This window comes from Odontesthes bonariensis, chromosome 12 (assembly GCF_027942865.1).
Source record: "Odontesthes bonariensis isolate fOdoBon6 chromosome 12, fOdoBon6.hap1, whole genome shotgun sequence".
Taxonomy (NCBI): Eukaryota; Metazoa; Chordata; class Actinopteri; order Atheriniformes; family Atherinopsidae; genus Odontesthes; species Odontesthes bonariensis.
In genome coordinates this window covers 8,360,493-8,432,581 of record NC_134517.1, presented here as the reverse complement: position 1 = coordinate 8,432,581, position 72,089 = coordinate 8,360,493, and the positions used below count along the sequence as shown (strand labels likewise).

Sequence of the window (72,089 nt, the reverse complement as noted above, 5' to 3'; positions counted from 1 at the left end):
ATAAATTCCCCAATGGACTGCTAACCGACGGTGTACTCGGCCCTATTTTCTCCACAACATTTCTTAAACATCTTCGTGTTTGTCTATCTCGACAATATACTCATATACTCCAAAACCATCACCGAACATCAGAAACAGGACCGCCTCGTTCTTCAGCGCCTTTTGGAAAACCGGCTATACGTCAAAGCCGAGAAGTGTGAATTTCACAAGTCCTTTGTTACCTTCTTAGGTTATATTCTCGAGAGCGGACAGGTTCGATCTGACCCAGAGAAGATCAAGGTGGTTTTGGATTGGCCCATTCCAGACTCACGAAAACAACTTCAAAGATTTCTGGGCTTTGCTAATTGTTATCGCCGTTTCATTAAAAATTACAGCCAAACCATCACTCCCCTTACTGCGCTAACTTCCACCAAGGTTCCCTTCTCTTGGACCCCTGAAGCAAATTCAGCTTTCTCTAGCTTGAAAGAAAGGTTCTCCAATAAACCCATTTTGGTCCAGGCAGACCCATTAAAACATTTTATTTTGGAGGTTGATTCCTCTAACACAGGAGTTGGAGCAGTCTTGTCCCAACGATCAGGTTCCGATGAGAAATTACATCCTTGCGCCTTCTTTTCTCGCAGACTATCCGCCGCTGAGAGGAATTATGATGTTGGAGACTGCAAACTTTTGGCGATAAAACTCGCCCTTGAGGAATGGCATCACTGGCTGGAGGGCGCTGAACATCCAGTGCTGGTCTGGACTGATCATAAAAACCTGTCCTATCTACAATCAGCAAAACGTTCCAACCCCCATCAGTACCGTTGGTCTCTGTTCTATTCCCGTTTTAATCTTTCCATCTCCTATCACCCTGGTTCCAAAAATACCAAAGCGGATGCCCTTTCCCGCCAGTACTCATGTGACGATTCAGACAAGGTTCCAGCGCCCATTTTTCCTCCCTCTCCTGGGAGATTGAAGACCTGCAGGTCCAACAAACTGAACCCGGTCCCTGAAATGGTCCACCTTACAAAATGTATGTACCATCTTCTGTTCGATCCCGTCTAATCCATTGGTTTCACTCCTCTAAGTTCTCAGCACATCCAGGTTCCAGTCGCACCATCACACTCATTTCTCGCAGGTTTTGGTGGCCATCCCTACATTGAGACGTTAAAGAGTACGTAACCGCCTGTCCAGTGTGTGCCCGAAATAAACCATCTCACTGACCCCCAGCTGGCCTACTACAACCCCTATCCATTCCTAAGCGACCCTGGTCCCATATCGCCGTGGATTTCGTTACCGGACTTCCCGCCTCCCAAGGTATGACCACCATTCTCACCATCATCGATTGTTTTTCTAAAGCTTGTCACCTCATTGCCCTCAGAAAACTTCCTTCAGCCTTCCAGACCGCCCAGCTCCTGGTAAAGTATGTGTTCCGACTCCATGGAAGTCCTCGGGAGATCTTCCTCAGTTTATTTCCCAGGTATGGAAACACTTCTGCCATGCTCTCCACGCTCAAGTCACTCTAACTTCTGGTTACCACCCCCAGTCTAACGGCCAAACCGAACATATGAATCAAGAGCTGGAATCGACTGTCCGCTGCCTCACCTAACAATCTGTCTGCCTGGAACAAATTTCTCCATTGGGTCGAATACGCCCACAACTTTCATGTCTCAGCTGCCACTGGTTTGTCACCTTTTTAAATTTCCTTAGGAAATCAACCACCACCCTTCCCCTCTGATGAGAAAGACATTGCCGTCACCTCATCATCATCACATCCGCCGCTGCAGAAACATCTTGAAGAACACCATCAACGCCTTGCAACGCACCATAGAACGGAACTGACGTTTTGCAGACCAGAAACGGAAACCTGCCCCACAATACTCTCCTGGTCAGAAGGTTTGGCTCTCATCTCGTGATATTCCATTTAAATCAGTATCTAAGAAACTAGCTCCTCATTTTATTGGTCCCTATGAAATTGAGTCTGTCATTAGCCCATCTGCAGTCCGCTTCCGGTTGCCCAGAAATCTTGGTTAAACCATGACAATATCAGGAGGGGGCAGAATAAACACAAAAACATTGTACACATTTGACAAAAACCATCCTTTAAGGAACACAAGAAACTAAAGAATATCAAGGTGACTAAGCTGAACACCAACCAAATTAAACACAAAACAGGTGTGAAGCAAGCAGGAGGCATAACTAAGAGAAATAAATAAATGAAAAAAGCTAACGTAGTCACTAATTAACTTTAGTTTTCACCATATAGAATACTTAGTAGGGTATTGGGACACAGTTGTTGATGTGATTCGGACACTACTTGAAAGCAGCAGTTCTTCATAATTATGCTCCAGATATAAATGACATAGTTATGTCTCACATGAACAAATACCTGCAGGATTAGTACATGGCAATACTGAGGTAATGGACTGCAAGTTTTCTGTATTTGGTCGAGAACATGGTGTAGTTAACATGTCCCCACTCCAGACACAAAACTATATGACACAAATGTTTGCATTTTATTTCATTGAACTGGATCCAGCAACACAGACTGCAGCTGTAACTATTTAATAATCTTTAATACACTCATAATTAATAATTAAAAATTAAATAAATTAAAAACATTTATCTTATCTTACTTTCTTTCATAACAACCCAGTCTCACAGAAAAACGTGTAATAGCTACGTTGGTCCACAAGGGAAAACGTGGTACTGTCACAATACCACGTTTTATTTGGCCTATTCATTTACATTTCCCTCAGCTGAAAAAGGAAAATGGCCGACTGTCAACCTTTTTTCTGAGAAAAACATAACATTTTAAGATAGCATATGCATTTCGATGGCATTTCTAGCGAGAACTATGCATAATATTTTCAGAATCTTCGTTCAGAGAATGTAGACGATCTTTCGTTTAGTAGTTTCGTCCGAAGATTTTGGTATCTCCTTGAAAAAACGTAAGGATATCACGTTTTCTACCATTGTTAAAACCCCACCAAGAAAAAAACTGTGAAAAAATTGTTTTTTTGCATTTCTTTTACCCTTGGGGGAGTCATAAGAAAAATCAATGAGTTTTTTTTTTTAACAGACCCTGTGGTTTTTAAAATATTGATCTCTACCAAACGGTTGAGATTTCACTTAATGGTTTAAGTGCATAACTTCATGAAAATACCAGGAACAGTAGATAAATTCAAATAAAATGCTAATTTATGAAGAAATAAACAACAAAAAATGTCTGGGGCACTGGATTCACTTTATTTCTGTTAGTATGCCACAAAACACTGCTGGTTTTATTTCAACCAAGGAAAATATTGCTTCGAACAAGGAAATATTGCATTTCTAATTGTCCCATCTTGACTGTATCTGTGTTAAAGTGCAACAGCACAAAATTCTCACATTCAATCCACTTCTGATTATATGTAACAGTGCAAAACATTCATTTTTGCATTCAAAAAGGAAAAGAAAATACTGCAAAACAATATAAACATTTGCATTTCTCGCTTTAATATCTCAACACACCTCATCTGTGTTGGTGCAACAGCAGTCATGTTTTATGGGACACAAGAGTCACATTTCTCATGGAACTAGTATTGCTCATTACCATTTAAACTCTGAAAAAACATTGCAAACACAGGAAAACATTTCCAAACATATTAAAACATCACATTTTCGACCTAAAAAAAACCTCATCTGTGTGGTTGTGCAACAGCACAAATGCTTTTTGTGCATTAGATCCACTTTACCTCTGGTGATATGCTGCAAAGCATTCCTATTCTGTCCTCAGTGTGTGTGTCTGTACACAAATTGACAGATAGCGAACAAGATCCAAGAGAACTCAGAGGCTGGAGTAAAGTTGAATGGCCTTTACTGTTGTCTTCATTCTCATGAACAATATTTTATCTTGTAAAACTGAAATTATACAAAGATAATTACCAATTACTGGATTGTTACTAAAATAACAATATATTCACAGAAGATGACAATACAAACTGTTAATAACTGTTAATTTAGCAGTAGCAGAATTTACATATAAATAAACCAAACATTTATGTAACAATACACTCCAGGAATCTGTGTAACAACAAGATTAACTGAAAATGTAAACTCAACTCACAAGCGATAATTTTCCAAGGCACAAAAGTAGGAGGAAAGGCGACAATAGCAGGAGCTGCAAGCAGGTCGCATGGCATGTAGACACTAAGCTCTTCCTGATCAGACTCTGCACAGTGTCATGTGACTAAATCCACCTTTTCCAAATAAAAGCGTAAATAAACAAAGTAATGAACTACTCTTAAACGCCAGTAGGGGGAGAAAAGGCAACACAAATACAGGCAAAGTTCACATAGAACATGACAATTCCTGTTTTGCATTCAAACACAAGAAAACACTGCATCATAAAGCGACAAATCAACCATTTGGTCGAGCATGTTTTTAAAAAATTATTAGACATTTAATTTAGGTTTTTAGGTGGTATCAAGTAACATAATTCTGTTTAGTAAGGTCTCTAACACTATCATGTCAAAAAATTATTTCTACCTTTCAAAGTTTTACTAAAAAAAGTCAACATGTCGGGAAGGATTTTCGTGTTTCTGACTTCCTAGTTGGAGGGGGGATGACAAAGAATACGATTTAAAGACACAGTGCCCTCTAGTGGATTTCTTTAGCGCAACGTACCTCAGCCAATTGGTAGAGATGGCTCAACCAGGTTAAGCTAAGTTAGACACTCATCTCATTGAGATATAGTGACCCAAAATGTGCTCAACCATATGGTTGAGCGGGCAGTTAAAGGGTGGTTGCTATGGACGCTGCTATCTCAACGTCACCAACCAGTGCCGACATTCCCCGTAATTTCTGTTAAAAAAAAGAAGAAAGAAATTTTATATAATAGGTTTTTGGTTTCTTTGTTTTTTTTGTTTTTTTTTATATAGCCACACTATATCTGCGTGGCGCATGCGCCAGTGGCTGAGGCACGGCAACCCGACCAGGACAATGCAAAGGAATTTAGGGTGATGTGAAGGAACAACGATTCTATTGTGTGTAGTTACATATGACACAACAGACCTTCTGTTGTGTATGCATTCTAATATGCTTTACTCTGTTCATTTGACATTTTTTGGAATATGTATTCAGAAAAAGCAGAAGATCATTTTTTGATCATAGATAATAATATAAGTATATCTATGCACCCTATTTGACTGTTATCAGCACACATCTATTTGGTTATGTGTATCTGATTTGATGGAAGAAGTTGGGCTGATTAATATAGGGATGAAAGAGTAGTAGTATTATACTAGTGAATATAGCGGACAAATAACATACACACACACACACATATGTCTGTCTTTACAGAAGATGTATGGCAGGGCAGGGTAGGATAATCGAGGTGCTGAGAGGGCTACCTGTTGAAGAATGATCTTTATTGTTATTATTTATCATTTTTGTGAAGTGAGTGCCCTGCCGTGGGGGTATGGGATGTTGACAAACCCATGCCCAGGGGCCCATTGTCACCCACCTATGAGTAAAATAAAGTCTTCAGTAGCCCAAATCCAAAATTATGAACATGATTAGGAAAATCATCAATACCTTGAAGGTTCTTTCTGACCAAAAATGAAAAAAAAAAAATCCAGACTTGATCCAGGCTGGACAATGAAATGTAGCCTGGCGACGCCATCCTACGTACTTCCGCCCAAAGATTTTGGCTCCGCACATAGTCTGGCCAAAATCCCCCTACCTCGGTTCGCTCAGTGTTTTGCCAATCAGCAAACAGTTGAGAGTGGTGACGCAGAACTCACTGTGGCAAGGATGTCGTAGCTCTCCTTCCAACTGGCTTTGGGAAAAGTTTGATAATGAAAGCGGATGTGGGAAGCGTGATTCGCGAGCTAGAGCCTTGCGAGAGTAAGCATGAACCTCGGCGCATAACCAACGTCATTTCTAAACATTACTGATTGGTTAAGGGAACTCCAATGAATTTAAGTTGCTGAGTAAGGTCCCACTGTCCATGGAAATGGATTCCTCTTGGGTTTTCCCAGACTGTTTGACGGAGTCAACAGTCGGCTTTCGCCCAGGCTAAATTAAATGGTCTTAGAAACCATACCTGAAAGGGGCTAACACCAAACAGAGGTGAAAATTAAACTTTATTGTAGGACAAAATGAAAGACATTTTTGAAAAGACCTTGACCTGGTGAGTGACATATGTCAGTGTGAAGATTATAAATTAGTTCTGCCTTGAACGTTGACCTCAGTGCAATTTAGAAGGCTTGTTAATCATTAACAGAAGAGGCTACAGATATGGAACCAACTGTTATAGAGAGCGCTTGACTTCACCTATGTGACTATACCCATATGGATATGGCCACCAAGTGGGGGCGCTATCAAACATGGTAAAAAAAATAATTTTCACCAATTTCACAATTGCATATTTAAAATCTGATGACATAAATGTGTTTTCCACCCCTTTAAATCTCTCCTTGTACTCTCAATTTAGTATTTACTACTCCAAATTATAAGAAATATCTGATCCAAATTAGCGCCATATTTGTAGTTCTTCCCAGTTTGCAAAGTAGAGTTTTAAAAACATATATATTGAATATATCAAATATCTAGTGCAGCCGAATTAGTAATTATACTTCATCTATATGATTGAGGTTTGAAAAAAGTCAAGATGTTGGTATATGTTAGATATTTTAACAATTATTGTCGAAATGTGGTTTTGGGTTAGCAGCTTCTTCCGTTTTGCAAAGTAGGGTTGGAAAAACATACATCTACTAAATGTATCAAATATCAAGTACAGCCGAATTAGTAATTACACTTGATATCGATGATCAATACAAAGAAAAATTAAATAAATTTACTTCAGATACTTTTAGAGCTGCACCATGTAATATCATACAAAATCAACACGGTACTCGTAGTACTTCCGGTTTTCAAGGGTTATTTATAGTCGCATAAAGACAGATTATATGTGCGTATAAAATATTTATGATTAATATATTATGAGAGATACACGTTTGGTAAATAAAGTTGAAAAACAAAAAAAAGCCCATGCCTGATAACAGGCCTTCTGAAATAATAGCCCACTGATAGAAATGGAAGATAATGTTTTATCAACCATTTCTATGATAAGGTCACTATTGTTATGTGGCTATATCTTTATATATATACACATTTTTTATTTATTTTTTTAACAGAAATTACGGGGAATGTCGGCGAGGTCGGTGACGTTGAGATAGCAGCGTCCATAGTAACCACCTTAACAACGGTAGAAAATGTGATATTCTTACGTTTTTTCAAGGAGATACCAAAATCTTCGGCGAAACTACTAAACGAAAGATCGTCTACATTCTCTGAACGAAGATTCTGAAAATATGATGCATAGTTCTCGCTAGAAATGCCATCGAAATGCATACAAATGCAGATGCTTTCTTAAAATATTATGTTTTTCTCAGAAAAAAGGTTGACTGTCGGCCATTTTCCTTTTTTAGCTGAGGGAAACTTGATAGTCACGTGACCTGGTTGCGAAGCAATGTAAATGAATAGGCCAAATAAAACGTGGTATTGTCACAATTTTGGGGGCCAAATTGTGACAATACCACATTTTCCCTTGTGGACCAACGTAGCTATTACACGTTTTTCTGTGAGACTGGGTTGTTCATAAGTATGCAAAGCGTCATGCAACAGCTGTCAGTATGCAGTACATCTTCCAAATTCCTTCTGCTCAGTTTGGATGTCCTCCAAAAGCTTTAGCAGCAAGATTTTTAAAAATCTTACTTCAATAGCATAGAAAACAAGTATCGATCCAGTAGCAGATATGATATTTTAAGAACAGCAAAAACTCAAATGAAGACTGCAGATGTTATGAAAGCTTGCAAGTTGTGCTTCACTGCCAGATTAACGGAGCCCTGATGTAATGTTCCACAATACCTCCGTAGTATGGAGAAATACAATCAGAGGCTTTCTCCATGGCTTTCTGACCTGCTTCTGAAGTCTTTATTATCTTCCAGTCATGCCAGCATACCACAAAAGACATACTGATGTGGTCACTATTAATGGCAAGTCATGCACCTGTCTCTCTGGGCAAGGACTTACTCATTGTGTGACATTGTCTATCACTTTGTCATGTTTCCTGTCTTCCACCTTCATGTCACTCTGTTGCCTCTGGTCCAACTCGGATATTTTGAAAAGGAGCTCAACTGCAAAGCCTTACATTCAATTCGTTCCACCTGCTGGAGTCATCACCTGGCAGGCTGTTGTACCTTCCAAAATAGCTCAGACCAATTAAGAGGAAATTAGTTGTGATAGATACTTAAGTATTTTATGATTAATAATCTAATGATTAACATTTTACTAAACCCTGAGAAATTATTTTACATGATAAATGTTACAACAAGACAGTAGTGTAGCGTTTCCCTTTCATGGTTTGAGAGGATTTTATATATTCGGTTTCCGTTTTACATTGATGATAGTCTTCATCTGATTTGCAATATGATAATTAACTCAACTCAATGATCAACTCCACATCCCCCATTGTGTACAAAAACAAGAGAAAGTCTCTGCTCTGATAAGATTAATAAAAGAAAAGGCAGCCAGGACTGGAGAATAGAGTTCGGCCCAGATTTTCAGCGTAAAAGCAAGCAGTTTTCTAAAATAGTCCCCGTAGACGCAGCTATTTATGTGGAGAAATGAACCATCACTGTATCTAATTTGTGGCAAATTGATCCTGGAGACTCAGCCTGTCATCCATCCTCCTGCTTGTGTGTTTAGACTCCGATTTATACTTCACCAGAGGGGAATAGAGCTCGGAGGACAAATGTGTCAGCTCGCTGCCTCTCTGAGGTCCCTGTCACAGAAGAGCTATGATGGTAAAGGAGCCAGCTGAGGAAGGATTCACTCGTGTTTTAGCATCAGAAAGCTCCGCAGGCGGACATCACTGAGGAAGCCAACCTTCAAGACCAGTTTGGATACGATATAAAGAAACATGGCGTGACTATGTTATTGGTTGTCAAAAAAAGAGAGAGGGATTATGAACTTAAATGAAATGAGAAAAAAAAATGATCCCAAAGGGAAATGATATACATGATAACAAATATACATATATATTTAAACTTTTTACATGTCTAATCTGATACAAATGAATTATTTATGACTCTATCTCTAAAATTATGGTTTCACTTTTTTAACAGTAGGGGCTCTAACCACAAGCAAGTATTCACCATTACTCAAACCAAACAGGTCTATTAAACTTGCAGCCTCTGACTAGAGATAATGATCAATGATTTCAACTGTGCAACCGTGCTGCACCTCTATCATAAACTCTAAAAGATGGACAATTCTTATAGGGATGACATTCACCCCTCCAGCAATTAGTATGAGTGTGTGGAAGAAGATGCCGTTTATTTTTGCTATTTTACAAATGTTAAGGGTCACACTAAATGAAACAAAAAGGGGAAAATAAATTAAAAGGAGAATGAAAAGAACAAAGAGGGGGGACAATCCAGAGCTGAGGAGATTCTACATCATAATTCCATCGTTCTCCATGCAGAAATGTTTTTATGTTTGTTTGTTTTTACAGTATGATGCAAACGCCTGAGCCAACCCTCATTTCATCATATTTTGCCAGGAAAATGCAGTTCCTTCCAAAGTTCTGTTGTGTGTACACTAAACAGTGGTTAATCTATTAAGTTTGGGGTCTTTTTTATGCTTAAATGTTTCATAGGTAAGTGAAAAGGGACAGAAATAATTTTTTTTAAAAACACCACAAGTCCTCTTTAAACCTTTACAAAAAGTCTTATTCCTTGGAAGTAGTATAAAGAAAAGATGGATGACTCAATACTTTTGCACAGTACTCTAAATCGTTTTCAACACTGATTTATTTTATCTAAATACAGGTTCAGTAAGAGCTCTGTAGCTGCACGCAGGTGTTTAGAGCGCAGTAAAGCTAGATTTTAAATTCCTGATTAAATTGTAAGTATAAAGAGAATTTTATAAAAGTTCTGAGGCAGAAAGTTAATGTTTAATGAAGGCATTTATCAGCCCTGCAAAGTCAAATCTATTAATAGCTTCTCAGTTTAAATGTTAGTCTTAAGCACAACTCAACAAATTTCCACCTACACTTGCAACAGGTACAGTTTTATGTACAAGGTCCATTACTCCAGGTAAGATTCAGAGGTTAAGCAGCAATTGCTATCCATCCATTAATGGCAGATTTTTGAAAGAAAGAAGATATTTGTGTCTTAATGTCGCATTATTCCCATCTAGTGGTAGAAAGCTGGTGATGCACATATCCTTTACATCAAGTACACAGCATTCAGTGTACAAAATATAACAAGTACTTTAAGTTAAGATTTTGAGGAATTCACCATGTAATAGCAAATAATGTATATTTCTGATCCGCCAAGCAGATTTCTTTTTTTTTAAACAATAACTATCTAATCTTTCATGTCATTTTAGGCTGTAATTGTCTTTTTTTTTGGGGGGGGGGGGGGGGCATTTTTGGCACTGTGTATCATTTTCATATAATAGATCTTTTAAATGTTTGCCCCTGTCTTCTATATTTTTGATTTTAGTGATTTGTCTTACCACAAAGTAAAACATTCATTCATCCTAATTTCTCACGGTATTCCAAACTGAATAGAATGCCTTTATTGTCAATGCACAACTTTATTAATACACTGACTGTAACTTTAGTCAAGTCAAATTTATAGCACATTTCATGTACAAAACAATTCAAAGTGCTTTACATAAAATAAAAGCATTGCAACGGGGATTGTAAGAAGGATTAAAAATACATAAAAGAATATAAAGAGAAACAAATAGAATAACTAAAATGAATAAAAACAAGCAACAGTCTAGATAAATCAAAAAATATTGTGCAAATTTCATTTTAACCTGGATTTAAAAATGTCTCCATTTGGTGAAAGTTTAATCTCCACTGGCAGTTTGTTCCACTTGTTTGCAGCATAACAGCTAAATGCTGCTTCTCCGTGTTTAGTCTGGACTCTGGACTGGACCAGCTGACCTGAGTCCTTGGATCTAAGAGCTCTGCTGGGTTTATATTCTCTGAACATAACACAAATGTATTTTGGGCCTAAACCGTTCTGGGATTTGTAAACCATCAGCAGGCTTTTAAAATCTATTCTGTGACTGACTGGAAGCCAGTGTAAAGATTTTAACACTGGTGTGATGTGTTCAGATCTCTTAGTCCGGGTTAAAACTCCAGCAGCAGCGTTCTGGATGAGCTGCAGATGTTTAATGCTCTTTTTAGGAAGTCCAGTTAAAAGAGCGTTACAGTAATCGAGTCTACTGGAGATGAATGCATGAATGAGTTTCTCCTGGGGCCTTATGTACAAAGACTTGCGTGGATTTCCTACTGAAACATGGCGTACGCTCAAACCCAAATGACCTCCAACGTCGGATGTATGAATCTGTGCGCACGCATCAGTCCAAGCACATTTCGTTTGTACATCCCAATAAACGTGGAATTGAGCGCACATATCGGAGCACCCGACTCCTCCCTGTCCACGCCCCTACTTAAATACACAAATCGTATTTAAATGAGCCCTGCACCTGCGATTCCCCTCTGCGTACGGTCAGAAAATAAAGAAAAAAGAATGAATAAGACGGGAAAAATAAGAACTTCACCGAAAGCGAGATGTCGGTGCTACTTTCTGAAGTGGAGGCCCGAAAAAATGTGTTCTTTGGCACGCTGTGCTCCGGCATAAGCAGCAAACGTAAGAGGAGTGGGTGGGAGAGCCTGAGGCTGTTAATGCTGTGGGGTCTGAGAAGCCTCACAAGCAGAGGTGAAGAAGTGGTCCAACATTAAGATGGATGTGAAGAGGAGACTGGCTGCCCACCGCTGCAGTGTGGCCAAAACAGGCGGGTGGGGGGGGGGGGGGGGGGGTGACCGACTCTGTTTGAACAGAGAGTCGATGCAACAATGGATGACACTGCTCTCTTTGGGGTGGTGGGAGCTCATGTGGGTGACTCTGATTACCCCCAAGCTAAATACCCATGTTTTTGTGTAACTCACAACAACGTGTTCATACAGTAACGTGCAGAAGTGCGCCGGGGAAAAGTCGAGGCTGATTAAGACATTTCACACTTTATGCCCGGGGTTATTAATATATGCCACAGAGACGATCAGGGGCTTGTTAGAATATCTTAAGCTGAAGTTTAACCAGCAAAAACACAGCAAGAAACTAACTTTAACCACCGACTAATATATATAATACAATAATGATGCTGTGAAGACGGGATAGAAATTGGGGGCGCACATACTCATTGCGCGTCACGGGGAATAATATTAGGACAATTACAAGAATGAAGTTACTCACCAAGAAGCCAGCCATCACGCACAGTGCCACCTTGTAAGTCTGTTCCCAACGATGCTGTTACTCAGAATGAATGAATCTTGCGTTGAACCAGGCCACCTCGCCACAATGTTGGTTAATTGCATTTACGCATCACATATGATCTGTACATCGATCGAATGAAAATGTTCCCTATTAACGTACAAATTCATCATGTGATGGCGCTTTTACAGCAATGTGTGCGCAGTCGATAGCTCCGATTACAAAACCGCCTCTCGCTTCAATTTGAGCTTTAATGTTGGCCTGTTCAACTGCATTGTGGGAATTTGATATATATACCTGGCTGAGATGCGGATAATTCTGTTCAACACGGCTGACATGGCTCGGCTCAGGGTAGACTGGCACAGTCCCAATCGGTTGGCCAGCTGCCTCTGGAATGCCCCGGTTGGAACCCCAGTGTGCACATCACCTGTGAGCACAGGCAGCGCATGGCTCCTCGCTGTGTTGCGCTCCAACGCCGGCTGCAGCTCTGCACAAAGTTCCAGGAGGATTTCCCTCAAAACAGCTAATGAGTCAGTCGCCATCATGTGCCAGCAAATCCTTTCTGTCTTGTGAACACACGCTCTCTTCGAATTGCACCATTTTCAAAGTCTTCTAATACTGCTAAAGCAGCCATTGTTTTTAATGGTATGCATTGCACCACTTTGCGCTGCTTTTATATCCACTCGTGTAATTGCAGACACATGGGTGCGTTCATTGTTTATCAGTATTAATTGTTCATGTATCTCAAATGTGCACATCACTGTCTGAGGACTAATTGTTTTCACATTTATTTATTGTAACAGTTTCCCAACATCACCTTAGGTGTCGCCAAAGAATCAACAGCTGCAGAAAAGTGCGTACGCCAGCCCTGAAGCTGCCGTGAGGCACCGCACATTTCCACGGTCATTTCACTCGATACAGCTGATCGTTGAAGTGAAAAGGTGCGTACTCCACTATTTTGTGCGTACGCACCCTTTGTACATGAGGCCCCAGGTCTCTAAGTTTGCAGTTTAACTTAGAGGGTATGACAGTGTTGAATGCTGAGCTGAAATCAACAAACAGCATCCGTGAATATGTGTTATTATTGTCCAGGTGTGTGAGCACAGAGTGTAGCGCAACGGAAACTGCATCCTCTGTGCCCCTATTGCTGCGGTAGGCAAACTGGTATGGGTCCAGGGTGGGTGGGAAACAGTTCTTCAGGTGAGCCAGGACCAGTCGCTCGAAGCACTTCATAATGATGGGTGTGAATGCTACAGGGCGGTAGTCGTTCAAGCATGTCGGCCTGGAGTGTTTTGGCACTGGAACAATGGAGGTGGCTTTGAAACATGCTGGCACAGCTGCTTGGGAGAGTTGGGTAGTTGTGCTTAAGGGTCCCATGGCATGCATTTCCATATTTTCTGGATTTTCTGCAGACTTAAAATGTTGTATCACCACCTTAAACGTTACCCAAAGCTAAAAAAAAGAAGCATACACATACTTGAGTACTGTTACACAGAAATAACTTGTGTCATCCAGTAGTCTCAAACTCTCACTTCCAAGACTTTTCTACAACCTTTTTACTCGCACATCACAGTGAGTTAACTCAGGATGTCCTTTTAGACAATGTGCTCTCATGAGAGCTAAAGCGTGCATATTGCGCCGCTCAATATGTTTTTTTGGTTGTGAGAACAAGCTGACCCTTTTCAGCTTCCCCAGAGACCCAGCTATCCTGGATCAGTGGTTGCAGTTTGTTTTTCCTTGCCAGCAACATTTGGACTGATTCACTTTACTTTACAAATGGCAATTTCAGACCCAGTACCATTTTGCAGGGAGATTGAAGCTTAAAGTCCAAGCTGTTCAAACACTAAAAAGGCACTAGTCTGTACCTAAAATGCACAATTGTAGGTACTGACCATAATTACTAAACAGAGACGTATTGCTGTAATCTGCTGCTCACGTTGATGTTTTGGATCTGATTCTGGCTCGAATATATACAGCTGGATTTCATGTAATGTCATGCTTAGTAATGTAGCATGTTTCCTAAAAGTTTTGTTTATCTGCAGTTGTAACTTCCAAACTGGCAACTGGAGTAGTGCACATTCACAGGCACCACCATCCCCTGCTCTGCCCCCCCCTGGCAAACTTACAAGAATTCAATCAGAGGACAATTTAGCCAGATCCAATCCTTCTCAGGAGGAAGCTTCCCTCAAGTGAAAGTGTTGGAGCTATTTATTGCTTATCTTCATTACTTTGAATTTTGTTCAAATTTATTCTTGGGTTACTTTATATTTTGGGGGTTATTTACAGAGTTTATTTGTAGGTTAATAATTTGTTTGTTTTTTGTTTCTTTGTTTTAAGTTAGACAGGAAGAACTGTGGGTCCATTTCCTATATATCTAGGGACTGGTATAGGACCAGGATGGATTGGGGTGGGGCTATGTTTTGTTTTTTTACCAGAGCAGGAGAAGCAGCAGAGGACAAAGAAAAGTTGGATCTGTATTATTAACTTGCCAGCTGGAAAAATTCAAAATGCAATCTTCAGGTATTGGACATTGGACTTCTTTTTTGCCTGCGCACGAAACCCAACCCCAGTTCAGTAGTAGTAGTTGCTTGTCTGAACTTCTAGGATGTTTGGTTTTACAAAAAATCGCCAATACATAAAGCTCTTAGTCATTCTGAATAAATTACAAATTAATGTGTGAAAAAGCTAATCTAAAGGTACCCAAGATTAGGAGCTAAATGACTAGAAATGGTAATGCCCACTTGGTTTCCAAGTGTGGTTGCAAACTTTGACAGATTGTAAATAACTGTGTAGTGTTTTGCAAAAGAGTCAGGTTGAGAAAGTGCTTCAGTTTCACTCTACTTCTTGAGTCTGAAGTTGAGCTAGCTGAGTTACGATAGCGGCTGTCCGTGAACAGTAAGCAGGGCTGTGGGAAGTAGTTTTTAACAGGGTGTGCGGTTTAAAAAAAAAAAAAAAAAAGGGGTGGGGGGTTCTCAAACTGTGGGTCGCGGCCGCAAACTTGTAGAATATTATGTAAATACAATAAATAGCTGTATATATCTCCTTCAATTAAATATTTTAATGGGCAAAAAACGGAGCCTTTCCTGCAATCTGACCGTGGAACTCTACCCGTGCTCGTGTGTAAAGGGCTCATATTTTGCAACATTGTTGCAAGCTTTAATTATATTAGAACGTTATATTAGAATGTTGTTCCTGTTGTTACATTGTGTTTAATCATGTCCTGAACACACAGTTTAGGTCAGTGGCGGCTTTTTCGCCCTCGTTATGGTCAACGCAAACACCCATACCATCCCAAAAAAAAGTATGCAGCCTCATCAACTGGTAAAATATTGCATTTTATTAAAGCACTAAAAATTCTTGGCAACAAGTGTAGCCTATACATTAGGCCTACTGAACTCATGTGTGTGATGTGTCCCACGTCAGCTCACACAGCATCAGTCGAAAGTAATCACTAACAGAACTAATTAAGAATTAACTACATGCTGCGCGGTGGTAGCTGCAATAACAGCATCGTCGAAAATAACTCAAAACTCAAAAAAATAACTATGCGTACATTACTGCTCGGCGGCAGCTGGCTTAACAGCATTTAAAAAAAATTAGGCTATATAGAGAACAGAATGTTGCTGGGCTGAACTTGTTGGCCACACCTCCATCGAGGGTCTCTGTGGATGACGAGCACAGACAGACAGACAGACAGTGGACATTAAAGCTGCAGTCTGCAACTCTTTTTCAAGCATAATGCCTGGAACTGTCCGGGGATTCTGAAAGTAGTACATTAAGTACCCCAATACAAAAAAAAACGAGTTCTCTAGGTCCCCTATATGTCCCGCTAGGTCCCTCCAAAGCCAGCAGGTTTGTTTACAAAATTGCAGACCGGACCGGTAAAAGGTAACCAATCAGGTTACGAGCTGGGCTCTGCTGCCTGTCAATCACCAATTGTGCACTCGCGATACAAGGTAGGCTCGTCCCCACGCTTATTTATCTGGACTATTGAACTTCATTACGGGCTAGTCTACTTACTGTGTCTTTCATGATCGCAAATGACAGGTGAGTTGATGACTGAGGAGTCGTGTACGCGCATCTGGCGTGCACATAGACGTGCAAGAGTTCTCATGTGTTTTGATGGGGCGGGACAGGAAGTTGAATAACTTTTTATTTTTCGGTTAAAAAATAAGCATTTCTTGCATTTTGCGACTACGGAGGTCACCGTTTTCAACTTCAAGCGTTCTGATAGATCATGTAAACTCTTAAAATGCCAAAAATTAGGACTTTACGTATGACAACAACAAATCCTACAGACTGCAGCTTTAAACCAGAGGTGCCAATGAATGAGCCTACACGCAGGAGCAGGACTCGCGTGCGTGTGGGACGTGGGTCCAATGTCACCAATATAGAAAAGAATATGTTTATCGATGCATTTGTAATGGATGCAAACTAGCAGAGAACAGTCGAGTCTAAGCATAGGCTACATAAGTAAACCGCGCTGACTCGCATTACGGAGTAGCTACAGATTTCAATAGCAACTTTGTAACGGTAGACCGGAGCAGTGGCTCAGTTGGTAAGAGACGTGCTTCCGTTGCTTGAGTCGGAACGTTTGTGTTTCGAGACGCGTGTTCGAATCCCAATCGGAGGAGACTGTAAAATAGGTTTCCATGAAATATATTTTTGTAAGCTCCCCACCATCTCGCGATGCACATCCAGCAGGGGGTGCAGCCACACCCCCTGCACCCCTAGTTCCCACGGCTATGACAGTAAGCGTATTACCACGTGACTAGTTACCATATCGATACATAAGTGCATTACCAAAGCTATTTCTCAATAGTGTGTCGATATTGTCATTGATAACAGGGCTCTCAAGTTTTCAAGTTTGCTTGGAGTGAGATTCGGGCGGGGCAGGGGCCGGCCGTGTGCGGAGGTTTCTTTCGTTTTTTTTTTTTTGGGGGGGGGCTGGTCCCTTGCAGTATCCCATCGCCATAAACTAGCTACTTAAAGAACAAAGAAATTGTTTTATTAATATCAAAATCACAAATCTTCACTTTTACACTAAATTCTGCTATATTTTAAAATAAATTGTTTTAGGTATGCAAAGTCTTATGCAAAGTGTTGTTGTAAGTGTTTGTGGCAGATTTTCATGCTTGATGACTGATATTGGGGGCTCCCATTTAAAGCACAGCCATTTTCACAGTCATGATGGATAACAGAGTTCCATTCAGAGCCAACGTGTTCCTGGTCTTGGTTTTATTGAGCCCCACCATGGATAAAACCCTCTCTGCATCAGCATTTCAGTGTGGCAGAACTAATACCAGTTTGACAATTGTAGATAGCCTTATTGGGAATCTGCTCATACCAGTCACCTTTGAAAAGAATGAACCACGGAAGCCTAATTACACTCCTACATATTTTTCATTTTTCATTAAGTTGCTCATGTCAAAGGGTGTGTGCTGAATATTTAGACCTACTACTCCAACGAACACTTTAATCGGCAGGTATTGGTCTTTTACAAAGAGTAGGAAAACTATAGTAACTAATAAAAGATTCAAATAAATGAAGCTATGACCTGCTGATGATCCTGACGGTTCTCTTCCACCTCCAGCTCGTCTACAACTTCTGCACGCGTGCTTGCAGCTGAAAGCTATGTCACACCCGGCAACAAGAAATTCTGTTTTCTGATTGGCTGAGAAATTATATTTTGTGATTGGCCGATGGGTTGCTAAATCAAGACAGCTGTACCAGAGCTATTCTGAGCTGTACGAGCGCACAGTAACCTGCCATTGACTCGTTTATAGTATCGGCCATTAGAATTTCTGTGCGACGAAGTTGATCATTTCTCAGCTTGAGAAATGGCATGTGTGGCGTGTGAGCGTGTGAACTTGTTGAAATGCTTGTGTCTCACGCTCATTGCGTGAGAATTGAGAGCCCTGTTGATAATATACACACAATTCATACTTTTGAATTCCCCCTCCAACAAAAATCCCTCCCCCCTCTCAGAAAATAGTTCCAACGTCCATGCTCCCCACCCCGTGTTTCACGGTCGTATCAACGCCCCTGGTTCAGTCTACTGAGAATGCGATGTGATGATATGCTTCAGATTTCTGGACTCTTTCATTTGTTACGATAGATAGATAGATAGATAGATAGATAGATAGATGTGGGACACCCATCAAAGGGGGCTTTAGGGGCGGAGTTTGCCTCGCAGTTTGAACAGTGGCTGGCAGTGAGCACCAGTTCTTGAACGAGTTGTGGATGAAATCGGACCCGCAGGACACATCGATCGTGAACTCTTTAAAAGTCATGCGCCTGCTCCGGGGCTGCCTGTTCTGCGCGCTGGTTCTGTCCACAAATGGGGAGACAACTGCGGAGCTGAGTCCGGCTGCGGAACAGCTTCTGCATAACGATGACAGGAACTTTGCAAAGCAGGATCACGTGAAACAAGAGCTCTTTCAGCACCCACAGAAAGCGCGTGAGACTCCGCCAGGTTTGTCCGAGCTTAAAGCAAAGATTTGAATGTGTCAGGTTTGACTGCTAATTGATGTTTTGTCTCTTAAGCTCAAAATAAATAAAAGTTGCGGAGGACATCACGTAGAAAAATGTTTTCCGACATTTCTGTCTATTTCTTCGCTCTCAGCCATCATATTAAAGGGGAGTGTATGAGATTATAGCCTGAGATGTCCTTGTTTAGTTGGCCCAGACCATCTGTGTGAGGATTTGCTCACAAATCCTGTCATCTGTTCATGAGTAATAAGTGATGAGAGCGCCGTCTCTTCGTGAGTAAGGGCCTCTCCATCTGTCTCTTTGAACGGCATCACCACCATGAGGCAGCTGATTGTCATTATTATTTACAATATTTTGACAATATATTTGCATTTAAAGTGGTTTTGGAGTTGGCATGTGTTTTCATTAAGGCAAAAGATCTCAAATAAACAGAGAAGAGGTTGGTTTTAAACACATGTTCTTGGAAAGCAGCTCAGACAGTGAATAAGTCTGCATTCTGATTTCATGCAGACCACCTGTTCGGAGTTCGACAGATTCTTCCTTGAAACTTCAGTTGGTTTCCTGTTGGCTGTTTTCATTTAAAAAATTGAAGTGAACGTGTGCCCTCCTTCCCTCTATGAAGCATGAGTCCTCCTCTTGAACCTCTCCTGACAGGCTTGTTGCTTACAGCAGAGCACAGAGGAGTTGAACGAGGGATTTGTGACCCTGTTTGTTTATCAAGGGATTCATGACTAATTCATGCTGATGTGGGAGTGTATTACCATCCGTCATCACATGATCCTCCTGTCTGTGTTGTGGAGACAATACTTGCACATGTAGCCAAGCATGCTGTTGTCTCTGGTCCAGCCACCCCTCCTCTTCCTCCCCCTCCTCCTCCTCCTCCTCCTCCCCCCTGCTGGCTTGCAGTTGAATGCTGCCAAACACTCTCCTCCCAGCCTTCCTTTTTCCTCAGCTCAGAGTAAACTGAGAGGAATGGCGGCTCGCTCTCAGCTTGTACTAGATAAAAGAAAATGTAATCTTTAAAACAGAAATTTAAAAAAACGGATGCACACCTCTCTCATGCTGAGGTTAACATGCTCGGCTGCTTAATGAGAAGAGCAACAGATTCAGAGACTTAATCATTAACCCCCTGGGAACAAAGGAATTATTTGTCTACAGGACATCAACCCCTCTTGTCAGCCCTCCACCCAAAGCATATTTTGTCTCAAATCTCAACTCAAATTGTAATCACTGACATGTGCTCAAAACACAAATCACAGGGATTGCTCGTGTTTTTCTCCATCAGCGGCACCTATGGCCTAATTCCAACACACAGGGTGGAGGTGGGGCTCATAACAGATCAGTCCCTGTTAGACCATCTGTTAACCTCGTGTGCATCCAATTCATTCCTATTTTTGCGAAAATGCTAAAATTCCAATATTTCAGCAGCTCGTCGTGTCTGTCAAAGCAAATGTCTGTGCTTTTCATCGCAGACACAATTGCAGAGTAAGAGATTTGTGATTCTATACTTGTTCAGCTCAAATGCGTGTTGAATTTGTAAACTCTTCAGCTATTTTCTTTAGCTTACATTAGTGCTGTCATGCGCATAATAACAGTATTCAACCCACAACAGGCAGCTTTGGATCCATCTCTCATCTGCACCCAGCGGCCTTAGGCAGTCCATTTCAGTCCACTTCATAAACCTCTTTTGTGGTGTGGTTCAGCTGGCCAAATGGGGGAGATTAGAGTAATCTGGCACAAAACACCTCCACTTCAGATTTAGTGATCCCTTCTGATATGTTTGGCCTCAGAGGCAGCACACCCATTCTGAAAAGAGGAGGCTGCCTCTCCCAGAACAATCATCCTCCTGTCCATCTCAGCATGTCGATACAGCCAAGTGTACATGTTTGTCTCACACTGGTGGTTCAAAATGGGGGCATTCCCAGCAGCTCAAGGCATTTGTCTGTTCAAAAGGAATTGTTGGGGGCAATGATGTGGGTTGATCTGGTTGCCTAGCTTTGGCCCCAGCTGAAAGCCAGCTGCAGAAAGCATGGCTTCATCAGTTTTCAGTTAAACCTTTGGCAGATCTTTATAGCAGCAGGATTATGACCACCCGGAGCAGCAGCAATTCAGCCCCTGTCATGTCAGTGCTCTTTTGTTGCTAACATAGATAGATTTTTTGAACATTAATGAGTAAGAGATTGCTGCTAAATGAGTGCTGCAGCATTTTCTTGCAGATAAAAAGGATAAGACAGAGCTTCTTCTTGGCATCATTTCAGAAAATAACGAGAGTTCAGACACAGAAGCAGTACAGGCCAGTAGATGGTATCTATAGCAGGGAGTGGGGGAGGATACCTTTGTGGTACCCAGAGCTGGTAATGATGCCTAATGGTCAATAAAGCCTCGTTTCCACTGTCAGTACGGTTCGGGTCACTTCGTATCGGTACGGTACGGGTCGGGTCGCTTTGGGGTCAGCCTTGTGTTCCCACTGTACAAAGGGGACCCTCAGGGGGCCTCGCTCAGCGGGGCTCCAGACGCTAAATTCACGAAGTTGGGGTCACCATTATGTTGTGGAGAAAAATGACTCAGACGCGCCGTGGTCAGCCTCTTATGTGGAATTTATTGAACAGACCGTCACAGAGACAAGTACATTACAGAATACCAAAAATTCCCTTTGACCTCAGTTTGTGACAATCTTTTATTAAGATTAGATTAAGATCCGATTTATTGGTCATGCATACATGCATACACACGAAATTTGTCCTCCGCTTTTAACCCATCCAGGTTGGCACCTGTTGACACACAAATGCACATGCACAGGGTCACACACTTATAGAGACAGATACCAACCTGGAGCGGTGGGCAGCCATTCAGCGCCCGGGGAGCATGGGGGTACGGTGCCTTGCTCAAGGGCACCTCGGCCGTGACAAGGAGGTGGACTGACACCCCTCCAGCTGTCAGTTCCACCAATGTTTTTGAGTGGCGAGAGTGGGAATCAAATCACCAACCTTCCGGTTATTGGACGCCTGACTCTAACCTCCTGACTCATTCAATGCGTGCATTATATGCATAAACCGGACAACAAGGCACACTGTGTAATTAGGACAAGTGTCATGGCTCTGCTCTCCCACAGTGGGGCGGAGTGCGTGCCGATGCGTCACTACGTCGATCGCTCCGAAGCTTCTTCAGCTTAATGCGACACTGGCTCGCGGTCCGGTTGAAACCACTCTCTGCCATTTTTGCGGCAATCAGCTGGAAAACTTTTTGGTTTGGCACAGCGCCATCGAGCTCCCGCTGCACAGCCTCCTCACCAACAACGGAGAGCAGAGCCTGGAACCGGTCCTGTGTGCTCGGTACCCCAAGCAGAAGGGTTACAAAAATGGTAACGGGTTCCATGGGACCGGTACGCTTTCATGGTAGTGGAAACACTGAAATAAGCGAACCGTTCTGAACCAACCCGTACCGGACTGCATAGTGGAAACCAGGCTTAAGATACCTTTACAAAAAAATCCATCAACACGTTTCCCAGTGATGTTTGAAAAGCTGAACTTGACTTAGAAAAAGGTCACAGTTTTAAGCTGCATTAATTGCTCTTTTGGTTACTTGGATACTTAGAAATTTGTATTCAAATTCCCTTCACTGCCCATTTTTAAAACCCGTCTTAAAACCCATTTTTATTCCCTGGCTTTTAACCCAGCACGAGACTCTGTTTCTAGTGTTGTTTTATTGTTTTTATTATTTTAATATTGTTGTTGTTTATTGTTGTTTTTACATTGTTCTGGTGTTTTAAGCCTTGTTTTATTTTGTGTTGTACAGCACTTTGTTTCAGCCACGGCTGTGTTAAAAGGCTATATAATAAAGTTGATGATGATGATAAATTTGTATGGTGAGCATTTGTTCAGTTACATTTTCAACATTTGCATTTATTTGGAGTTTTGTTCCTGTGCACCTGAGAAATGTAAGCCCATTAGTGCTGCACCCCCTCCTAAGGGAGATATGTGGCTGTTTTTAGCAGCTACGTGCTAATTTAGGTCATCCTAATAGTCCATGTAGCTGACTGTGTTCAGCCCAGTCTCACAAAACGATTTGGGAACTTGATATATTTGTGCACATCGCTAAAACGTAGTGGTGTCAACTGTCCATGGTCAGATGATGATACTTGCTAAATCATAGCAGGTTGTGGAGCATATGGATTTTTAGTGTCACTTTAACATAAAGTAGGTTTTAACTCTGAAACCCCCCCACATTAACATAAAGTAGGTTTTAACTCTGATACCCCCCCACAGAATATCTAAGAGACACAATCAAAACCTCTAAATCTACAAAATAAACAGAAACTGGATGGACCAACGAGCTTCTAATGCGGTTACTTGTAGTTGACTTTTTCTGATGGCTTTGAGCAGTTATGTACAATTTATTTTTTGCAGCCTCCATCCCTTAGTCTTTACTTGCCGGTGTGAGCTGAGAACTGCATGGCTGCCATTAATTCAAACAGGTATGGTGCAATAAATTACAGAGCATTCTTTCGTTGTAATGCAACACCTTACCTGTAAAGCCTTGTTGTAATGAACCTATAATTGGATGTTGGTGCATACTGTAATTGGCAAATTGGGTCAGGTTTAGCATCATTATTATTAGATATCCAATTGGATTCTCTTATCGCCAAGTGAAAACATGACATTATTGGAGCTCCCCATAGAACTATGTAATGTACATATCTGTCTGCATGCTGATGTAGCATTAAATCGAGTGGACTGAATGCTTTGCGGTACTAATTGCACAATTTAATATTGACATTTGTGTCTTATTTACATTTTGCAGGGAAAAATTGATTGATGCCCTCGAGGGATTGTACATCTTAGTTTTCCTGTTGTGTTGTCAGTGAGGTTCCATCTAGGTTAATTGGAAATGCAGCCACCTCCATTCTGTTATAGTAAAGCTCAATGTCACGCTGCATGACAGCATGTACAAAGTAGCAAAAACACCTCGTAAAATCTTAATAAAATCTAACCTGGAGCTTGGATTGTTAATTGAGAGTGGTTTGGTTCCTGAAGTCTAATTTATGTTGCTGCAGGTGTAATCATAATGTAAAGTATGCACTATACTTCTGCCTACTGTTTATGTTTGAATTTGAACTTTGTCCTGACCTTCAGTTGCTTTTTCTGGCTAGACTCCACATCTAATCTGAGAGTTCATGTGAATGACATGATGAGTCATCAGCGCCTGAGCCAAGCAGTCGTGGAAGTCTTCATAAACTACACCAAGAACAACTCGGCTTTAAGTGGAGAAGACGGCAGCGCTTTGCTTCACGTTCCTTACCACTCGGGGCTGCCTGTCACAATAGTGGCCAGCAAAGTTGGCTACATGCCTACAGTGCTGCCTTGTAAAACCAACAGAATACCAAGTAAGTAAGCTGTATTATGCATATGCCAGTACTATTTTCAGCCACCATTTTAAAAATCAGTAGGATCATATAGACTTGCTTTTGAGCTTGAACTGGCTCAAATACAGTTTGGGTGTCAATGCAAGACCCAAATGCTTCTGTTGACACCGCGTAATTAGGTGTCAGCGTCAATGAATATTTATTTGAGATATGTTTCTCCACTGCTTGACTATCACCTGTGGTGCTCTGTATGTCTTTCTAAGTTTAGAATTTTAGTTTTGTAAATTTTAGATAAGCCCCTTTCAGTTGAGTAACGCCCAGTTCCTTACCCCTCACTTTAGAAAAAGTAAGGGGCTTCCTCTCTTTTAGTGTTCAAGGATTAATGGTTTTATATCCATAGCCTTAGGCAGGGTATTCGAGGCCATCTGAATAACTTTACAACCACTACTCCTTGAAAAGACACAAACCCTGCAAAGTGGGTCAAATGGTGGGGCCAAGTTGAGGAAATGGGTTTGGACATAAATCTTGTGTTACATGTGTCTGTGCATGGTTAAATAGTAGAGTTGTTGAAACTAAAGGCCACACTGCCATCTAGTGGAAAAAGACAAAACCTTGGAGTCCAAATACTAACTTTGCATCTTTCCCCCCTTTTTTCTTGATTATTGCTGCAGTATTTTCATCAGTGATGATGTCACTGCTCAATCTGAAACAAGGGAACATCTGGCTCTTTGAAGATTCCGTCCTGATCACCGGACAAACAGCTGGTATTTTTAAAATTTTTAAAATAAAACTGTTTTACTCTTTCAAAGGATTTGTCAAAAATGTGATCCGCTTTCTTGTTGTCGTAGACGTTACATCTCAGCCCACTGTCAGGTTTCCGAAGAGCCTCCTGAACCTGACACACAGCAGCAACATCACCTCTGTTAAAGCCTATCTGACCATACCCAAACTGACTTCTGATGACCAAAGCTCTCTTAACACTCTTGGCATCATGAACATTACATCAGATAAAGGTATTTATGTTGCAGTGACATTACGCTGAGTTGTATGTACTTGTGAAAAGGTGAGTGTTTCAACATTTTACTACAAAGCAGATCACAGCATTATATACGTAATTTGGACATGCTTATTCTCACTTCTGTGAGGTGATGGTTTTAACAACAAAATAACAGCAGTTTCTAAATCACATCAGATTTCTTTGTTATAAGCCTAAAAAAATATGCTTCAGATTGACTGCAACCATAGCTCTTTTTGAACCGGTTGCACCGATTCACAAAAGCCACAATAGTTTGAACATGAACATTTAATTTCAAGAAAAGATTGAGAAAAGAATGAGCAATCAGAATTTGGTCATACCACATATTAGCCTGTTTCACTAAAGCTTTCTTCTATTCTTTCAAGGATACGTGAGTGTGGATTTGAGCCCGGTGGCAGCTGTCAGTGTGCAGCTTTTCTCAGGAGACGCAGAGCTGCATATGAGCGGGCCCATCCATTTCACCCTCACAGTTCCTGATAGTTGGGGCCTTCACTCTTCAAATGTTATTCCAGCATGGTACTTTAACAGGTCCACCGGTGAGTGCACATTAAAAACATACTCCATAGGAATTTTAGTTTATCCCAATTCAATTAATTATTTTTTTATATATATATAGCGCAATATCACAACAAATGTCATCTCAAGGCACTTCAAAGACAGAGACCAATTTAAGATGATTACAATTTAATTCATTGTATAATTGTAATCCTATCATAATCCAATCAATTCCAATTAATTTATTCCAAATTAGTCCAATTCATACAAGGCAATTAAAAAAAAAAGTTGCTTAGCTAAGGAATCCAACAGATGGAAAGAAATACCTCCCTTTTAACAGCAAGAAACCTTTGACAGAACCAGACTCGGGAAGGGCAGCCATCCGTCACGACCAGCTGGAGGCTGAGAGGACAGGAAAGAGGGGACAACAAACACCGTAACACCGAGCCAGGGATACCTGCTGAGAAAGAGAAACACAAGTTAATGACAACAATAATGTCATATGTAAATGGAGAGTGAGGAAAGGTGCATCACGGTAGATCTTCCTGCAGTCTATTATAGTAGCTTAACTATGGGATGTTTCAGAATCACCTGAGCCACCCCTAATTATAAGCTTTATCAAATAGGAAAGTTTTAAGCCTAAACTTAAAGGTAGAAAGGGTGTCTGCTTTCCTGAACCCATTCTCATCAGAACTCTGGCTGCAGCATTTTGGATCAGCTGAAGGCTTTTCAGAGAATTTGTTGGACAGTCCAATAATAAAGAATTACAGTATTCCATGCACTAGTTTTTTTTTATCTCCTCATCTAGCTTCCTATATTGGAGGTTTCTCATTTTTAGGATGTCTGTATCTTACTTTCTAAACTAGATGGACACTGTATTTTTAGAAAAGTGTTGATGCAAATGAGAATGGCAGCATAGGCTGCAGCTAAATTAAAGCCTATCCTATTCGTGAAAGCTTTAAAGCTAAAGTAAAGCAGAGTTACTATTTCGACAACTTATCATCAGTAGGGTAAAACTAACTAACCTGTCTCTAAACCAGGCTCACGCTCCGTATTAATTGGTGAACTATCATACACTTGGTGGATTCTGCTTCACAATGATAGGAAGAGCCGATATTGAAGGATCAAAAAGCGACGTTGCTATGAATGTTTGGCTGTCACAAGCCAGTTATCTAGACAGTATTTCAGAAATTTCAAAGGTGTTAACCTTGACTTTCTCTGGGAAGCATTTCACAAATTTCTAAGCTTCAATCTTGCACAGTGTGGATATGTTATTCCATACCTAGTTTTTGATATGTCTGTTTTGCGTGCAGGTGGATGGATGAGAAAAGGACTCGGAAAGGTGATGTCAGTAGACGGAAAACTAGTGTGGACTTTCACTGCTCCTCACCTGGGCTACTGGATGGCAGCACCTTTGTCTTCTACCAGAGGCAGGTGTTCTCTTCAGATGTGTTACAATGTTCTATACAGCATAAATATGGAAAAAAAGGGTTCGGTATTATGTTTACGCTGTCATCTGTTGCTCGAGCATCGATTAGTAATGTAATCAGTCGATTTTTATTTTTAAGTTAAAGCTATTTAAATGCATAACAACAATTATATTTGTCATAGCTGTATTATTATCTTACTGTACTGGGATTTTTCTGTCATAGCAACTTCATTTGTGTAACTTTAGATGATAATGTGACAACTATAATTAGTGTTGGAAATTGTAAAATAACTTTTATAATCCACAATGGAATTGGCTTAACTTGGTGGAAAAATAACAAAAACAGTTCTAATTGGAAAATATTTTAGAAGAAAAATTTAATCTAATAATTTTATACTAAGTTTTTTTTATTTAATATTTTATCATATGTTGGATTTGAAATTGAAGTCTTCATTTCTTTCCATCTTTTTAGGTTTTTTTGACCTTGCTTTTTCCATTGACTTTATCTCCCATCATTACTTTGCTCTGATGGTTCTCTTTGGAGGAGCCCTTGTTGCTGCCATCTGTCTTCTGGTTGGGCTTTTATTCTATTGCAGGTAAAAAAAAAAAAAAAAGAGGCCATGATCTAATTTTAATCTATTTGTTACTTCAACTGAAACTGATGCTCAGAATAACCACTAAACCAGTTCGGTTCTCCCAAATCTCTGACTTTTAGTCCAAGAATACACTTTATTGGCTTTATTTATAAGAATGCTTACATGAAAATGATCAAGTGTCAAGAGGTTTTTCCCTTGCCAGTTTAGAAGTAGGTTCTGAAAAGTCTATATTTTGCACCTGCAGCACATAACACCCTCTGCATAATCCTCTCAGCATTTCTAATTACAGGTGTAAACTCACTTAGAATGGACTGAGGGTGCATGGAGATCCTATCAACAACATTTGTAGGCAGTTTGGGATACTTGTGTCCACATTCTTACAACAGTGTAAACACATTGATGTCCTTGGGCCCCATTATCGGACCACATACTCAGCTGACGTATAAGCGTCGTGCGGCGTTTCCGTTTTTATCTCACTGGTCCAATGTCTGGAAAATGGATCATTCTGAGAGTCAGCATTCTCAGAAAACCATCTGTTCTGGGTTGACTTCAGTGATGCTGAAAAAACAGCTGACAAAGCTTCAGGTCCTGTGGGTCCTGGGAGTCGCCTTTTAACAGACCCTGCCCCATGATATTTTAGCTGAACTGTGCATATTTCTCCTCCTTAAAATGGATGTTTCAATGTAACAAATGAGATCTTAACATGGAGCATTAGAACTGGGAGGGATGTATTACAGACAGGAGAAGGGACAAAGACTGGTTCAGACTGAAAACTCAAGAGTCAGTTTGTGTGTCTTTAGTTAGCAGAGGTGATCTGATGTCATTCCATCTTCCTTTTATGTTAAAATGTTTCAGAATACAGCATGAAACACAACAACGTCTGAGTCATTAATACTCAGGTCGCTCATTGGAATTTGGGATTTTGCAGAAACATTAACAAACTCAGAAAACATTAAAAAAATGACTGATGTTCTCATAGTTCCACACCACAGCTAGCTGTGCTTATGTGCATGTAGAGGGGGGAGTGATGGAAAGTGACCACTGGAGCCTGGAGAAGTGGTGACACATGATAATACTGGCTGTTACCTGCCTCTGTGACCTTATCATCACATTCTGGTATATGGGGGTATTTAACCAAGTGTGTTGTGTTTTTTTGTGCAGAATTCCTTGTGTCCACATTCATTTATTGTACAGCTCCCTTAAACAAAGAATCTGTCCTCAAACTTAGTAAATCCCTGTTTGTGGACAAATGTAAGGCAAGGCAAGTTTATTTGTATCGCACAATTCAACAACAAGGGGATTCAAAGTGCTTTACAGAGACATTAAAACAGTAGAAATAAAAAGCATGATTTAAATCTTAAAAAAGAAAGATATAAGAACAATAAATAAAATCAGATAAAATCAGTAGTTAAAATGTGATTAAGTTTTGAAACTCAAGCTTCAGATTTGGAGCTTTATTCAAATGCAGCTGAAAATAGGTGTGTCTTCAGCCTGGACTTAAATACACTGAGTGTTTCAGCTGATCTGAGGCTTTCTGGGAGTTTGTTCCAGACATGTGGAGCATAGAAGCTGAATGCAGCTCCTCCCTTTCTGGTTCTCACTCTGGGAACTGATAAAAGACCGGATCCAGATGACCTTCAACCAAATGTAGTCTGCTGCATCTCAGAACTGTTTGTCTCCGTTTAAGATTCACTGCTCCTTGTACATAAATCATTGGAATGCTGCTATTTGTAAGCAAATCTACAATTCGGGTCTGTTTAAGGATTCACTTCTTAAAGGCGTATCAAAACAGATTCTGTAAGAGTGAAACATCTGTCCATTTCTTTACCCACTTCATCATGTTCAGGGGTGGGGCGCACCCTCGGCAGGTCAACAGTCCGTCAGGGGAAACATGGGAGCAACAAGCCATGCCTGCTCACACCTGTATGCATGTAGCATGTCAGTCTGCCTAACTGACCTAACACTCAGAGGAAACACAAGCAGGCACAGGGCGAATATACAGTTTGATGATGATGCTTAAATTCATAACTCTTGCTGTAGCACAAATTTGAAAAAAACAGTTGTTCAAATTTCAAATTTCAGAGTCAGTGTTAACATTTTCTTAACTGTCAGTCAGGAACGGAAAGTAAATATACGTGTTCTTCTGTCTCTACGTTAGCAGGCCACTTTAACTGTGAGCATCTTAGCAGCTCATAAACACTCACGTGTACACAACAGCGGTAATAGCATCACATATGAGGGATCTTTGAGACACTGTAAAGTAAAACCAGCGCACCCAAAAGGAGGCAGTGAAGTTTTCAGAGGTCGGCGTAATATTTGGTTCTCTGTCGGTGGGGATTTTTGTCTGTTGAGTTGTTTCATAGCAATCCGAGAAGGAAAACCTTTGGAAAGGTTTTGTGGTGGGGCAGTACAATATTTCTTAAAGATTTTTTTACTGTAGCTGTGTAATCAGGGATGTGCTGCAGGAATTGATTATTACTGTGGCAAATTTTGGGGGCATTAACTGAAACTGAGCAACTTTAGATCTTTTGAAACTTTTTTTCTAGTCTACATGCTTTGAATATTTTCATTTTTGTTTCTGGGAAACACTCTTTTAACAAGGCGCTTTAAGAAGACTACCAAAGTAAACCTAAGCTTACTTACTTTCTTTTTTTTAAATTTAAAGTGATTTGTCTAAATATACGTGTTGTTCTGGATGTGTATGTGTTTTTAACTGATTTTCACTGATCTGGTTCTGAGGTCAATTATTTATCTTTTATTTATCGCAGAAGGGGAGCCAGTGAAATTAAAGCAAGGAAGATGCAACATGTGCTGAAAAGGGACCAAACCACCTCCATGTGTGATGATGAGGTTTTTGAAGCATCTTCAGGGAGTGCCTGTGACCCTGGGCAGAACCAAAACCATTCATTGACAGAAAGGGGGGACAACCAGCGCAATGCCTCCTTTATTCGTGTGCACAACAGTGAAGTAATAGTCAACCCCGGTGCGGTGGCCATTGCATTGGAGTGTAATGAACTGGAGATCAACACTGACCTGACTGATCTGACATTTTCACACAGTAGCTCAGAACAAGCCAGACTTCCTGCATCTCTCACGGACAACTTGTTCTTCTTCAACCAGCCTGTTGCCATTTTCCCTGCTCCTGCGTTCTTTCAGCTGGAGGAGCCAGAGCCGACTCAGTGGGGAAAGTCGGCCACGCTGCCACGAGCGGGCGCTTCGAACGGTGCTTCCACGGAGCCGCTGGCTAAAGACAGCATCATCCAGACTCTGCCAAAAGGTCCGCCTGCCACCCAGAGCCAGGCTGAAACTGAGAAACAGTTTGAGGTTTTAGAGGGTTCTCAGGCTGCAAACTCCGTCAACACATCCAGGGGTCCCTTTGGCCTCCTGGAGTCGGCGTCAGTACCAGGGACGTTAAATAAAATCAGAGAAAGCCGACACTCGATGCATACCCTGACGGGGTTATCTGAGATCCCCTCACCTCAACCTCCTCGGGCCTGGTTTGTGTCACTGGAGGGCAAACCTGCAGCTGAGATCCGTTACACTGTGTCAGAGCAGCAGAGGAGACGGAGGCCCATCGAGAGTCGAGACACCAGTTTAGATTCAGGGGTGGATATGAGCGAACTCAACCAGATGTCCGGCAGGAGGGCCGTAACACTGGAGCGAAATGCTACTTTTGTCAAAAGCAAACAAGAACCCAGAGAGTAAAAAACACTGCAGCAGTTTCATCTCTGACAAGCGACTCATTGAGCCCACAGGTGAATGTACAGTCCAGAATGAGGGCGCAGCTGCATGTCTGCCTGCAGAAGCATGCACCAACGTCTGCATTTCAGAGCAGACCACGCAGACTCGTCAGAAACATTTCTTGCAAAATTTCACCGCAGAAAACGTGTCATATTTCAAATACTTATTGACGGTGTGTCCACTTCTTATAAATGCAGCTGTGTTTTTGGAGTTAAGACTTTAAAAATGTCCAGCCTTCAAACATTTAATGACTGACTGTTATTGTAAAGGCTGTATTTTCATCTCTCTAAATGTCTTTTTGTGTATGATTCGATGTGTGTTACCTCTAAGTTAATATATAAAACTGACCATGAGGATGTTAATACAACACTTTTTGCTCATCTTCACAGTCATAATATAACTGACGGACAGCTCAGATTTAAATCTTCATTTTTGTGTATGTGTTATAATGTAGTAGATGCATCATTATTACCGTGTACTTGGCCTTAACATGGAGAAAACTAAGATTCCATAATAAAGAGAAGTATTTATTTTGTGAATATGTCCCGTACTTGCGCATTATCAGTGATTAAACTGAATTTGGTGATAACATTCTAGACCAGAGCTTTTCGAGAAGAGAGGAGGGTGAGTTTCAGCGGGAGGATCAGTGAATCGATTTCAGGAAGTATTACATCATTTATGAGACTAATAACTTCAATGTTTGTGTTGGGGATGAAGAGCTCAGATACGTTATTCTGGAGACATCTGACTGGTTTTTCAAAAGCCAGAAACTGAGACAGTAATTACCTTTGAGACAGACCATTTATGAATTGAATAAAGTTAAAGATGGGATAAAATTAAATTATTTTTGATCTTATAAGCAACCATGAATTTAGCAAAAACAAAAAAGAATGAGTGTGGTGGGGTTTTTTTTTCTCTTAACTTTAAAGTCATGATGAAAAAGTAGACCCTCGGGATACAATAATCTCCTCGTTACCAGGTCTTCAAAATATGTTAGTAAATACCTTAGATGTGCAACAATGCATGTCATTTTACATTGTGTAATTATTGAGCAAACATTAGCTAGTGTCCTTGCTTTCATAGGAATTAAGAAGGCCAGTAGCAGTCAGGTTCTGCTGATCAAATGCACTTCATTTACTGACGTCAGCAAGTGCGATCACCTCTATGAGAGCAGAGGTTTTAGCTGTTTTCTGGTCTGGAACATTCAGGTGTGCGTTAACACAATGCCAAGGAGGAAAGACATCAGCAATTATTTTACAGACACAATTGCTAAAATAGATCCGTTAGGGAACAGTTATATTGCAGCCAGACTTCATAGGACTGAATGTCCCAACAAAAGTTCACCCAAACAGTCAGACTTAGCAAGAGCTACTTCTCAGATTCTACAGGCCTCAGTTAGCATGTTACAAAGATTGAACAATGGTTTGTTTAGCAGGGTTGCAGAAGAAAGCCTCTTCTCACTAAAAAGAACATGGCAGCACAGCCTTAGGTTTGTAAAGCTGCATCTGAACAAATGACTTCTGGAACAATGTCCTTTTGACACGTGAGACAGGGGCAACTCATATGTGGTTGCATTTACCTAATTTGAAGACATGGAAGGGACCCGATTCTAACATTTTAGAATGTAAAGAGGTGTACTTTCTTCTTCACGGGACTGCATCTGAGCAGAGGGTTACTTTAAAAACCCTTGTTTTTGACTATCTCATCACCATTATATTTATCACTAGCCCCCCCCTAATGACAGATGAGTTTAATGCTTATCTACAGTAGGCAATATACAGTAGGCTAGTGTTAAAAGAGTGCTGTATTTACTCTATAGCTCTGGTAATATAGGTGCAATAGCCTTTGAGTAAGGGCTTTTGATCTGTTATGTAATTTTTTTTTGGGGGGGGCCAAGAATTTGGAAGTTTGAATTTACCTTAAGTAATATCTTTGTATAGTTCTTCTTTGTCTTCTATGGCTGAGGCTGTAGTTTTGTGTGCTTCTGACAGAAATAAGTGGTAAGCAGGAGGTGGGCGGAACGTTGACATTACTGCTCCTTCAAATGACGAGTTTCGGTTTGAACTTGCAAGCCCCGGTTGAGGAAGTATATGTGCCTGTTGCTTCTTTTTTATGCCCCACCATCACACTGGAAGTTCTTGTGTCCCCTGTAAGGTAAGCTTTAACATTTTCACCTTGTGTCTGTCTTCATGACTAAAGTTATCTGTTCAGCTTTAATAAAATGTAATCTGTGTCGCTGCATGACGTGGCACGAGGACTCAAACCCAACAGAAGCTTAAATGAACGCGCGCGGGCGACATGATTGTTAAGCGTCAACTTTAATGCTGACATAAATAAATACTTATGCTATTTCTAATGCCTATAGTACTGTGTACAAGGGTTTTTAGTCCTTTAAAGACAACTACAGTGGCGGTATTTAAGCAAAAACGTAACTTGAAAGTGCCGGTTTTATAAAACCGTAAAAATTACGTAATCAAAACACACTAATAGGATGAATAAAAAACGAGTAGAAAACAAGTAGATACCTTCGTAATATCATGCCATGCATCATCCATGCATTCATCTCCAGTAGACTCGTAATGCTCTTTTACAGACATCCCAAGTTCCAAAAACTCATTTCAGGGAGATACTTATCGACTTAGTGGTAACTTAGGTCAGTGTTTCCCAACCTTTTTTGGCCTGAGTACCCCCTGAGCCTTCTTGTCACACCACGAGTACCCCCTCACACATACAACGCGTGCGATGATTCTCCAAAAGTAGAGCAACACAGTGGTTATTACATGAAAATCATTTGATTTAATATCCTTAACTTGAACATAAAATTCTCAGGCTTTCTCTCTCTTTTTTTTAACCTCAGTTGAATTCAACATAAGAATAAAAAACATTTTCTTGAAATATAAATAATTAACCAAAATAGTATAAATACTAAATCAAAATAATCTTTTGCAATCCTTTGTTATCTTACTTAAACAAGTAACATTTCTCTTTTTTTAAGAATACATGAACATAACTCATTTTTCTCTCTTTTTAAGAATACATTAACAGGCCTAACTCATGTAACATTCATCACAAAACTGGTGTCTCCTTCATAAACAGTCCTCCATAAAAGTGTGACGCCTTAATAAATAAATTAAAAAATGAATTAAAAAACTCCCCGTGCGCCATGTACCCCCTGCAGTACCTCCGCGTACCACTAGGGGTACGCGTACCCCCGGTTGGGAAACACTGGTCTAAAGGACATTGTTCCATAAGTCTTAGGCCAAAGTCATGTATAAAGACTTCAAATCGTCTGAAAATGGTCTCATATCCCTTCCTAGACTGATGGGCAGCATTCATTACTGATGTCATGTCTGATGTCTTTCCTCCTTGGTGTTGTGTTAACACACATCTGAATGCTCTGGATCAGGAAACTGCCAAAACTTCTGCTCTCAGGTGCATTTGATCAGCACCACCTGGCTGCTACTTACCCTTTTAGTTCATGTAGAAACAGTCGGGGTTGACTAAGTTTCTCACACACTGAATTGTGGCCAAATAAAAAAAACAACCACGGTTCTATTTACATTATTTTAAGTCCTGGAAAGAACCATATGCTTTTTTTATGTCCATGTACATGCAGCCTGAAAAATGATTTTTTTTTTACATCTTTCCTCATTGTCTTCTGTCCCACTGCAGGCCATGGACAAGCTGAGGTCAGAGCAGGACAGACTGAGTATCTGGCTTTCAAGTGACCCCGATTACATCTTTGATCAGTGTGGGGATATTTTGACAATGAACGAATGTAAAGAAGTGCAAAAGCAAACAAATGCTACAGAGAAGATGGCAAAGCTTTTGAAAATAATTATTGACAAAGGAGGAAATACCTGTCAGAGCTTCCTTGATATTCTGCGGCAGAATCAAGGACGCTATCAACAACTGCAGCAGTTTTTCAACAGCCCAATTCATAGTGTGTAAATTCCTGTATTTGCCTCTTCGTAAAGTGAGCAAGTCTAAACTTGAATGAGGCTTGCGGTGCGACACAAGTCACGATGGTGTTGTTCTCCATTTTCAGGCTCAACCACTCCAACAGTCTTTGCTGACAAAAATAGTGCTGTGACATGTAGAAAATTCACAAGCTCAACAGCAAAATCGGTTTCAATGAAGATTGAGACAGTACGTGATCCAGGAAGAAGTCCACCAGGTAGGCGAGTATTCCATTTACTGTGAGCTCACACACTAGTACTTTTTATTTCGATAAATTTGGTCTTTTTCTTCGTGTAGGGAATGCTGGTGTTTCCCAGGCAGATTACACCGCCACAGGTGGCAGCATAATATGTGCTGATCAATTCAGTGGCGTCAACATAGACGGTGATATAAACCTCTCAGTGTCTGTGAAACCGTCACAGGCACATGCAGGTAACATTTGGCTGTCAGATACTTCACAGTGTACAGACAAAGAAAAAGTCTTTGAACGCTCCAAAAATGCAATAAAAGATTCACACAAGTAAAAATAAGAGTATTTGTATTTTTAGTGTCTTCACTGACTAACTTATTTGTATATAGAAAATAGAAACAAATTTACAATTGATGCCAACAAATACTCAAAAAAGTTGGAATAGAGGCAGGTTAACTGTTGTGGTACCTCACCCTTCCTTCTAATTACACTTGTAAGCATTGGAGAACTGTTGATACGAGCAGTTGCAGTTTTTCAGGGGAAAATCCATCCATCTGCCCAACCGTCTGTGGTTGTTGTCTGAATCTCCTCATAATGTGCCACAAATTTTTCAATAGGAGTCCGATCTGGACTGCAAGCAGGCCATATAAACCGTGTAATATTTTTTATGAAATAGTAAACTTTGAGTTTGCTGTATCTCCAAAATATTAGTTCATGAGATTTGCAAATCATTGCATTCACTTTTTATTCACATTTTTTTTACGCAGCGTAACAACCTTTATGCTATTCAGGTCATACAATAATGTTGGTCAGCAAAGACACTAAAAAATATTTATTTTCCACACTGATGTAAAGCAATTTAACACATTACAGATTCTCAATTTTTATTGCATTCATAACATTTTTTAACTTTTCTGGAAATGAGATTTGTAAGGAGATATGTGCAGATTTTTTGTGTCTTATTCATAAAATAAAGCATTTAGCAAGTAGGATAAATCTCTTTTCCTCTGTCAGGTGCAATGGAAGACACAGAGCAACCTCCTCAGGTTAGTAAGCAAACATTTATTTTATTGTTGGACAAGCTGATTTTTTGTTTTCAGCAAACAGCTCTGATTGTTTAATCGGTTCACACACCTCGCTCCTGACAAAAAGCTTCCTGTTCACAGTTCTTCTGAACTATTCCTTTAAAGGGATAGTTCGCCTCTTTTGACATGAAGCTGTATGACATCCCATACTAGCATTATTATTTATGAACATTTTCTTACCCCCCGCTGCGTCCTGTGAGCCGAGTTCCAGCCGAGTTTTGCCGTTGACTAAGGTAGTCCGGCTAGTTGGCTGGGGCCACAAAAATAACAATATGCGTTCAAAAGAGTAATACATTTCCATCACAAAATCGTTCATCCAGAAAAAGTCAGACCTCACAATCGCTTGGCGCTATTTTCTCTCCCTTCGTATCACTCCGTGATTGCCACCCGCCGATAGCCGCGCCTGTTACGGTGTTTACTGCTCAGAAGCAGCTTTATTTTTGTGGCCCCAGCCAACTAGCCGGACTACCATCATCAACGCCAAAACGAGACTGGAACTCGGCTCACAGGACGCAGCGGGAGGTAAGAAAATGTCCGTAAATAATATTGCTAGTATGGGATGTCATACAGCTTCATGTCAAAAGAGGCAAACTATCCCTTTATCAGTTTGTAGGGTTAAAGACTTGATCCCATCAAACTGTTTTCTCTGAACATGTACGGGGGAAAGATCCTTTTTGTAAGTTTATAAGCTTAACACATACAGTCCTGTGCCAGAAAAACAGGAAGTAGCTGGGATCCTTGCTTACAAACATTACTGGAAGGGACACGACTGCAATGAGCAGTTGTAAACTTCATTAATAAGTGAACAATAAATAATTGGACAATAAATGGACAAGTAAATTCTTGTTGACTCGATCGTTAAATGACAATCAGAAAATCCCATTTCGTAGATTTTTGATATAGACTTGTGGAAAACGTAAGCCAACAACATTTTTTAATTATCTTGTTTTTGACGTAGATTGTGTGTTTTTCCTTTTTTTTATGTGTGAGTGTCAGCTGAATGCTGGTAATCTAAGTTTCACAAGTTATGACTTAATTTGTCATCACGTTCACAACGAGTTACACTGTACAACGTGCCACATTTAACAGAAATGACGCCTTCTGTACACGACACCTCAAACCATCCTCATTAGAAATGGGATCTCTGTTTATCTACTGGCCTTTATGTTGGGATCTTAATTTCTCACCATATTTGATTTAAGAATTCTTTATTGTCACTATACAAAATGTAGCAACATTTTAAACAGTCCATGATGATGGATTTATTAGCAATGTTATCAGTTCCAGCCACTGTCCCTGACTCAGCTGCTGTCATATATCCTGATACACGTCAGTGAGAATGCCATTTCTGTGTGCATGCAAATCAGTAGATGTGTATTTATGTGCTCTGTGTAATTTTAAGAGATAAGCACTATGACATGGAATGGGATCAGAGTTCTGCATTTTTGAGGCACAAAGTGAGCACTACAGAGACTTCACTGCCTTTGGGACTTGCAGGACCTCAGTCTGCTGATCCTACTGACCTTGGTCCAAATCAATTTTCTTCTCTTTGTAAATGACTGGGATATCCTTGGAATTTAAAAAATGATCCATGCGTGATTTTGCAATCGTTGGCCTGTTGGTGATTGATGAAGTGTACCATCTTGGCATCTTTGTTTAGCAGCTTGGGTCACCAAACACTGTGCAAGCACCTCTGTGATGATGATGCACTGAAAGTTATTTAAACATGTGCAAACATATGGTAAAAAAAACAACTTTTGTTTTTTTTTCCAGGGCCCTGATGGGAAAACGATCATTAAGCACAAGGTTGAGCTCATTGGCTGCCTGATGGTAGATCCCATCATTGTGCAGCATGTGTGTGCAAAAAGTATTGTCACTCACAAACAATATCTGGGACTGAAAGTTTTGCCTCCAGAAGAAGCCATTACCAAGCTGATTGATCAGGTGATTGGTAAAGGTGAAGTGACCTGTGCTCAGTTTCTTGAGGTTCTCAAAAAGCCTGAGGTGTTAGAGACCTATCCACAGCTGAAAGACATTCTGAACATTGATGCTGAGCAATAACTGAGACCCTGTGTAGGTTATTACCCGTGATGTGTAAAGTTCTGACTACTTTCAGCACGAGTGATCAAGTTTCAGTTTGGATGTGTATTTGCTGTACTGATTAAAATACTAAAGAACATTGTTCAAATAAATGCTTCTTCTTTTTTTCAAACATTTGTGAAGAACCTCTCACTCAGTAATGCTTTCCAGCTGGTAAAATGAAAACCTGTTGACTCAGTTAACCTCTTCAACCCTGCAGCCCCCGTTACTGGTAGTCAGGAGGGGAACATCTGGTTTGATCCGGGCTCTGATGGAGTCCATTTTTAAACCAAGATGGTTTACACGCAGATAATTACAACTGTAATGGCAGATTATCCAATCAATTCATTTTGGGCATGTCATTTATGAGCAGGAACCCCAGAAAGAGGCTGAACAGGTTCAATTTGCATGATGAAACTTTTTCAATTGTTCTTTAAATTTGATGGAATTCTCCTTCATGGCAGGAGTAATGCAGAGTAAAATAATACAGTCTTAAGTTCAAAGCTGCTGTGGCACGTTATCAACCTTATATTAACCAACCACTAGATGTCACAATTGAATAGGTTTTGTTTTTGATGTCTTTAGGGTTTGCTTGACATCACCAACTTCCCACTGTAAACATAAGTACGATTAAACTCACTCGCATTTCCAGTTGCACAGGATTTTTCACAGGCGTTGTCTTCTCAGTTCCATCCAGGCCATAAATTTGTGAATGATACAGTTGCCAGTGGTTGGGACCAAACACTCCCAAAGTGCATGCACGTGCTTCAGAGAGTTTTTGCTGTTGCCCAGAATAGTTTTACCTCTTGGTGACTGTCTCATGGATAAAGAATTTAATCTTTTCAACAATAAAAAAAAAGAAGGAGAAGAAAACTTGCATTTGAGGTGAGATTGGGAAATAAGTTGAATTTAATTGTTTCCAGATCAGGGCGTACGAGGTTTACCCAATCAGAGCATCCAGACCTCACACAGTCAATTTTGTTCACAATAGATGAACATGGACAGGATGACATCCAACTGCCTCCGCTCCCTTCCAGTAAATACTGGCAGGTGAAAATGCATTTGTTGACTCACACACAGGAACACACATGCCTCTCCACCCTGGAAAGAGGTCTCGGGTGCTTGACTGTGGACTGAGGAGAAGAAACACGGTGGCTTGAGGATGCGTTTGGAATGGAAACAGTTTGACGCACTTGGTGGGTCATAAAACAGCAGCAGGATTATCGCCGGCCTGTGGGGGACGGTGAATGACACTCTTACTCCTCGTGTGAACTGTGTGTCTGCCTCACAGCAATATATTTTTTCAAGCATTTTTACAGCTGTGAACCTCTTAGGAGGAAAAAAAGCACCCAACTGTGCACGATTTGTTGAGGTCACATGACATGAAGCTTCTTTCTTTTCAGTCTGTTGATATGATGCATTTACAAAAAAACAAGAAACTTATTTTTCTTTTTTTAAACTGCCAGCTGTTGTGGTGTAATAACATTATACTCAACCAATTCTTAATATTTAAAATCCGAAAAAGTTGGGATGGTGGGAGATGTTTTTTTTTTTTTGAAAAACAACTAAATGCAGTGATTCTTACATTTAGTTTGGCTTTGATTTCTTAGCTGATAACGTGAGCCCGAGATATTTCATGTTTTGTCTTATCATCTTAATTTGATTTGTTAATTTACATCCACTTCTGAATTTCAGGCCTGGGACACATTCCAAAAAAGGTTGCTGCACATTCTGCATCATCTTATTGAAAAATTAATCGAAATACCCAATGTCGTCTTAAAGCAGTATATGCTGCTCTTAAATCTCACTCTCAACTTTTCTGCTTTAATGCTGCCGTCACAGAAATGTAAATGAGCTTTGCCAAGAACACTGAAACAACCCCACACAATCACAGAACCTGGCTTTTAGATTTCTAACTGATAACAGTCTGAATGCTCCTTTTCGTCTTCGTCTGGTTGGTCTGACCGCAATTCACATTTCCACTGAGTCTATCCCAGATGTTCCGGAGCCCAGAGAAATTGATGCTGTATCCAGACAAAGTTAACAAAAAGTTTCTTTTTCGGACAGTGATCTTTTAAAGGGCATTTGTGAATGTAACTGTATTGCAGTGTTTCCCACAGTAATACCTTGTCCATGTGGTTCTGTCAGCCCTCGATGAATGACAGCTCTTGATGCACGGCCATCTAAAGGACTGAAGATCAGTGGTGTCCAGCTTAAGCTTGCTCCCTTGTCCTTTACACACTAAAATTCCTCCAGATTGGCAATTTATATTTTGCAATATTGAAAGATAAATATGCTCATTCCTTCCAATCTTTTAAAATGTCATGAGCTGATGTCCAATGGATAGTTTGTTCATGAAGGAAATCAGGACCTTTTAAAAGTGGTCAAAGAATACGTGACCTTTAGTGGTCTTAAGAGCAACCGTCAGTGAGGTGTCAAAAAATCCATGTCAATGTATTTCATTCATCAATCTATTGTAGTGTATTGTAGTCTCTTTTAAAAAAAAAAAAAAGCCTTAACAAGTAAAGTTGTTGCCAAAACCCAGCCAGGAAGTAACAGAAGGGTTTTAGTTAATGGTTGATATGTTACTGAACAAAACTCAGAAGTAAAGATACTGTTGTCGTATCTGAATGTTGATCGAGTGCACCATTGTCAAAAGTGTTGCGTGTTATCACGACACCCACCCCTCCCTCTTTTCTCTGTAAGAAGACTTTATGGCTTGAAAATGAAACATTTGAAAATTACATTTGCTCAAAAGAGTCATATTTCCATCCTTTAGGGGCAGAAGTTTTGAGAACTCAACTATGGGCTGTTTTAACTATGAACTGGTGATATATTTAGTCATTTTGATTTGAGGACTTGTTGGATTATGATTGTAAGACCTGACTAAGACCTGGCATTCATGGAATAAGTATAAACAACATAAGACATTAGCAAGCCCTGTTGTTCTACTTCTCCCATGCCGACCTGACAAGGGACATTTTTCACATGCCACTGCACTGCTAAGCTTTCGAAACATGACCCCCTTTACCACCCCATCCCCCCCATCAGGCAGACAGTGAATGTAAGCCGGTGGTGGAAAAGAAGTATCTGTTACACAGGCAAGAGTCCAATTCAACAGTATTTGTTTTAACAGAAGGCTATTAAGAGACATGCTCTTCTTCTTTTATTTACAAGGGTTTCCAGGCGCGTCAAAAAGTCCTCCTAGGTGGACAGAAAATGACTTGCATTTTCAGTTCACTACACTGTATTAAGACTGATTCTGAATGCAATTGTTTGAGATTTCTGTATAAAAAATACACCCTTTGTACTTTATAAAAAAAAAAAATACAGCAGGAAAAGGAAAATTCATTCACTCGTTTTTGCATTCAGCTTTATCTCTGAACCTGGGGAAAGAAATGATTGGGACAACAGGAGTTACATTTTTTCAGTTCCCACAAGTAAGTATCATTAAGTTTTTATTTTTATTTTAGAAGTATTCTCTGTCATTAAAACGAGGAAGATTATTCCCTCAAAACAAGAGAAACACTCAGACACCAACAAGTGTCATGTTGGCAGCCACCTGGCAATCCCTTTTATTTACAGCGCAAAACTCATGTCACATATACAGCTACATTGATTATGGCTATATTTAAGTTGTGAAAATCCCTTATTAGTTTTTTCTTTTAGCAGTGGATACCTTGAAGACTAAAAAGAATTGAAGGAACATACAGAGAATGAAGCCTTATTCTGTAGATTCCCTTAGCAGAGATAAAGAAAGGAAAAGAGTAAATATTGGAATTATACAAAGCAGATAAGCACAAACACAGTTGCTGGGTAACACATCTTGACAAGGTTATATTCAGCTGCCCTGTAAAAGAAATACATATGCTAAGGTTTACAAATGCTCAACCTTACCACCAGCCTAACAGAGCTATGTTCCAACATTACGACTGATAAAAGCGCACGCACAAACATAGTCATTTTTATAAAAGGGTGTTTTTCTTACTGACTCTCGAAAGACAGTTTTTATCTCACGGTCCTAACTTAGTTAGCATTTATATTTATCGGACAATGTGCAGTGTTTGTGTTGCACTATGGCAAAATGTCAGGTTTAAAGGTTGGGACAATGAAGTAGTTCATGGAAGAATTTACATTGTAAACTTAAAACAACTCTAAATAAGAAATATTTCAACCTTAACACTATGTGCTTTCAACTTGTTTTTTTTTTAAGTACACTGACTTTAGTCATGCACCTTTTCACAGCATTTTTGTGGCCTCTTCAACGTGATAACAAATATTACATCCCACCACTGATGGGGGAGCCAATGAGCAACAAAAATAACTAAATTCTCTTGTTTTACTTTAAGGGATTTCTTGATAATTAAAACAATTTTTTGGTTTTCAGAGTGAAACAATTATTGGTTTTGTACCCCTCACAAAATCAGCCTTGCCGCTTTTAAGCCTCATCAGCACTGTTATTTTCCTTGTAAGAACATGTCAGTAGATTTATTATCCAACCCACTTTTATGATAAAGTGTCTGACAGTGCAAAATGCTGCAGTTTCATAAAAAAAGACTTTAGAAATTGTACAACCCTAGTTAAAGGCATGGTTGGTAATCCTGTTCAGAAACACATTTTGTAATACTGGGTGAAATGGTCCGTCTGTCCTGAGAGAAATCTATACAAGATGTATTTAGAAAAAGGGACGAAAATAATCAGACCTCTGTGGCAGCTGCAGGACTGAGAAAAAGCTGACCCGCTGATCTCGGATTGGAGCGCCTACAAAAACCAATCAGATGCCTCTGCTTTCTGCCTACGCCCCCCTCTGTCGGCTCCCTGCTCCGTGTGCGCATGCGGTTCCACTGGCTTTGGATGAAGCACTGACGGAATGGGGAGGGGGGGGTGGAGCTTAGAGGAGGGGACACTTTCGAATCTTGCTAGCTCTCTTGCTAGCTCTCTAGGATTACCTACCATAGCTTTAAGTTGGGACACTGTTCATGCTTTAATATAACCTATTTTTCCTGTCCGGTGGGTGCGAGGTGATGAGAGAATCCAAATGTAGACAGAGAGCAGGAGGTAGTTAGATGAACTAAACTTGGTTGATATAAAACAATGACAAAAGGCTGGGAACCCTTACCTAAACTGTGAAAAAACAAAACCGGAAGAAATAACAAAACAACACAGTAACTATAACCATGAACATGAAGCACAAACCAGGAATGAAAGACTACTGAAAACTACGTACTGACCAAAGTAAATGACAAAAGCAAACATGAATTTAACTGTTCCGCCCTGCGGCGTCGGACCCGTTTAGTGACGGACCCGTTCGAGCACAACGTGGAAATCATTCACAGGTCTGCTTCATTACAGAGCTTGGTCAAATCTTTGTAAGTAATTGCACGTCAACTCTGTGGTTTACTTTCTGATGTAAATGTCTACTTTCAATAATGCATTTTATTCCGTTCGTTTCTGTTGCGGTTTGCTCGAGTTACGATCGTGGTTGAAACCTTTTGTTTTGCCTAGATATTGTTTGATCTGCCCAGCAGGGGGCCTCGGCGCTATGTCTCAGGCTAATTAGTAGATTTGGTAACATCTGCTGATTTATATAAATAATATTAGTAACAGTGAGTTTGGTGATACTGTGGATGTTTGTTTCATTTCTATACCTTAAGAACATCTGTAGTTTATTGTGTGAATGTGTGATATACAGAATCCTGTGTAACTTCATATTTTATTGTGTAAAAGACACAACAGACATTACAATTTTGTAATGTTTATTTCTGTTTATTCTTTCAGTCTTACAAACTTAGATGGAGAAAACTTAACAAAGAAAACTGAGAAAACAAAAAGAACAAAACAAGATTTCTGGAGTTTCCCTTCTTCAAGCTGTTATCTATCTGTCTCGCTGTACAAAGCTGACGTCGTACTGTGAGGGCAGACTAGTAAGAAGACAGTAATACACCAAGTTCAACATGAAGCAGTTCAACACTGATTTCATCGTTGCTTACCCATCGTCATCCAAGCTGCCAGGATGAATGAATGGCATGACACAGAAGAAAAACAGTCTTTGGTGACTGGATCCATCGCCCGATCAAGTAGCAGATTCTCAACAGGAAGCTCTGCAAGATGGTTGAAGAAGCAACAGTAAAAGCAAAAATGCACATTCTAAAGAAAGAAAAGGATGCAGCTACGGCCACCGCAGAAGAGGCAGTGTTCGTAGCTGCTGTGAAAAATGCATAGATTGATTCTCGTCATGAAATTGACTTACCACTTTTGCCATCCAACGCTGCTCAGCGGACAAGTGAGTACGTGTTGCAACACAGCTGTGGCACATCAGAACACATATATCTATGCGGTGGAGAAGGTCGAACAAGAATTGGATAACCCCAGAATCACCAATGACGATACTCGCCTATAGACTGCTCCTAAAGATGTGAACTCCCAACCAACAGTGAACGACACACAACATACTACTGGAAACGGTCCTCCTTTGAAAATGCAGAAAAAGAGATTTAGATCCACATGCAAATGCAACTTACCTGAGACGGCCTGCAGAGCAGAGTTGGGACCCTGACAACTCTTTAAAGCAGAGGGCAGCCACGCCAGATGTTGCAAAATATCTACTACGAAGAGAAGCGATCACATCTGGTTTAATGGAGTTTGATGACCACCCTGAGAATTATTGGGCGTGGAAAACTTCCTTTCAAAGCGTCATTGATGAACTCACTTTAACTCCAAGAGAAGAGTTAGAGCTCTTGATTAAATGGCTCGGGCCAGCATCTAAGGAACAAGCAAAAAGAATCCACGCCATACACAGCCACAACTCAGCTGCAGGGCTAAACGTGGTCTGGCAAAGACTAGAAGAGACCTATGATACCCCAGAGGCAGTTGAACATTCACTCCTGAAGAGGATTGAGGAATTCCCCAGAATTTCAATCAGAGACAATGTGAGATTAGGAGAACTTGGAGACATTTTGCTTGAACTTGAATACGCAAAAGTAGGATACCTCCCTGGATTATCACATACGTCACGTGGAGTGAACTCCAAACTATTCCGGTTTCACCAAAGAGAGACTCACAAAATACAACAACAAAGTACCAGTGTTTGTGACGAAGACTGGCAGGTTTTCTGAAGCAACAGCAGCTCCTGCAGGCTTTGTTGAAAAAGGAGCTATAGATCCAGACTAGCTATGCCCCCTGCGTAGCAAGCCGCATGCACTCAGAAAATACTGCACCTTCCGCAGCAAGCCTATAGGGGAGCGCAAAACCTACCTCAAAGAGAAGAACATCTGCTTCAGGGGCTGCGGTTCGACCAAACATAGAGCGAAAGACTGTGATAAAGACATAATGTGTAGAGAATGTAGCAGCAAGACTCACACATCAGCTTTACATCCTGGTCCAGCACCTTGGGTCTCCTTGGAAGTTCCAGCAAACCAAGGAGAGGACGAGGAGACCCATGAGACTCCTCCTGGAACTCTTCCTGCAGTAACATCAAAATGCACAGAGGTTTGTGGGGGAAACGCCAAATCCATCCATCCATCCATCCATTTTCCATACCCGCTGAATCCGTTGGTCGGGTCGCAGGGGGGCTGCAGCCTATCAGCGGTCATCGGGCGAGAGGCGGGGTACACCCTGGACTGGCCGCCAGTCCATCACAGGGCCACACAGAGACAAACGAGACAAATGACCGCACAAGCTCACACTCACTCCTAAGGACAATTTTAGAGTCACCAATCAACCTAACATGCATGTTTTTGGACAGTGGCAGGAAGCCGGAGTACCCAGAGAGAACCCACTCATACACGGAGAGAACATGCAAACTCCACACAGAAAGGCCCCAGCCGGGAGTTGAACCTGGAACCTTTTTGCTGTGAGGCGACAGTGCTAACCACCACACCACCGTGCAGCCCCCAACGCCAAATCCTGTTGCAAAATATGTTTAGTTAAATTCTACCCTCAAGATCAGCCGGGAAGAGACATTTTGCTTGTGCATAAAGAGAGGCAACAGTACAATGGAAACCATGACGACCCCTACGCCCAACGTCTTGATCTCGGGTGGGTCATCGTAGGAGACGTTTGTCTGGACAGAACTCACAAACCATCCAGGCTCAGAGTGTACAAGACACACACACTACCTAATGGATGGACAACCATGTTAAGTCCTTGTCCTAACCAGATTCAAGTGAAAGAGACACTTAAGACAAAAAACACTCACCAACTGAGTATTATGGGCTGCACATTCCAAGGCGAGGAGGCAGAAAAACTTTGAGCCACAATCTTCGACAGCCACCACGATGATGAAAAAGTAGCTGTCAGTTAATGATCAAAAATTCCTTGACATCATGGATAAACAAGTCAACATGCATTATAAAAACAGCTGGGTAGCACCGCTGCCATTCTGCAAACCTTGCCACTGTCTTCCAAAAAACAGAGAGATGGCTCTATGACGACTCTTATCCGACAAACACTAGACAGACGCACAGACATTTAAGAACACTTCCTGGAATTCATGAAAAAAGTATTCGAGAATGACCACGCATAACTAGCACCAGAACTAGAGGAACATCAAGAAAAGTGGTACTTACCTCTATTCGGAGTTTATCATCCTCAAAAATCAAATTAAATTAGAGTGGTTTTTGATTCAAGCGCCAAACATGCTGGTGTGTCCCTGAATGACGTGCTGCTCAGCGGGCCAGACTTAAACAATGCCCTGCTTGGTGTCTTAATGCGCTTTCAGGAAAGAGAACATCGCAGTCACCGCTGATATTCAGCAGATGTTCTATGCATTTGTCGTCCGAGAAGACCATCGTGATTATCTAAGGTTCCTTTGGTATAAGGATAACAACTTAAACAATAACATCACAGAATTCAGAATGAAAGTGCACATATTTGGCAACAGCCCCTCACCATCAGTTGCCATCTATGGTCTAAGAAGAGATGCACAATAACATCAGGATGAATATGGCTCAGACAGCAAAGACTTCGTCTGGCAGAACTTCGTTTTAGACAACGGATTGACTTCGGTTCCAACAGAAGTGGAAGCTATCGGTCTTCTAAAGAGGACTCAAGAAATGTTAGCGGCATCCAACTCCACAAAGTCGCCTCAAACAGCAGCAAGGTCATGAAAGAATTTTACCCCGACGACCTTGAAAAATATTTAAAATATCTTAACTTTGGAATAGATCCTCTCCCACTTCAGCGAAGCCTTGGACTGATATGGAATCTGGAGAGTGACAGTTTCGGTTTCCAAGTATCCCATGAAGAGAAACCGTTCACAAAAAGAGGTATCCTATCAACAGTACAGAGCCTCTGCGATCCACTGGGCTTTGTGGCACCTGTTGCACCCTTGAAAAGAACTAAAAAAAATCAAAATAGATATTCTCTTTTGTGCAACTTTATTTAACAAAATCACCAGTTCGAGCATACAGCGTGTGTAGTTTTCCTCTTTGCGTATTAATCACAGGTCATGAACTTTCAACTCCCATCAGGCATTGTGTCGTTCTTAACGGGGTATTATCATGACAGAAATCTATGAAATAAATTAAAAAAACTAAAGTAATTTTAACACATATTTAGCCCTAAACCAAATGAATTGTTTTAACTAAATACTAAATAAAATAAATGCTCTCCCAATAAAATAAATATACCTATAAATTGAATATCACGTTCTTAACATATTTCCGGGGTTCTACACACCCATCTCAGTTCAAGGTAAAGCTCGGGTCAGAGAACTGTCATCTAAAGAATATGATTGCGATGATCCTCTCTCATGAGACAAACAAGAGTCCTGGAAGTTGTGGAAAGAGTCTCTCCGGGAATTAGGAGGATACACATTAAAAGAAGGTATGTCCCTATCCCTCTTACCTCATCTCAAAGTCGAGAAGTCTGTTTATTCTCCGAACCCTCCACTCAGGCTATCGCTGCAGTAGATACCTGCGTGTCACTAATGATGAAAACCAGTGTCACTTAGGATTCATTATGGGCAAAGCAAAGTTGTTGCCATGTGCCGATGAGGAAGAAATAATGAGAATTGTAAACCACACTGCGGATAAAAATTCAAAAGATTATGCAGACATGGATATGACCTTTGTTAAGGACATCATGTCGAATGTCATTAAACCTTTCACCTACATTTGTAATCTTTCATTTTCATCAGGAATATTCCCAGATACTATGAAAATAGCAAAGGTAATTCCAATTTACAAAAAAGGTGATAAATGTAAGTTTAGTAACTATAGACCGATATCATTGCTACCACAGTTCTCAAAAATTCTGGAAAGGCTGTTTGTGAATAGATTAGACAAATTTATTGATAAGAATAATATCTTAATTAATAGCCAATATGGATTTAGAGCAAATAACTCCACTTCAATGGCTCTTATTGAATCGATTGAACAGATAACAAATGCTATTGATCAAAAAAACTATTGTGCTAGTATCTATGTAGATCTAAAAAAAGCATTTGATACGATCGACCATAGTATTTTGCTTAAAAAACTTGCAAAATACAGGATAAAAGGGCTAGCACTACAGTGGGTTTCAAGTTACTTAGAAAGAAGAAAACAGTTTGTACAAATATATGATGTTAGCTCAACAACCCGTGAAATTACATGTGGGGTTCCACAGGGTTCAGTACTTGGGCCGAAGTTGTTCATCTTATATATCAATGATTTAGCAAAGGTGTCAGATTTTTTTAAATGTGTTTTGTTTGCTGATGATACTACTTTTTTTTGTCAAGATGTAGATATAAAACGAATGTTAGAGAAAATGCAAACAGAATTTCTGCTTATACAAAATTGGTTTAAGCTTAATAAATTATCATTAAATTTAGATAAAACTAATTATATGATATTTACAAAGAGACACAAATTGGCTAATACTTTATTTAGAATAGATGATGTGGAGATCAGCAGAGTCAGTGAAGTAAATTTTTTGGGAGTTACTATAGATGACAAATTAACCTGGAAACCTCACTTGAATTATTTACGCTCAAAAATAGCAAAAGCTATTGCATTGCTCAATAAAGTCAGGGATTTCTTGAACGATCATGCGTTATATATGTTGTATAACGCATTGATAGTCCCACATTTGGTGCACTGTGTAGAGGTATGGGGAAAGTCAAGTAGCACTGCCACAAAATTTGTCTTCACTCTTCAAAAAAGGGCTATTAGAGTTATTACCAACACACATGGCTGTTATCCATCCAATCCACTTTTCTCTAAACTAAAGACATTGAAGTTCAATGATTTAGTCGTTTATAAGATTCTGTTAGTAATGTTTAAGGCACATCGCAACATGTTACCCATAAATATCCAGAAATTATTTTCAAAGAGAGAGAGTGGTTATAATTTGAAGGGAACACAGATCTTCAAGAAACCCAAATTTAGAACTAGTCTGAAAGAAAAATGTGTTTCAATACAAGGAGTTAAACTCTGGAATGAACTACAAACTGATCTTAAAAATGTTAAAACCCTCTATAAGTTCAAGAAATTGTTAAAGACTGGACTAATGACAAAATATGACTCAGTATAAAGGTAGTGTAAATGCTGTGTGGATTTATGTTTATGGCAGACGAACAACTCTTGTCTACAAGATAAAAACTGAGAAAATTGTTCTGTTTCAACAAGAGGAAATGGTCGGTGTCTTTGTTTTTTCCTTTTACTTTTTTATTTACTTCTCTTTCTGTTGTGAGCTAACATTGAAAAAAGGGGCAGATAATATAAGATTTAAATCTTCTTTCTGCTGCCTTTCATTTTGTTTTACTATATACATGCAAATATTTTGTGTTTTTTTTTTTTAAATTGCAAAAATTAAGTGTGCATACAACGTAAAAATGGGTGTTGCGCATGTATGGGTTTACATATTATGTGGGCATACAAATATGAATGGTTGTGTGCAAATTATTTGTTTTAATTGTTTTAATGAAATGAATGAATTCAATAAATAAATAAATAAATGTGCTGCTGTCCTAGCAGTTGAGATGGCGGATCAAATCTGTAGTGAGATGGACATTGAGTAGCCTGGCTCTCACGCAGACCCTTCGTGCTTCGTGCATCTTCGTTACATTTCGTGAGCTCGCACGAGGGTCTGGGCGCGCCTTGTTGAGCCCGAAGTCTTCGGTTACCCCATAACCGGGCCAATCATAATCGTGGGGCGGGGTGTTAACAGGTATGACGTAGCATCCGGCGCGACAACGAACACAGTCAAACACAGCCATTTCCGGACGATTAGCTGCTGCTAGCTCCTGCTTTGCTCGCTGCTGTTGTGTTTTGTTTATTTTCCACCACAGACCGAAAGACTGGTCGCGCTCCAACGCGTCACGTCCGCTTTCGATATGATTGGTCGAAGTAGTACGTGACACACACATTGAATTCTCCAATCAGGTTCGAGAGGTTTTTGAATACAATCCCCGCCTACTCACAGCAGAGAACAGCTAGGCAACCGACAAAATTCCAGATGGATGAGAAACATCCATCTGCGTGAGAACCAGGTTAGACATTGAGATGCATGCTGTGAAATTTTTCACTGATAGCAGGATTGTACTCGGGTACATCCATAACAACTCCAGAAGATTCCATGTATATGTTGCCAACCGAGTCAATCGCATCAGGAAATCAATTCATCCACAACGGTGGCAATATGTTGCTACTGAACAGAATCCTGCAGATCACGCCACCAGACCCTCTTCCATAGAAATTCTCAGGACCTCTAACTGGTTCTCAGGTCCCGGATTCCTGAAAAGCACTAGCAAGTCTTCACAAAGCAACAGCGTTGTTCTTGTGGATCCAGAACTTGATGTGGAAGTTCGGGCCTAAGTTGCCGTCAACTACACCAAAGCTACAGAAGGTCGGTTGAGTTCAGCACGCTTTGAACGATTTTCAAGCTGGAAGAGACTACTGCAAGCCATCACAAAACTTATTCAAGTAACAAGAATATTCTCTAAAACTCACAAAGTGGATGCTGTCGATGCATGATGGCAAGCTAAAACAGTCGTCATTGGGTCTGTGCAGCGAGAATCCTATGCAGAAGAGTTTAACTGTTTGAGAAACGGGATTCAGATCTCAAAAAAGAGTCCAATGAGAAAGTTAAATCCTTTCATCGACGAAGATGGACTTCTTCGGATTAGCGGACGCCTTACCAACGTTGACTTACCAAGAGACGAGAGGCATCCTGTCACCTATTCTGAAAGGCAACCTCATCACATCGCAACTCTCATAGTGAGACATTACCATGAGGATGTCTTCCATCAGGGTCGTCACTTTACTGAAGGTGCCGTCCGGTTAGCAGGAGTGTGGATAGTGGGAGACAAACGACTGGTGTCTACTGTCCTCTATAACTGTGTGACCTGTAAAAAACTGAGAGGGAGGTTGATGGAATAGAAAATGGCACCACTACCGGCTGACAGGCTCACCTCAGAACCTCCTTTTACCCATGTTGGACAGGACGTCTTTGGTCTATGGAACATTGTCACTCGCCGCACTCGTGGAGGTAGCGCTGACAGTAAGCGATGGGCAGTGTTATTCACATGCATGAGCATGAGAGCGACGCACATTGAAGTGTTAGAATCCATGTCCACTTCAAGTTTCATAAATGCTGTACGACAATTCTTTGCAATCCGTGGGCCATCCAAACAGCTTCGCTCTGACAGAGGCACAAACTTTATTGGAGCGTGCAAAGAGTTGAAATTCAAAACCAGTGATCCAGAACTAACAAGTTACCTTGACAACCAGGGCTTCTCGTGGACTTTCAACGCTCTTCATTCATCTCATATGGGAGGTTGTTGGGAAAGACTGATAGGAGTAGCACATCGGATTTTGGAAGGGATGTTGCGGCGGCCTAACACCAACCGTCTCACACATGAAGTGTAGTCAACACTTCATGGCCGGTCTAAATGCCAGGCCATTGATTGCAATGTGGACTGACCCAGACAATCCTACTATATTACACCTGCAATGATTCTCTCTCAAAAGATGACTCCAGTGACATCACCTCCAGGTGACTTCGATCATAAGGATCTTCACAAAAATCAATGGAAACAAGTGCAGTGTCTGACGGAGAGCCTCTGGAAACGATGGAGACGGGAGTATCTGGTGACTCTCCAGAAATGTCAAAAGTGGATGACAAGCCACGCATTCAAGTAGATGATGTAGTTCAAATTAAAGACAGTCAGGCTAAATGGAATGACTGACCGATTGGACTTGTTGTAAAGACATTGCTTAGCAAAGACAACAAAGTCTGCAGGGTTGAAGAACTTAAGGCAAGGAACACCAAAAACCTACATCAGACCCATCTTAGAGCTTGTTTTTCTTATGTCTAAGAACTCATAAAGTGATGGACATTCTGATAAGCAATAATAGTGTTCATACATGTTAACTGGTGATTGGTTGAATATTTGTTTGCTCAAATAGTTGGTTGATTAATCTTTAAGTAATTAAGATGTTAATAGTGGTATAATGATATACCAGGCGAGGAGTGTTCCGCACTCAGGGTTGAGTCATAGTTCTTAGTCGGACCCGTTTAGTGACGAACCAGTTTGAGCACAACGTGGAAATCATTCGCAAGTCTGCTTCATTACAGAGCTTGGTCAAATCTTTTTAATTGCATGTCAACTTTGTGGTTTACTTTCTGATGTACATGTCTACTTTCAGTAATCCATTTTATTACGTTGGTTTCTGTTGCGGTTTGCTCGAGTTACGCTCGTGGTTGAAGCCTTTTGTTTTGCCTAGATATTATTTGATCTGCCCAGCAGGGGGCCTCGGCGCTATGTCTCAGGCTAATTAGTAGATTTGGTAACATTGCTGATTTATATAAATAATATTAGTAACAGTGAGTTTGGTGATACTGTAGATATTTGTTTCATTTCTATACCTTAAGAACATCTGTAGTTTATTGTGTGAATGTGTGATCTACAGAATACTGTGTAACTTCATATTTTATTGTGTAAAAGACACAACAGACGTTACCATTTTGTAATGTTTATTTCTGTTTATTCTTTCAGTCTTACAGACTTAGATGGAGAAAACTTAAAGGGACACTATGTAATAAATTAAGTCATTTATTAGCTCAAATCAACATATTCATTCATAAGTTAGTCCTCATTGGTGTAAAATGATCTCTGTCAAAAATATCACTTATCCTCCTGAGTGAAGAATAACTTATCTGTATCTACATAGAGCAGGTAAGCTCTATGGAGGCTGCCATGTCCTTCCGGTCTATGAAAAATGATGAAGTGCCGAGAGGGACATAAAGCACTTCGAATCGCGATTTCCCCACCAGGCCTACAAGCAGAAATGACGTCATTGTGACGTCATTTCCGCCAAATGGCTTATTACAGCCGCTAATGCTAAATAGATTTTATTCCTTGGCACATATGTCTTTGTGTTCATTAGCTTTCTTTTTGTAAGTGCATCATCTTCTTCTTTTTATTATTATTCCTATGCTCCCCCTGGATATCTTCTTTTTGGCGTTATGCTCACATTTGTAAACTGTTATTTTGTTGATTTACTAATAAAGTTTAAAAAAAATAAATAAAATTCTAAATAGATTTTATCTCGTAAATGAGCCCACTAATAATGCATTGATTGTTACCAAACTTCTGCCGTAGTACACATAGGCTCTTAACTCACAAAACGAGGCATTAGAAAGTTTGTAAGTTTACCGGGAGTTTATTTACCGCTGCTAATGCTCCTATTGCTAACGCAGGCTAATGCTAACGCTACGTTGACGTCACTTCCGGTAACTCCCGGAATATGACTAATTGCATTGCTTGCACACCAAGGGAGATGTTATGTTATCTGACATGTTATCTGTCATCTGTATTCATAGTGTTGTTGTATGTGTGTTATGTAATCCTTTGTACTGTGTGTCTTGATTTCTTTTTGTTTGTATGGACCTTGAGTCTGAAGCTATAGCTTCTTGAATCTTGACACATTCCGCTTGCCGTAGTTCAAGAAGTTGCAGCGCACATTTGAAAACGTGAGGCGCTAGAGAGCAAATTCATTCAACTTTGCAAAATAAAATTGCACCACTAGATGGGGGAAGAAATTACATAGTGTCCCTTTAAGAAAGAAAACCGAGAAAGAAAAGAGAACACAACAAGATTTCTGGAGTTTCCCTTCACCAAGCTGTTATCTAACTGTGTTGCTGTACAAAGCTGACGCCGTACTGTGAGGGCAGAATAGTAAGAAGACAGTAATACACCAAGTTCAACAATTAAGGAGAATAGTAACTATAACAGACAAAAAAACCCTGATAGAAACAAGTGATTGAACAAGAAAACAGAATAGAGACAAAATCCAGAAAACTAAAGGCATGAAAAACAAAAACGAAAAAAATGCAAATGTTTTCAGCCTTTTCTTGACCCATTCCAACTCATCATGAACTAATATTCTCATGAAATAGTTTTACTTTTCGACCTCTCATGAATACTTTCAAGTTGTAATATGTTTTTTTTTTTTGCTTTAAAATTATGCCAATAAGAAATATACAGGACCTTATATTAGAAAATATAGTATTTATCTCTTATTAGGCGAAATACGTCTCAAATAATCTTTTAGCTATTTATTTGCCCCAAATTTCACTTAAGTTGAACACAAAGTAGAGGTTCATGCAGCCTATAGCTAGATTTAGAAACAATAAGCTGAGCTGACAGGTTTCACTGCCTGGTGCAATTCATGTGCAGCCTATCACACTGTAGGTACTTACACTTGAGTGACGTGTCTTGGAGTTACTATGACACAGTCCCAATTCTACTGCATACACACGTGCTCCCACTGACCCAAAATGACACCTCTTTGCGTAAATGTGTACAGAAATAGCCTCGAGTGGAAAATCAAGTGACATGGACACCCTGAGCAATTCCCAGGCCTCAAATGGAAATCCACTTTTTTTTTTACACCGAGGTTATCCAACTATGTGGCATAGCATTTCTCATTCTCAACTTCTCTTAAGTGGACTATTTACTTGACGCATTTTGATTAACACTTAATGTTCATCCATCCATCCAATTATCCCGACTTTATACAAACAGGGTCTTAAGTCTATCCATGCTGTCAGTGGGCAACAGGCGGGGTACACCGTCTCCAGTCCTTCACAGAAACAAACGAGACAAATAACAATGCAAACTCATACTTACTCCTTGGGTCAATTTGGAATCCCCAATCAACCGTGACATGAATGCTTTTGAAATCAGAGTACCCGGAGGAAATGGGGAGAACATGCAAACACCAAACCACAGCTTTTGCTGTGAGACAACAGTGCTAACCACTGCGTAGCTCACACCTACTGTAAGCATATGTAATTATGTGCATGTTTACAATCGGGTAGGATAGGAGAATAGAATGTCCATGAATTTTTGGAAAACCCAAACAGCTTAATTGGATTGTTCAGTAGTTATGTTTATATCTGTTGTCTCATACATTTCTACCCCTCTATGCGTGTTACCAAATCAGCCTTGTGACAATACCAAACAGTCCTTTATCGTACATCTGCAGGAGATCAAGCACTACATCAAGCCAGCTGATAGAAAGATACACGGGCGGGATTCTTTAATCATTTTGAGCAACAGTTGACTAAGTTCAACTATTAACAGATGTTTTAGGTCAAGATGCTGGAATGTACACTTATCAGCCACAACATCGAAATTCACTGACAAGAAAGGTGAATAACACGGATCAAACCGTTACAATATAATGTTCTGCCGAGACATCTTGAATTGGCATTTAGATTTGCAAACCAAGCACACATACCCATGGCAGCAGTACTCTTCAATGGTAAAATCTGACAGCATTAATGATCTGGATCCAGGCAATACGGACTTAACTGATATTTGGCAGGTGCTTTCAGTGCTTCTCTGTGAGGTTGTTGATTCCAAGACAGAGTGGAAGTAAGAAACATCTACTCGCCAAACACTAATAGATACTCACATGAATATGAGAAGAAACATCTCCAGATTGAAATGAAAAGAAAAGGGTGATTTAAGGTGACATAAATTTAAATGCCACAATATAACCAGTGCAGTTTTTTTGGTCTCCTGAGTGAAAATTAAAACTTTTTCTGCTGAACCCTAACTATGAAACCAAAACCACAAAATCAAAACTGCATGCCTTCATTACTTAAGGTTGGGACAATCAAACAAGAAGTTGACTGTAAAATTTATGGAATGTGGAAACTGACGTTTCAGCTACACTTTATGATTAGGTCATAAAGTGTCAGAGCTTATTTATTACCAAGAATGAATATGATGTGCGACAAAATCCATCCCATCCAACCAATAACGTTTGGGTCAACATGATAGCATAGGGTGATTGGGGCAATATGTTTGTTGAATAGGAGGTTCAGAATTAAATGTTCACTATCATCATAGGGGCATCGGTGAGAATGCTTGCAGACAGGAGTTGAGGAATTCTATGCTCAAACCGGGCTTTATTTATCAAATAAGGATTTCAATAATAAATTGGGCACTTGAAGAAAGAAAGGAAAATACAAACACACATGGGTGATGAAATCTGAAAGAAATAAAAAATAAAGTTAAAACTCAGAACTTTATATTATAAATGAAATTAGGTGTAAATGTCCATAGTAAAGAAATAAGATTCCAAACAAAGAAGCTCTTAGAAGAACTGCCGCCCCATGCAAAGATACGGACAGGATGGGGGAAGGGGAGTGCAGTCTCTAAATAAATAAGGAGTGAACAGGTGAACTCAATCAGATAAATGAGGGAGTGATAGAAGGTGAAAACAAGAGCCAATTGGTGAGAAGGAGAAAAGAAAAAGGAAGTGAAGTAAAGGAAATGATAGAGGTGAGGACAGAAATGTCAAAATAAAGGGAAATTAGGATCTTTCTTACAATGTTAATAACAAAAAATCATAAATCTTGAAATGCAAAGTCATTGAGTAGGTTTTGTATGATTGAGATAAGTGGTTCCTTTTTATGTGACCAGAATCCCCCTTAACAAAAACAATGTTCATGGACTGGCTGGGTAATGTAGATCTTTCTGTCAGGATGAAAGAGGTGCATGACAGAGCAGCTGACATTGCACACAAGACACCAACAGGTAGCACGGAAAAAAAACTTGTACAACATGACATAACAATTAGATAATTACAGAATGAAGCAATGCCTGCTTCCATTAGCGCTGGTTCCAACATTTTAGTATCCAAAGACAAAGAAATCCTGATTGTCTGTGAGTAATAGAGAATGGAACATGTGCACTGCAGATCACAGATCACAGATTTTAAGCTTCAAAAAAGGGCTAATTGATTTATGATGGTTGACTTTATTTTCAGCCTTTCACAGCTGACTGAGTTCCAAACAAACGTTTGCTCTTGCACGGACACATTGCCCATGTTGTCGAGAAGTTTTAGCTGGATTGGCTTTCATATTTATTTGGCTTGGGGTGCAAATGAAGAGCAGCTGTTCCTCAACCTCGCTCTGAGCCCAAATGTATGGCCTAGAAGCACTTGCTAAATGTACTGGCTTCAGTTATGCCTGTGCTCTCTTGTGGTTGAAGGCTTCACAGGCCTTGACGTCTCCTTTGATGTTGAAGTTCATCTCTCAATTTCATCTTGTTTGTTATGTTATGCTTCATTTTAGTCTTACATGTGACAGATGGCTGCTGATTACATGTTTGTATGTTTATAGTGTTTCAATGGGAATAGGTAGATGGCAGATTCTAAATCTTAAAACTAAGCACAGCCCATGATTCAACAGCGTGTAGAACCACCTTTGGCTGTGATAACGTGAAGTGATCATTTTCTGTATGTCAACAGTCTCACATCATCCATCCATCCATTTTCTATACCCACTTAATCCGTCGGCCACGCTGTCATGTTCGTTTTTAGAGAGGAAGTGTTCTCCAGCAACCCCTCCAAATGAACCATTCTTGTTCAGCCATTTAACATGCTAACTGAGGCCTGTAGAGTATGTGATGTAGCTCTTGGTTTTTTTTTTTAGTTTCTCTGAGCATTGCACAGTCTGACCTTGTGGTGAACTTGCTGGGAAGTCCACCCCTGAGAAGATTAACAACTGTCTTGAATGCTTTCCATAATTCTCACTGCAGAATAATGGACTCCAAATAGTTTTGACATAGGCTTATAGCCCTTTCCAGAGCAGCAACAATTGCTTCTCTTGGATCATTACTGATGTCTTTCCTCCTTGGCATTATGTTAAAGTGATGGTTCGGAGTAGATTCACCCTAGGGTCATTTGAACTGTGACATCCAGCCAAGTAGCCCACCGGAAGTTTTTCCGATATTGGCTGAACATCAGCTGAGTTACTGAGTTATCCCGAATAGCTTAGTACAAGTGCTAATGGACCCTGGCAGTATCTCCAAAATTACCACACTAAAATCACATGCCATGACACCAAACTTCTACAGTAGTACAAATATGGTCTGTACTCACAAAACGATGCATTTGGAAGTTTGTACATAGTCCAGGAGTTTATTATTATCAACACAAGCCTAATAGCTTCTCTGCTGCTAAAGCTGCGTCAACGTCACTTCAGGGAGCTGGGAGCTTCAAAGTAAGATGAGGGTTGATCTACTACTGTAGACAACAAAGCAAGGCTGCTCAATTTCTCCATTGATAAAATAAATTCACAACTCTACAACATAAAAATTCATGTAGAATATAGCATATACTTTGTTGTCTACAGTAGTAGATCAACCCTCATCTTACTTTGAAACTCCCAGATCAAGGAAGTGACGTCGACGCAGCTTTAGCAGCAGAGAAGCTATTAGGCTTGTGTTGATAATAATAAACTCCTGGACTATGTACAAACTTCCAAATGCATCGTTTTGTTTTGTGTACAGACCATATTTGTACTACTGTAGAAGTTTGGTGTCATGGCATGTGATTTTAGTGTGGTAATTTTGGAGATATAGCTAGGGTCCATTAGCGCTTGTACTAAGCTATTCGGGATAACTCGGCTGATGTTCAGCCAAGATCGGAAAAACTTCGAGTGGGCTACTTGGCTGGATGTCACGGTTCAAATGACCCTAGGGTGAATCTACTCCGAACCATCACTTTAACACACACCTGAATGCTCCAGACCAAACTGCCAACATGTCTGCCTTTATAGAGGTGCTCACACTTAATTATTGATTAATCAAGTTAACTAGATAAGCAGCACCTCTTAATTTTTATGGAAGCAGTGAGAGTGGGCTAAATTTTTCCTCACTCTGCTTCTGCATAATGACTTATTTTTCGTGTTTAAATGCTGTCATGCGTTCTTGTTCATCTGAGGTTGTATTAACCTAATTTTAACCGGATGATTATGTCCTGATCTATAAAACTTTACATTGGAAAGAGGGATTTCTCATATCAAATCAAATCAAATTTATTTGTATAGCACATTTCATGTACAAAAAAATTCAAAGTGCTTCACATAAAATAAAAGCATTGCAGCAGGGAGTGTATGAAACATCAAAAATACATAAAAGAATATAAAGAGAAACAAATAAAACAATTTAAATGAATTTAAAAACAAGCAACAGTCCAGATAAATTAAAAGGTATCGTGCAGATTTCATGCATAGACATGAGAAAAGAAATGTTTTTAACCTGGATTTAAAAATGTCTACATTTGGTGAAAGTTTAATCTCCACTGGCAGTTTGTTCCACTTGTTTGCTGCATAACAGCTAAATGCTGCTTCTCCATGTTTAGTCTGGACTCTGGACTGGACCAGCTGACCTGAGTCCTTGGATCTAAGAGCTCTGCTAGGTATATATTCTCTGAACATATGGCTGTATAAAATCAAAATGCTGAATATTAAATTCTTTTAAGTGCAAGGGGTCCTTCGACAACTTTAAAAAGTGCAGCTTGAGCTTCTTTACAGTTTCAGTTCTGTCTCTGTTTTCTAGCTTGATGCAAAAAAGTTAAAAATAAAGGAAATAAACCAAAAATATTAGAAATGGTTGAGTAACCCACGTGAAACAAGAACAACAGACTTTTGACTTTTAGGATGAATAGAGAAATGTGTTGTTAAATGAATGCATGAGCTAAATGACTGTGACTGTGCGGGCATTATGAGCTGAATATGAACAGCCTTATGCACACTGTAAAAGATATGAGAGCAAAGAATGACAGAAAGCATTATGAGTCACATCAAGGACACATATTTTTTCTACCTGACTTTCTCATGGTCATGTGGCTTGAAAGGTCATTCATCTGTTTGGTAATGCAACAGTATCAATAATGCCTTTCAGCCAAGGCGGCAGGGGCCTCAGCTGTACAAATAAAGGAAGTAGGCTACATGCTGGGATAATGTGTTTGAGCTGCCATGTTTGTGGTCTAACACCTGCATGTAGTCAGATAAGGGTCAAACCATTAGTTTCCATCATTCTTCTTCAGTCGTCCTTGTTCCTTGATGTGAGCTCTTTACCTATCTGCTTGATGACGAACTTTAATGATAGAGAGAAATGATATTGCACCAATGATGAAAGCATAAACAAAATTGCTTGAACATTAAATGGGCTTTTGAGGGTAAGCCAGCTCTGGTTTATCTGTAAAACAATAAGCAGACAGGCTGCTTTTGGCTTTGGAAATAATGGAAATAAATTATTCCTCTGAGCTAAAGAGATGGAGCTAAATTGCAAATTGGTGGCTGCACACAGATGATTGTGTTTACGTGCAGCCATTGCTCAAAACGAGATAATACAAGACTGGGGCAAAGTTTCAAATGTCATTTTAATTTAACCAAATTATGTAGCTTGGGGTTTCACGTGGAGGTCCAGGAGATGAGGCTATCTATAGCAGTCTGACCATGTGGTAGATGTGATAGGAATAAATTCTTAGGTAACCTCATGTTACCCTTTTATATAAGCAGATCATTGACTTTTTCCATGAAGCGTAATGTAAAAACGTATAACTATAATTTCAGCGTATTGAAGTAGGCAAATGACCTTTCCATTTTTTTTCTGTCATTTAGCATATTCACTGTTGAACTAGATGGTCCTGAGGTGAAAGAGGAGAGTTTGATCATCTCAAATCAAGCAGAAACCTGTATTGTAACATTATATGTGAAGATATATGGATGGCTTTACCTCAGGTTTTAAAATCTTCAAAAAATCTTTTTTTCTGACATTTCCCACAGTCCCATCCGCTAATGACTGATAACTTCGTTTGTATGTCTCAATTCAGGGACAAGAGAGAAATTTGATTTAATTCGATGCAGTCTGATATTTTTTGAACAGGGCAATACATTTTCCATTCTGAATAAAATCAAGTCATTTCTTTAAATGTGACACTGGTTAGCTACCTTCAGAAAGATATTATGTAATATAAGACCACAGTCATTGCATTACTTCCATAGTACAGGAAAAATGCAAATAGTCTTTGTTTGACTTTGTTCTTTACTTTGGTATACATCTCTTGGTCATAAGTGTCTGTGAAAAAAATCTGCATATGTAAGTGTGACACGCGGAGGTGGGGTCGCTCTCTCAAAGCCGCCACCACCTCTACAGTACCAGGTTCTTTTGACCACGAAGGCGAACAGCACTCAACAACCCGAACACAATTGTATGCAACAATGATTTATTGTGATGGTGATGCAAAAAAAGGATAAAAGAATAAAATAATAAAAATGTAAAAGAATGTCTGTTCTTAAAAAGGGGAAAGCCTCCTTTTAAAGCCAATCTAAGAACAGTCTAAAACCAGGGTACTCCAGGCTCACGGCCACGCTCCAGTCCTGAGCTCCGTCGTCCTGCTTCGCTTGTTAGCCACTGAGAGCCGTCCTTCACTCCGAGTAGCCTGAAGATCCTTCAAGGTCCTCCCATTCGTCGCACGGCCTCTACTAAGCGTGAAGCGCCCCCTGAGGACATCACAGATCTGCTCCCATCAACCATGCGGCCTCCGCCTAGCCGGAAGCTCCCGCTGGCGACACCGTGGACCTGGAACCCCATCCGTCACACGGCCGCCACTTCGCGGGGAGCCTCCGCTGGCGTGGCATGGACCTGAAACAGAAATGATGGACAGCAGTCTGCTCACGACACGGGATCTCCGTTCCCTGGATCTTCAGGCTACAGCTAAAAGTGTATCGGTAAACGAAACTCCTGCTTGCCACCTCGCGTCGAAACCTTCCGATGCACTTCTTGGGACGGCTCTCTCGGGGCGGCTCTCTCTGTTCGCCTCGCCTCTGCTGCGCGGGGCGGCGGCGCTGCACTCTCTCCTGCCCTGCTCCCTTCTAGCTATCCTTCTCTTCCATTTTTTCAAAGAGCATTTCAGCGTCTTTAAAGGGAACAGTCCACCCACTTCCGGCTACCTGTTCAATTAAGGTGGGGCCGCTTTGGTCAGAGGATGCATTACTGCCTAAAAATCATAAAATGGCCATTCCAACACATGCAGTAAAACTTAATTAAAAGGAAATAACATTGCTAATAAATACAAAACATACCTAAAATGAATTAAACAAAACATGCAATTAAAATATGGCACACAATAACAAATATAAAACCTGCAGTAATGCATCCCACCTCACTGTCTGACATAAGTCTGTATCTTTAACCACAGCTCTAAAGTATGAATAATATCATATCAAGGTGTCACTCGCAACCACAGTGTTAGTTTGAAAATCTTCGGGTGATAGACGTTGTAATTACCTTTAACCTTGCTGAGTTGTGGTTAAATAGGCTTTAATGTATGTGTATTTATCAAATAAGTTTTTGTTACTTGACCTGTTAGAATCAAGAGATTCACCATGACATCTCACCAGGGGAGTACTGTCATGATATCGTCCTTTTCAAACCCAAATTATTTGGAGATATTAGGTTTTATGGTGTACTGTAAATCTGCTTCTATGTCTGTCATCAAATTTGTTGTACTTTGTTTACCTCGCAAACGACAATGCTGAGCATATATTTAGCTTTCACCACTGGATGAAGGAAGTAGGCTGAAAGCCTGATATGTTGGGCAAATTACTCTGCTTATATTGCGCAATGCCAGTGTAATAATTGTTTTAACCCAGTCTGACATTCTATCTCGGATGTTGACACGGAAATCTTGCTTTGATCCCGTGTTAAATGGATTTCAATGTAAAAAAAGTCAGTGTCTGGTTTATGGCATATTTCAATCAATCCAGGAGTCAAGTACAGTACCAATATAATGATTTATCTAACGTTAAAACTGGGTTCCAATTTGTATCGGTTAAGCTTTGCACCCCTATTTATTACCCATCTTTAACTTCTTCAAAAAAATTCCAATTTTCTGTGACCTTTTACAGTCGTGAAGATGATACTGTATAACAAGGAGCTCCAACCCTAACCCAAAGAAGAGAACTCCTGTAGTGAACAAAATCGTCCAAAATGACATCACCTCAAAATATCCTTATATCGACACTCCACTTACGTGGACCCGAGGCAATAAGCCAACAAGTCTAAAATAAATTGGACGATCAGTCGTCAAAAGTGGAAAAAAAAAACTGATGTGACCTACAGACGTTACACTAATTATTAATTGATTAACTATTCAGGACCATTCAGAATGTCTTCAATTTCCAAAAAAGTGTCGCTCCTGAGGTATAAAGCTGATGTTTTCCTCACAAAAACACATAAATTATCGGTCTTATGTAGCATAGAGCTCAAGAAAAATATCTAACACAGCAATGTAAAGCTGAGACTAAGATGTCTTCTTGAATCAAACATACAAACATTAAACGTAGAACATTAAAAGTAGAACATCTGAGGCTCAAGGATAGAAATGTTAATATTGCTACACATGATCTCTTTGGGTTATTGAATGTGGCGGACTAATGTTGTTATTTTTCTGTTAGACGAAATCTGTGCTTTATTTCAGTCCCCAAAGCCCTGAGGCAAGCAAAGCTTAATTTGTTTGGCACCTTCGAAAAAAACCCATTAAGAAACAAATCTGAAGAGTTGCAAATCTGAGGTAATCTCTTGAGTGAATCTATGTTTCCATAGACTTGCTTGAAGTACAGTAAACTAACCAGTCTGTGTAGAGGATGGCAGTACAGGTTTGGTTGCTACTAGTTGTATCTTAATAAAATTAGTTGCCCTATGCCCTAAAAAAAAAGAAAGAAAACTGAATGGACAAAAGGACCATATAACACACATAACATAAAACAGGGTTCTGTGTCCAAAATACACACTTGCTTATGATGGTGCATTTTTAAAAGCCCAAAGATGAAGCAAATCAGAAGTGATTTGCATGTTGGCCTGGCTGAACAGCCTTTCACAATCTGACTCCCTTCTCCTGTCTGGTATCATCACTGAAACACTCTATGTAGAAATGGTTATTGTAATGTAACTCCATGGATGTTAGCCAATCATCCATGGTCATAAAGTAAGTCAGTCTTCAAATGATCTCATTCACTGAGTTCAGTTTGAGAAATTACCAAAAACAGACATCAAATATCAATTTATATGGTGTTTTAAGATAAAGTTCTGTAACCCTAAATTATCATCACCAGTCACCCTCCAAAACCTCCTAGCGCCAGCCAAGAACACAAGCACAAAATCACCACTGATTTACTGAGGATTCTAAAGGAAATTTTGCAACCTTAGTTTGTCATCCCTGAGTATGAGCAAACTTTAAGCTGAGCATTTTCACTGCCCTTTAGCTGCCTTTGTTTCTCTGCCAACATTGATTGTCTTCTGGAATAGCCACAACTGTCTTGCAGGAGCCCTGTGGATTTGGGACATAATCCAGCAACTGGGATGGTGATGAGACATTCAGTTTTGTCACAAAGGGGCCTGAAAGCAAAAGCTGAAAGTTGTGCTATCCCTACATCCCTATACTATTTATCTGAATCTGACATTTAGTCACGACCAGACCTAGTCACAAGCAGGTCTTATGACATTAGCTAGAAATATTTAATTTCTACAGCACTTTTCATGCAAAAAAAATTGCCACACAAAGTGCTTTAAATAACCAATGATATTAAAATAAAAAAACAGCAAAGAAAATAATCAGTAAAGATTAAAAATGAGGAAAATGAAAAAAAAATACCACTTTACCCATCCAAATCCCCAAACCACAAGCCCAAGAGGCGCATACACTATAAGAATGAAATGATGAAAAACACGATTGGACAACGTTTTCCTTTGACCGAGGGGTGGGGCCCAGCAGCGAGCGCCTGGTGGCCGGGCCTGTGCCAATGGGTTCGGTCGGGCACAGCCCAAAAATATGACGTGGGTCCCCCTTCCCGAAAGGCTCACCATCCGTGGGAGGGCCCAAGGGGGTCGGGTTTAATGTGAGCTGGGCAGCAGCCAAAGACAGAGACCTTGGCGGTCTGATCCTCGGCTACTGAAGCTGGCTCTTGGGACGTGGAACGTCACCTCTCTGCTGGGGAAGGAGCCTGAACAGGTGCGCGAGGCTGAGTGGTTCCGGCAAGATAATCGGACTCACCTCGACGCACGGCTTGGTTTTCGGAAACAGTCTCCTTTAGAGAGGTTTGACTCTCTTTCACTGTGAAGTTTCCCGTGGTGAGAGGCGCAGAGCAGGTTTGCGCCGGTACATCGGCCCATTAGGACTCCATGTGCCCCAGCTCCCCCAGGACATGGTTGAAGCTCTGCCGGGGGTGGGAGTTAAAGCTCCTTCTGACGGGATTCTGCCAGAGGTTCCCAGCAGACCTTCACAATACGCTTGGGCCTGCCAGGTCTGATCAGCTTCCTCCCCCACCAGCGGAGAACTCACCACCAGGTGGTGATCAGTTGACAGCTCCGCCCCTCTCTTCACCCGAGTGTCCAGGACATACGGCAACCACAAAGTCGATCATCGAGCTGCGGCCTAGGGTGCCCTGGTGCCAAGTTCACATACTGTATGGACACCCTTATGCCTGAACATGGTGTTCGTTATGGACAGTCTATGACGAGCACTGAAGTCCAACAAAAGAACATCTCTCTGATTTAGGTTGGGGGGGCCGTTCCTTCCAATCACCCCCTTCCAGGTCTCACTGTCATTGCCCATGTGAGCATTAAAGTCCCCCAGCGGGACGAGGGAGTCTCCTGCAGGAGCACTCTCCAGTGCCTCCTCCAGGGACTCCAAAAAGGGTGGGTACTCTGAACTACTGTTTGGCACGTAAGCACAAACAACAGTCAGGACCCGTCCCCCCACCCTAAAGGCGGATTTACAGCTCACTGCGATGGCGGCCCGTGACGTCAAAATGACGTTTCAAGACGGCGCAGTGCGTTGTCGTGCACCAGTCGATTTTTGTAACTTGGCTGCGCCAAGAACGACAAGCCGGATGGACCAATTTGAGACCAGGCTCAGTCAGGAGGTAAGTTTGTACAGGCACCTGTACGAAACTGTAGTGAAACAGCGCAGGGACCACGTGAACTCCCAAAACTGGTGGACAGAGATTGGCAGAACTTTGGGGAAAGAGGGAGAGTTCTGTAAGAATGTGTGGAAGAAGCTACGGGACAGATACGTGAAGGCAAAGAAGAGGGCAGAGGCTCCAAGTGGTGATGCCAGGGGCTTCAGACCTTCACCTCCATGACTGAATTAAAAAATTTAAACTATCCAGATACTGCAGCAGTATCATTGATGACAGTATTCCTGCTCTTGACAGTGGCATTGTTTTCTTCTCGACTTTCATGGTTGTAGAGTAGCGGTAACCTTCACGTAGCAGCGTCATTCTGTGACGGAGAAAATTGCAACTACTGGCGCATCGACTTGCGCCACTAGCCGACAGCAGACGTGTCAACCATGCTAAAGCCTTAGGCTGCGGCTACACGAAAACGTTTTTTTCACTGTAAACGATACTTTTTCTTATCGTTTGGCTGTCGCGGCCACACGGAGCCGGCGTTCCCACTACCCCAAAACGATAGTTTTTGAGAACGGGTTCCAGAGTGGGAAGATCTGAGAACGGCGTCGTTTCGTTTCCATTGTTACAGCCAAAACGGATTCATTTACATCTGCGTCACAGCCACATGGCTAACGCCAGTGACGTATACACATACTTCAGTGACCAGAACAAAAAGCGGCTTCCATTCAAAATCCGGAAGAAGAAGACAACACAACAAGGACAGACAGCGATCATCATGGACCCCACAACATTGATAGCAGCACTGCTGCAGACACTGCTAACTACAGCGGCTGTTGAAGGAACAACGTGAGCTTCGCGCTGGTAGAAGTAGGGGCGTACACGCATGCACATTGCTTCTTCTATTGTTCTGGTGTAACCGGTGGGGGTGGCTTACAGCGCACCTAGAGGTGTTTCGTGTGTACTGCATCGTTTCCATGAGGACACAGAAGCTTCCCCGTGTGGTCACAATAATTTTCGTACTCGTTTTCAAAAAAACCCTCGTTTCGTTTTCGTGTAGCCGTAGCCTTTAGGCGGAGGGAGACAACCCTCTCGCTCATCGGGGTAACACTCAGTCACCAATCACTCCCAGTTCCCTATTTAGTTTCCAGGCTCCCCTGTCATTTGGTGAAATCCTTTTTCCACCATTCCCTTACCACGTCAAGCCACGATGAGATAAGTGTTTTTTCACGTTATGCCAAGTCTTTTTTTTTCTTTTCCCAGTTATATTCATATCTTTGTACCACAGTTTAGTGTTGTTTTTTTCTCAGCCACGCTTTTTGTTTTGTCTTAACTTGTAAATAAACCAAGCTGGCTTTTCTCACTTCTGGAGTCCGCATCCGTGTCCTACCAACGCACCCGCTGTGACAGAAGGATTTCACCAAATGACAGGGGAGCCTGGAAACTAAATAGGGAACTGGGAGTGATTGGTGACTGAGTGCAGCTGTGGACAATGACAAACAGGTGACGTGAGTGACAACTCATAACCTGGCATGGGAATTGAGGGGGGAAAAACAATGGCAAGACCTGACTAAAACATGAACTCAAAAACCAAAACATAAACCTAAAACATGATAAAACATCAAACTAAAAACATGGGGTAAATCCCATGGGCGTGACAGGTTTCTCCGTTCAAGCTGCTGCCCCCGCGACCCGATCCCTGGAGAAGCGGTAGATGATGGATGGATGGATGGATGGATGGAGACTAAGAATGGAATGGAAACAATTATCATAAAAGACATGGGTTGAAAATTAAAACAAGTTAATTAATAGTACAAAGAATATAAATGTGCTAAGTAGTTTATAAATAAATTGGTAAAACACAATCAGAAAATTCTAAAACTAGATTTAACATAAGAGACGAAGAAGGAAATATACTGTATGTAAATAAAATATTGATTATGAATACTAATAAAAGATATTCAATTAAAAGCTTTGCTTAAAAGGTAGGTCTTAAGCATTCTTTTAAAAATATCAACACTCTCAGGTACCCTCAGGTGTTCAGGAAGGCTGTTTAAGCGAGGACCATAAAAACTGAAAGCTGCTTTTCCATATTAGGCCGTAAGGTGAACCCGTTTTCGTTTAGGCTCGCTCCGTGCTCTCCGAACTACATGCCCGTTAGCTGATAAAAATGACCAAGTTATTTTGCACTTATAAAAAAAGTTATGCGTCACAGAATCCTGTACTTTTTTTAAACCGAGACGTTTTCTGAACAAATATTTTCCTCGGCTGAATGACGATTTTGACGTCACAAGACACCACGTGACCGCGCTAAACCAATCACGTTGCCAATTTACGACAACAAACTGGAAAAATGACAACCTGCCTGGTGCTGTCAAATCTAACCTACAGAAAGGAATCTTGCAAAATATCATTTTAAAGTGAACATAAAATAATAATTATCAACGATAATGCTCATTCATGTATTTCTGAATTGAGCCAAATAAATTCTAAATAGTGCTTTATTTACAGCACGAAGCACAATTATGCAAGTGACCTTTCATGTTGTCATTTTGATCAATTAATTCCAATAATTATTGATAACCATCTACGTGTTTGTAACGTGGGCTAAATTAATTCCAAACAGTGCTTTATTTATAGTATAAACAACTATTGTGCAAGTGGATGACAAGGTTACCTTTTCATGTTGTCATTTTTTATTAATGAATGGAAATAATTCTAATTATCAATGATGAGGACCATTCAGGTATTCATTTATTGATTTATTCACTAATAACTATGCAACACATTAAAAAGTCAAAACAAGTAGGGCATACACATCAACTGGCATTTACATCAACCGGCATAAACTTATATGCATATATACATAACCATAATAAAAGGAATGATACAAATGGAATAGAATAGAGGTAAAAAAAAAAAAAAAAGCACACACACACACACACTATTCCTCACTGTCAGTGCTGGATTTCTTGTCATCCATGTCACTTGAAGATTTCCATCTTCCAGGTGCCAACCATGTCCAGTGGGAGATGGAGCACCAATCTTTTGCTTTACACATGACCTCGTTATTTTAGCCTGATAATTTGCCCTTTTGCAGTCCTGGTGGGGGGCATCACTTGTTGGGGGGATAGATAATTCTGGCAAGGCTGATGATGCCATACAGAAAGCTTTGTACCTAGCCTCATTGATGTTTTCTGTGGTTGGCTGATCGTACAAATGGCATACATATTTGCAAAGTAATGCAAATGTAGAGTGGTCCAAGTTAAATTCAGTCCCCACATTTCTGAAAGCCTTCAGGTAGACATCTTTCTCGCATGCCACAGCAAATGTCTTCTTTTTGCCTTGTGGTGTCACACCCAGTGAATGTATGGATCCCAATCAAGGCTGAACACACACTGGCTCCGAGAGCTGATGACACCTTGGTAATGTCCATTATGCATGTTCTGTTGCCCGTCCCTGTGAAAAAGTACAAGCTGCATGGCAAATCTTTCTGCAGACTCACAGCAATGACTGCTACATCAGTGTCAGGGCTCTTAATAATGACAGTCTTGTGTTCCTGTGCAGCATGTTGTGCATGCAAAAACAACAGTGTCACATTCTTCGTGGTCACACTGCAGGTCTTCCACAGCATGAACAGACTGCACACCTTCCAGTACAGTCACGGTGACATTGGTGTTGATGTGCTATGTACAAGCTGAGGTTTCTTCCCACTGCTGTAAGATCAGCATGTGGCCACGCATCGTATAAGAACTCAGCAAGTGCTTCTTTATTTGTTCCTTCTGATTCCTTCCATTCCACCTTGTGCAGGTGAAATTCTGTGTTTCCTCATGCTTAACAGAAGATATGTGCATGTAACAAATCTTTCGGTGGAAATTTCGTCTTCTTCGGTACTGCTGGATGATCGCGCTGCTACTGCGGTGCTGTTTCTGTTTACCAGCTCAGCTGACATACCAGCTATCCGATTCGTCCATTCTGATGACGTCTCAACCGTGGCACCTCTCGCGAGCCAAACTGTTATTACGCCTGTCGAATATGTACATACGCCTTGCCAGGCACTAGTTATTCCTTTAAACGTTGCGAACTAAAAAAGTATTAAATCAAATCAAATTTATTTATATAGCACTTTTCATGTACAAACAGTTCAAAGTGCTTTACATAAAATAAAAGCATTGCAGCAGGGAGTGCAAGAAGCATTAAAAATACATAAAATAATATAAAGAGAAACAAATTAATTATTAAAATGAATTTAAAAACAGGCAACAGTCTAGATAAGTTAAAAGATATTTCATGCATAGACACATGAGAAAAGAAATGTCTTTAACCTGGATTTAAAAATGTCTACATTTGGTGAAAGTTTAATCTCCACGGGCAGTTTGTTCCACTTGTTTGCAGCATAACAGCTAAATGCTGCTTCTCCATGTTTAGTCTGGACTCTGGACTGGACCAGCTGACCTGAGTCCTTGGATCTAAGAGCTCTGCTGGCTTTATATTCTCTGAACATATCACAGATGTATTTTGGGCCTAAACCATTCTGGGATTTGTAAACTATCAGCAGGATTTTAAAATCTATTCTGTGACTGACTGGAAGCCAGTGTAAAGATTTTAAAACTGGTGTGATGTGTTCAGATCTCTTAGTCCGGGTTAAAACTCTAGCAGCAGCGTTCTGGATGAGCTGCAGACGTTTAATGCTCTTTTTGGGAAGTCCAGTTAAAAGACCATTACAGTAATCAAGTCTACTGGAGATGAATGCATGGATGAGTTTCTCCTGGTCTTTTTGGGAGAGGAAACCTTTAATTCTGTTGATGTTTCTGAGGTGGTAAAAAGCTGCCTTGGTGACAGCTTTGATGTGGCTGCTGAAAGTCAGATCTGAGTCTATCAACACTCCGAGGTTACGAACTTGGTCAGTGATTGTAAGGTCCCGAGTCTCAAGATATTTACCAACGCTGACCCTCTTCTCTTTGCTACCAAACAGAATGATCTCAGTTTTGTCTTCATTTAATTGTAGAAAATTATCTCTCATCCAGGTGTTTACTTCCTCCAGACACTGACACAGTACGTCTGCTGGGCTGCAGTCGTCCGGTGACAGAGACACATAAAGTTGTGT

General features: G+C 40.5%; 2 protein-coding genes across 2 annotated transcripts; both read left to right on the top strand.

The window, feature by feature from the left end:
• The first annotated feature begins 18,382 nt into the window (after positions 1–18,382).
• LOC142396087 (protein FAM171B-like) lies at positions 18,383–31,983 on the top strand. The gene is made up of 8 exons (XM_075478624.1): positions 18,383–18,792; positions 23,959–24,192; positions 24,843–24,935; positions 25,020–25,184; positions 25,573–25,743; positions 27,016–27,132; positions 27,604–27,727; positions 30,496–31,983. The coding sequence occupies exons 1-8, from the start codon at positions 18,561–18,563 to the stop codon at positions 31,430–31,432; spliced, it is 2,073 nt and encodes a 690-aa protein (XP_075334739.1). The 5' UTR covers positions 18,383–18,560; the 3' UTR covers positions 31,433–31,983.
• A 1,542-nt stretch (positions 31,984–33,525) lies between these two features.
• On the top strand, positions 33,526–38,876 carry LOC142396086 (uncharacterized). Its single transcript, XM_075478623.1, has 6 exons — positions 33,526–33,622; positions 35,141–35,411; positions 35,517–35,645; positions 35,726–35,860; positions 36,633–36,664; positions 38,477–38,876. The coding sequence occupies exons 1-6, from the start codon at positions 33,581–33,583 to the stop codon at positions 38,762–38,764; spliced, it is 897 nt and encodes a 298-aa protein (XP_075334738.1). The 5' UTR covers positions 33,526–33,580; the 3' UTR covers positions 38,765–38,876.
• The last annotated feature ends 33,213 nt before the right edge of the window (positions 38,877–72,089 follow it).

What these genes read in the sequence shown, in the direction of transcription:
- LOC142396087 (XM_075478624.1), top strand. Translation starts at nt 18,561, where the DNA reads ATGAAATCGGACCCGCAGGACACATCGATCGTGAACTCTTTAAAAGTC. An exon ending in GAACATTACATCAGATAAAG is followed by an intron (nt 25,185 to 25,572) that starts GTATTTATGTTG and finishes TATTCTTTCAAG; the next exon opens with GATACGTGAGTGTGGATTTG. An exon ending in ACCTTTGTCTTCTACCAGAG is followed by an intron (nt 27,133 to 27,603) that starts GCAGGTGTTCTC and finishes CCATCTTTTTAG; the next exon opens with GTTTTTTTGACCTTGCTTTT.
- LOC142396086 (XM_075478623.1), top strand. Translation starts at nt 33,581, where the DNA reads ATGCCCCACCATCACACTGGAAGTTCTTGTGTCCCCTGTAAG. An exon ending in GTTCTTGTGTCCCCTGTAAG is followed by an intron (nt 33,623 to 35,140) that starts GTAAGCTTTAAC and finishes GTCCCACTGCAG; the next exon opens with GCCATGGACAAGCTGAGGTC. An exon ending in TTTCAACAGCCCAATTCATA is followed by an intron (nt 35,412 to 35,516) that starts GTGTGTAAATTC and finishes CTCCATTTTCAG; the next exon opens with GCTCAACCACTCCAACAGTC.